This window comes from Colletotrichum chrysophilum, assembly GCF_026319265.1.
Source record: "Colletotrichum chrysophilum strain AFK26 chromosome Unknown scaffold_190, whole genome shotgun sequence".
Taxonomy (NCBI): domain Eukaryota; kingdom Fungi; phylum Ascomycota; class Sordariomycetes; order Glomerellales; family Glomerellaceae; genus Colletotrichum; species Colletotrichum chrysophilum.
Window position 1 is genome coordinate 1 of NW_026517477.1, and position 68,388 is coordinate 68,388.

Below are 68,388 nucleotides of genomic sequence, written 5' to 3' on the forward strand. Positions count from 1 at the left end.
ACATATCCATGGATAGCTAGGATAACTCATATCCCACATATCCATTCTGTATTATGTCCGTACTATTCCCACGGTCACGTGACTTGTAACATAGTTCTTCCGTTCCTGAGTGAATCCCTGTTGTTCCCGTGATCCTGCAGGACAAATGTCCTGTCCTAGCGGCTCGACGCCCAAGTGGGTCGGTTAGCTGTTATCCTTGCATAACGGGTCGTAACACTACTGTCGGATAGCTGACCGTAACATCTCTATAGTACTATTAATATAGAAGTATATTAAACCCTCTTATAGAGTGAATATATATACTTAGTACTTTAATATTAACGCTAGTATAACTAATAAGGCTAGTACTAATAATAGTAGTAACTTAAGTTTATTAGTATTAATAATATTATTATTAACTCTAAAGTTACTAACTAAATTAATACTTAAAGTAATGTTATTACTAACTAAGTATTATTTTAGTAAAATATCTTAATAACTAGGATCAAAAGAAATAATTAAAAAAGTATAGTTTTAGGTTATAGTATAGTTTTAAAAAGGACATTTTTTAGTAATAAAACGAGGAAAATATAGCTTTTATTGAACTAGCTAGAAACCGCCTTTTTTACGTAGAAACCCTGTTTTTCGCCCCCTATGTGAGTAGGGGGAGTTTTGCGCTTAACGTGGCTGACTAACGCCCCTGGGTATCTTATCTCGCAGCATCTTGTATGTCCGGCCAGATTGCGCGTTCAAAGTGGGCACGCACGCATTGAAGAAGACCATGACTCGCTCGATGTTCGAACCGACTCAATTTAATTAGAAATACGGAGACACGCAAAGTCAATTCAAGACGCCAATTGAACTCAAGACATTGGGTGTTTTGTAACTCAAAAGACATCGACAACCGCTGATGTTAAGGTATCTTCATCTTTGACAAAATTGGACTCTTCCAACCCTCAACTCCCCCACCATTGAGGCAACCGCGACAACCAGCTCACACGCGTCTGCTGTTGTCTTCGACCATGGCAACATGCGAAACATCCTTCTCCTCCTCTTGCATCTTCTCATGGAGCCTCTCTTGCACGTCGTGGCGAACTTTCTCCTCCTCGGTGGGATAGGCGCGCTTGAACATGCTCCAGAGAGAATGCTGGAACAAATCATCCATGGACTCGATACTGCGACCCTTCATCTCCGGCAAGCAGAAGAAAACAAATACCGCACCGATGTAGGTCATAACAGCGAAGAAAAGGAAGGTGCCGTAACCCATTGTCCGCAGCATGTGGGGCGTAGCAGAGGTAATGCCGTAGTTTACGATCCAGTTCGTGAATAGACAGCAAGACATGCAGAACGATCGGATACGGGCCGGGAAGATTTCAGCACTAGACACAGTGTTAGAAGAAAATCATGTCTTGTACGCCTTGCGCTGGATCACTTACGCAGTCAGATACGGCGCGACAGAGTGTCCAAATGACCAGCCGAAAGCATAAAGGTAGATCCTTTGATCTTTGTTAGCCCGAACTCGGGTATCATTGAGGGAGACCAGGTATGCTTACATGATAATACCGACAATTCCGCCAGGGGTCGTGCCACTTCCTGCCTTCACATCAGAGAAGCGGATGAAAAGCCCAATGTAGAGCATAGCCGTGGCCTGGATGGTGGCACCGATGATGAGAGGGAGACGTCGGCCGACGCGATCAACGATGACGGTGACGTAGACGATAGTAGTGGCTAACTTGACAACTCCATATACACCGGTCGTGAGGAGAGAACTGGAGCCCTTGGGGACGCCGATCATGGCGAAGATCTGAGGAGCGAAATAGTTGAGCGAGTCGGTACCGGTCAGCTTGTGGAAGAGGAACAACATGATGGCGAGGAAGAGACGGCGACGGTTGCTAGCGTTCGTTCCGATATCCTTCATGACAACAAGGTAGTTCGTTCCTAGACGAGTTAGCAAATCGAAGGCATTAACTCCTCGTGGCACCTTGGCAATTACCCTTGGCGGTTACTTGCTCTGCTTCGACCTGAGCAGTGATCTCCATGTACTCTTGTCTAACATAAGGGTGCTCTGCAGGCAAGCCTCGAAGTTTGCAGAGGTTCTTCAGACCCCTCTCATCTTTGCCTTTCGCGATAAGAGCTCGGGGTGTTTCGACGACAACTGCGAGTTGTGAGGTTAGCTAATGTCGTACTCGAAGTCATTGGTTGGATTGATACTTACACCAGATCAAGACGAAGAGGAAGAATCCGGGGATGAGCTGGATACCAAGAGCCAACTGCCAAGCTTTGTTGTTGTTGGGATCTTGGTTAGGCCAAAGGCTAACGGCATAGTTGACCCAGAAGGCAATCGCAAGAGCAAGGATAATCATCAAGTTGTAGGAAGTGGTAAGAGAGCCTCGAATCGACTTGGGAGAGTTTTCAGCGAGGTATTGAGGGGCCAACTGGAACAAAGAGTCAGCACACCACCAAGAGTGAATGTCAGTCTCCAGTGTTTCTCACCATCGAAGTTGCACCGATGGCGACACCGGCCAACAACCGGCCAGCATAGAGGACGTCTAGGTTGGGCACCTCTTGCATCGAGCAACCAATCAAGAAAAGACCGGCCATAGAAGTCACAGCCTTCTTACGACCGAGATAGTCGGAGAGAGGAGCTGCCAGCAGGGCTCCTGCAGTACCTCCAGCAGCAACTGTTTGATGTTAGGTTTTCATTATCACACGTCGCACTTGTACATCCTGTATACTTACGCATCGCTGCGATATTGCCCTCTGTTCTCAGTGTTAGATACTAGAAGCCATCTCCGAGTTCACATCTGCAGCTTACCTCGCTTGTCGGCTTCCTCTGTATTGATGGTATCAAAACCGAACGCCTTCCGGAAGGAAGGAAACGTCATGATGCCTCCGATGTTACCCTGGTCGAAGCCATAGGAGCAACCGGCAAACGCAATCGTGATGCCCAAAAGGAGTAGTTTCGAGTTGAAAATCTCCCGAGGGTCTTTCTTCCACTCGGGAGAGGCGAAAAGTGAGCCTCCGCCGCCCATGTTCGTAATCGATTCTATCAAATCTTTGGGAGATTGTTGTCGGAGAGGTTAGACGTTGCTTGCGACGGAAAGTCTAACGAACGGTTTCCGGTGTCGTAGAATGAGTTAAAGACAGACTTCGACTGTATCATATATCCGTACTGCCTGAGTCAATGGTTTGCAACGCAACTACCACCCCACGGGGAGAGGGGGCCCCCAGGAGACCAAGAGCCGAACTACCCCGCGTAATCCACAGCGTTTCCTCGAGCCACAACTGCATGGGGAACCATGGGGATCAGCCAATGCAACAGAGTCGGCGAGAAGACCGGTGTCACCAGAACGATCGTCCAGTTGAAAGGCCGCGAATTGCAATGGTTTGATGATCTGGCCAAGTGACCTACCAACAGTCCCACCATCCCCAGATTCGATATCAGGGGGTTTCCGCAACCCCAGGTTTCGTGGGGGCTAGGCAAAATTAGGAAACTCGGCGACTTGTCCTAGACTTCAACCTTCGCCCGTGTGCACACGGCAGCTAAAAGTCGTGGCGCTCCCGGGACATGAAATAGCGGGGCCGGAGTTTCGGCCGGTGGGATCCTGAGTCGCGAGGATTGATGGAAGCGGGGAATGCCTGACGCGGGGCAGGATAGTCACAACTGCTTGGCGAACAGCATCTTGGGGAAATACATAGAAGCGACCGCGTTCGGCCAGGGTGCACTATTGTTGCCGCTGATACAGCAAAGATATCAACAGCAAACGGCATCTAGCCCAAATCAACATTGGAGCTGTATTGACCAAACATTGGCCCACGTTCCTCCACGCTGGTTTCTGTCTGGCACTCTGTCTTCAAACATGTCGTCTTCAACCTTGCATACGGCCGCTATCCCTGCGGTAACGGTCCAGGTGCACGCCTCCAACCTTCTCCAACTACCCGACAAGACTTTGCTGTGCACCTGGTTCGGCGGCTCGCAGGAGGGTCTGCCGGACATTAGCATCTGGCTGTCTCGGCAGGAGCCCGGCTCCGACACCTGGTCAAGCCCACAGAAGATCTCCTCAGACACCAATCGCAGTTGCCAGAACCCCGTTCTCTTCAGAGCTCCAAAGACAGGCGCCATCTGGTTGTTCCACACCTCGCAGGATGCAGGTAACCAAGATGGCTGCTACATCATGTCTCGTACGTCGAGCGATAATGGCGTTACATGGTCAGAGGCACGGAAACCCCTGAAGGGTGTCACTGGTGCATTCGTTCGCCAACCACTATTAGTCCTGGTCGATGGGACTTGGATTCTGCCTGTGTTCCATTGTCGGTCAACGCCGGGACAAAGGTGGATCGGCAACAACGACATTTCAGCCGTCTTCTACTCTCGAGATGACGGTGAGACATGGACTGAAAGTGTTGTCCCTGACAGCGTTGGCGCGGTGCACATGAACCCAATTATCCCGAGCAAGGAGGCCTCAGACTACGTTGCCTTCTACCGCAGCCGTTGGGCAGACAACGTCTACCGATCCACCTCGTCCGACGGTCTCAACTGGACGGCTCCAAAGCCAACGTCCCTGCCAAACCCCAACAGCGGAATCTGCGCCGCTCGTCTGCCATCAGGAAACCTGGCTATTGTGTTCAACCGTTCTGCGGCGGAAGTGGGGATGGCCAAGAGGGAAGGCTTGTACGACGACATCACCCCTGAAGACGACAAGCGCCCCAATCAAGCGGCGGTCAACGGGAAGACGGCTATCTGGGGAACTCCTCGCAAGACCTTGACTGTTGGAATCTCAAGTGATGAGGGTCTGACGTGGAAGGAGAGAGTTCTTGAGGAAGGTGACGGCTTTTGTATGACTAATAACTCGATAGAGAAGACTAACCGGGAGCTAAGCTACCCGAGCATCTTTGTGGATGCAGAAGAGTCTGTGGTGCATGTGGCCTTCACGTTCCATCGCCAACATATCAAGTATGTTAGGATCAAGGACATCGAGAAATGGGTTGAGCAAGCATAGATCGACGCCAACCAACATTGAATACCCCTAGAATATCATTTCTTTCAAAACCTGCGCCGTGGACAAAGCATCAGAAATTCATTGATTGATACCTAGTAATTCTCCTAAACAGGCCTTTGAAACATTTTTAAATCAGGACGTTCCTCAGCTCACACGGAAAAGGGTGTTGGCGACTCGAAGGGAGCTTGCACCTGACTGGAAGCCCGTGACGTCTCTTCCTGTGGGCCTGTTGTTGTTCTACTTATTGGCAACATCGTCCCTGCCGCTTTCATCGTTGCTCCTATTGTCGTCTTCTGTCTCAGTATAGCATGAGGTCTATTCCAGTGCATAAGAAATACGGAAGAATAACAAGCCATGTCGACTAATCAGTAGTTCATGTATCTTTATGGCAGTTATTTACTCCATGACCTTTGCTTCTCGGTCGTTTCCAGAACACCCAATGTCTCCAAAGCCCACTTCTTTGTGGCGTCGCCAAGAGGCAGATACGGCCTCCTCATTTCCCACGACGACTCTTTATCAATACCAATATCACGTCCAAGGAAGTGCCAAGCACCATACTTTGTCAACGCAATGCCCTTTTTGCAAGCCCATTCTGCGTTTGCGACATCAAATTGCAGCTTTTGGGCCTCCTCAAGCTTTCCGGCCGCCCACAGATCATACACAGCAGACGTCGAGCCTGGGAAGATGTTGCCCATGCCAGTAACACAGCCACTGCCCCTAGACTGCAGAGTTGGAAGAAGGTAATCACTGCTACCACCAAAGACACCAAATTGCTCATGGGCAAACTTGCTCGTCAACCTCACAACCTTGCCGACATTTCCGCATGTCAGCTTGACTGCTACAATATTTGGGTGCGACGCGAGAGCGGTCAGTTGATCGGAGTCGAGATCCACACCCGACGTCACACCAGGGAAGTTGTAGATGACGATCGGGATGGGAGAGTTGTCAGCGACGTCGCGGTAGTATCCGAGAATCGCGTCGCTGGAGAGTGCCTTTGCCCAGTAACTCGGCGGCAGCAGCAGACCGAAGTTAGCGCCCGCGCTCGCGGCATCCCTGGCGTTCAGGATGGACTCGCGTGTTGACTGCGCTGAAATGCCGGCAACGATGGGGTAGTCTGGCTTTCCAAGGTCTTTTACTGCGCGAGCGGCGGTCTCGACGATGGCTTTGCGCTCGTCGGCTGTGAGGAGAACGAGCTCGCCGTTGGTGCCGAGATAGACGAGGCCATGCATGCCTGCGCGCACCAGGGCCTGGCACTGCTTGTACATGGCATCATGGTCGACAGGCTGCAGAGTGTCGCCGGCTTTGTAGATCGTGACGACAGGGGTGTAAACCCCCCGGGGAAGGGGCTTTGACTTGGAGGCGATGTTACTGGAAGGCATGATGGAAATGTCGAATTACTCAGATAATACAGACAGAGGCTTGTGATTTTGGCTGAGGATGTCACTCAGCGTTGTCAAAATCTTATCGTTTAAAGGTGAATCTTGGAATTAGTTTGCAGATTGAGCCTGGAAAACAACCCCTCATAATAGTGAGACTCCAACTCCGATGCTGCGGAGACAGATGCGGAGAAGCACTCGGCCAAGCAAAACGACGGACTGTTGCCGGATTGTCGACCGATTTCGCAATCAGGTTGGCAGCCAAACTACGAACTCGGGACATCTCTCGTCCAGTGACATTGTGCCTAATTGCTGATACGTAAGAAACAGAACAACTCGTTACGTGGGAAGTAGGAATCACGCACATCCGGGGCTGGTCCGGGACACTTGTGTGACGGCCCACATCGGCGAGAAAGCCGAACCATGGGGAATGGGCGGTGCGGAGTCGACAGGGATGCACCGCGGCGCTCGGCCATGACGGGGATGTCGCGATTTGTGAGGCAATCCGAACTGGCGGTTTTGCGAAAGCGCGGTCTGGAGTTGATGGGGCTTGGCAGGCGGTGGCGACTTGTCAAAATTGCTTTTCCATCATTCCGACAAGCAATATGTTTGCTCTGTCTCGACTTCGAGTGAAGTAGACGTGAGAGCTGAGGGGACTGGAGGAACATCATTTGACCACCGTGTTGTGATATCCGACCACCACCTTGAGACACCCGGTTCCCCCCAAACACGAAACACGATGGCGACGAAGGCACAGGAGAGCAACGTGATCAGCCTCACTGATCTCAGCAAACACAACTCCAAGACGGACTGCTGGATAGCTGTTCATTCCAAGGTTTGGGACATCACTGATTTCATCAGCGAGCATCCTGGAGGCCCTTCAGGTAAGTTTTCTGCCTTATCTGTTCCGGGTCATTCGTCTCACCGCTATGATGCTTTCCAGTCCTTCTTAAATGCGCTGGCTCGAATGCCACAAAGATCTTCGACAGTGTTCACGCACCTGATATTCTCGAAGAGCTTCCAGAAGAGAAGTTCATTGGCGTTTTGAAGGATGCCACTCCAGACGTTCCGGCTGCAGCATCACAGCCAGAAGGCCAGAATGGAGTAGCTACAGCTCCGGCGGAGGTTGCGCAAACACCTGGCTCGGCGCAAGAAGAGGACGTTGTCCCACCTCTGGAGACGATCCTCAGCGCCCCGGACCTCACAGCCGTTGCGTCTAAGGCTTTGACGCCCAAGACATGGGCTTTCTACTCTTCTGCCGCAACGGACCTGATAACACATACAAAGAACAAGGAGCTCACGAGGAGAATCATGATAAGGCCGAGGATTCTGAGAAATGTTTCCCATGTCGACTTCAAAACCAACATTCTTGGCTTCGAAAGCTCGGCTCCATTCTTTATCTCGCCAGCAGCCATGGCCAAGCTAGTGCATCCAGATGGCGAGCTCGCTCTGAGTCGTGGTGCAGCAAACGAGGGCATCATCCAGATCGTAAGTAGTAATTTTCTTTGCACATAATGCATGGTTACTAACCCGGATTCTAGATCTCAAGTAACGCCTCATACACTCTAAAGTCAATCGTTAACGCGGCTCCACCGAACCAACCATTCTTCTTCCAGCTCTACATCAATGCAGAGCGCCACAAAACAATTGAGATTCTGAGGTCTGCCAAGGCACTCGGAATCAAGGCTATCTTCGTAACAGTCGACGCACCTGTACCTGGAAAGAGAGAGGCCGACGAGCGAGCTGCTCAGGCAGGAACAATCCGGTCAGCAATCAGCAATGCTGAAAGCAGCAAGGATAAGAAGGGCAGTGGACTGGGACGTCTCATGGCTCAGTATATCGACAAGTCTATCACATGGGAGGACCTGACCTGGATCCGGGAGGCGAGTGGAGTGCCAATCGTGCTCAAGGGTGTGCAAACTGCGGATGATGTTCGCCTGGCCGTCGAGTACGGGGTCGATGGTGTTCTTTTGAGCAATCACGGAGGTCGTTCACTCGATGGGTAAGTTTCATTCGCACTTGCTTGTTGCGAGTGATGTGAGAAGCAGCTTGCGCTAACGAACGTCATATACAGCGCGCAAGCATCGATCCTCGTCCTTCTCGAGCTTAGAGAGCAGTGCCCCGAGGTCTTCGATAAACTCGAAGTATACATAGACGGAGGGTTCGAGCGTGGCTCAGACATCCTGAAAGCAATCGCATTGGGAGCAACTGCTGTTGGCGTTGGTCGGCCGTTCCTGTACTCCCTGGTTTATGGCCAAGAAGGAGTCGAACACCTGGCGCAGAGTAAGTCGAATGTTCTCCATACAAGCCAGGCTTATTTCCAAGCTGACTCAAATGTTACATCCAGTCCTGAAAGACGAGATCGAGACGTCAATGCGACTTTGTGGTATCACGAGCTTGAGCCAGGCATCGCCGGCAATGGTGAACACTCTGGATGTGGATTACATGGTCATGTCAGAGGCGCAATCGCGACAGAAGAGACCTCTCAGGAAGCCGCGGTCGAAGCTGTAAACACAGAAGACACAGAAGATTCTGTAAATAATATCTCTTATCATACCCATTTAACTGAGAATTCATATCAAAACCAAATTTTCCACTGATGATCCTTGACTGCAGTAGTTCGGTTTGAATAGACTCACACGTAGAATACGTCATAGTTATAATTTAATTTATGGCTATGACTGAGACTTCCCTGACAAAACATGGTCACATCTATTGATTCCTGACACCGAGCAACACATATAATTTGCTTTGTCATCTCACATCCATTAAACCATGTATCTACTAAGATAAGTACCTAGATATAGACAGCTAGGTAATACCCCAGTTTACTTCTTCAACGTCTTAGCAAAGGCTTCCACGGCTTCCAAGATGGGTCCATCCGGCTCCAGACCTAGACTGTAAGCCCTGGTAACATCATAGCGGGCCGGCCACGTGTCTACGATCGCCAGAATAGCAGGATCTTTCTTCTCCTCAATCAAAGTCAAAGCATCCTTTCCACCAACCTTCTCCACAGCATCCAGAATTTCCTGTACAGTGACAGTGATGCCAGGCAGGTTCACAACCCTGGAATCGCCAAACTTCTCCGCTGCAACATCCTTGACCTTGATAAGGTTCTTGACCACAGTAGCGGGACTGCAGACCCAAACCTCGAGGTCGCGGCTAACAGGCAGGACGTTCTTGATGCCCTTCAGCGTCTCGCGGACAATGCCGGAGGCGAAACTTGAGGCCGCCGCTGAAGGAGCGCCGGGTCTGACTGTGACGGTTGGAAGTCGAACAATGCGACCATCGATCAGACCGCGGCGAGAGAAGTCCTCCACGAGAAGCTCAATCATAAGCTTCTGAGTGCCGTACGAGGTTTTGGGCTTGGGCACGATCTCGCTTTCGCTGACGGGCTGGCGGGGGCCGTAGACGGCGCAGGAGCTGGTGAAGACCACCGTGGTGCCGGGATAGTTTTTGCGGAGGTGGTCGAGGACGGCCCGGACCGAGTCAAAGTTAACGGTGTATCCAAGCTCGAGATTGGCTTCGGCGCCCCCTGACATCAGCCCGTGCAGGAGGTAGACGGCAGCAAACTTCTTGGAGAAGAGGGAGGCCACCGCCGCGGGGTCGGTGAGGTCGGCCTTGAGGGAGTTGATTCTCCCGCTCTCCCCTGCTACATCGGCTGGTACTGGGGGCTGAATGACATCGGTGATTGTGAGCTGGTGGGAGGGATTGGCCTTGACGAGAGCGGAGACTAGCTCCTGGCCAACGAAGCCAGCAGCGCCGGTAATGAGGATCTCGGTTGACATCTTAGACTGGTTTTTGAAGATTTTGATGATGCAAACAGAAACTTGGTCTCGATTAACTGTGAGGCTTCTATGATGGAGAGCCACGATCTTCACCCCTCATTGCCCCTCCCCCTCATCAATTACTTTTAATCGTCCGATTTCGCTATGGTCCCACGGGAAACACTTGATTACGTTTTCGGGGTATCTCCTCATTCCCGCTGCAACTCGCTACGAAGTAGCCGAGCGTATCCGACGACATGCGGCAACGGAAATGCGCACCAACAAGCTGCCGTGTCGTCGTTCGGACAGGTTTCCGGCGCAGGATGCCCAATTTGGACATCGGCGAGAATGCCGACACGACTGGAGACTCGCGGCAATCCTCCGGATGGGTACTTCCCCGCACTGCGTGGGGCTTTAGTAAAGCAGGGGTTTGGGAGATTTTGGGCGGAGGAGTTGAGGCCGAGAATAGCGAGCGCGTGAGGGATGACGTGATGGGTGATAAAACAAAACCTCTCGATTGCTCGTCTGTAATCAGACGTGAGTGATACTTTGAGCTGGGCAAGCTTGAATGATCTAAGCATATTCTTGATACTCGACAAAGTTTAGGTCAAAGCAAACAGATAAGCAACATGGAATACGTGAGGTGAGCTCCCAAACTCTGGAACCACAAACTTGACCCCTCACTTGTTTTCCCCTGGGTTTTCACCTGCAGTTGTTGAATGAAATATTGAATCGTTATGTGGCCGGGGCTGGGCTTGGAGAACTCGTTGCATTGGTGCTAACAGTCACCTGTGGACAGGCTTGGGAACAGTGGCCTGAAGGTCTCCAAGATCATCCTCGGATGTATGGCCTTCGGCACCTCTCAATGGGAAGGCTCACCATGGGTCCTCGATGAGGCAGAAGGTCTGGAGTTGCTCAAGGCAGCTTACGATAACGGTATCAACACATGGGACACTGCCGACACCTACTCAAACGGTCATTCTGAGCTTGTAATCGGAAAGGCTCTCAAGAAGTTTAACATCCCTCGACAAAAGGTGGTCATCTTGTCCAAGATCTTCAACCCAGTAATGGACGACAACTCGAGGCCCGCGAGCGTCAACGATGGTCCTCTAGTCAACCAGATGGGACTCAGCAGGAAACACGTGTTCCACGCGGTTGATAAGTGCCTGGAGCGCCTCGGCACCGACTACATTGGTACGTCATCCTGCCATTCCAGGACGAAACCGAGGCTAACTGTGGCAGATGTTCTTCAGATTCACCGTCTTGACCGCGAAACCCCGCCCGAAGAGATCATGCGAGCCCTCCACGAAGTCGTTCAGTCCGGTAAAGTCCGTTACATCGGAGCGTCCTCCATGTACACATGGGAGTTCGCCCGTCTGCAGTACATCGCGAAGTCCAACGGCTGGACCGAGTTCATTTCAATGCAGCCGTTTTACAACCTGCTCTACCGCGAGGAGGAGCGCGAGATGTTGCCATTCTGCCAAGCGACCGGAGTGGGTGTCATTCCTTGGTCTCCGATCGCGCGCGGTATGCTCGCGAAGCCACTGGCAAAGGACAATGCGGACAGCACTTCGCTACGTGCACAGACGGACAAGAAGACACAGGCATGGTTTGCTGATGCAAACTTGGATATTGTAAGCCGCGTGGAGGAGGTTGCGAAGAGGAGGGGCGTCAGCATGGCACTCGTGTCTACCGCGTGGGTGCTCCAGCAGGGCTGCTACCCAATCGTTGGGTTGAATTCCGAGAAGCGGATTAAGGAGACGGTAGAAGCGCTGAAGTTCAAGTTGACGGAAGAAGAGTGTAAATACTTGGAGTCCGAGTACAAGGCCAGGGCCATTCAGGGCATGTAATTATAATTCAGTTGGCTGTTCTCCAAATATGCAATCTATGATACAAATTCACGCTCTCCTGGGTATCAATTTACCGAACCCCCTCAACCCTGGGTATTCATGTGTTGGGTCTTGACATCTGACACTCAACATTGGTGAAGTCTTGAGCCGGCAAGGTGGAACTTTCGGGGTTCAACGATGACAAGTCGAAGTTGAACACTGGCGATAAGCCAAAACTCATGTCATAGTCAAAGAAAAATTCTCCCTCAGAGCCGATGAATGTCCCGTCAATGCTCGGTGGCATTAGCTGTGGGTCGATTGTACCATTGACGCCGTTGGATGCAGGCAGTGCGTCGTGTAAGTGAGCCAATGAACCATTTTGGCTACGCTTCAACGTTGCCGCCATCCGCTCGAGACCTGGCGCCATGAGATTTGCAAGGTGCCATTTACCAGCTGGCAAAGACCGGAAATGTCTCACGAGACTTGTGGTCAAGTCCCAGACGCGGTCAGGCTCTATCAGATCCCCACCATACTTCACGGCCACCTTGATGAGAAACATGCATGCGAAGGCAGTCATGCAGTGAAGATACGAAGGCATGCCTATCACGCCAGCAGCAACATCCGGATCAGTCAAGATAAAGTTGATGGTTGAAGTTGCGACGGAGATGGCTGTTGCTGCGCAGTCAAGGAAGTGGTACGGTATTGGGTTGTCTCCGGACAGCCCACGAAAGATGTGTGAGTAGAGATGGAGTTTTGCAAAGTGGAAATGCAACTTGGCACCTTTTCGTGGAAAGCGGCCAATGTTTTCTGACTCTTCTGTGAAAAGGATTAGCCCGTGTAATTTGTAGCTTGAGAACGCTTTCTTACCTGGCAACGTTTCAGACCAATGCTTTAACCAATGGTCAAGTTCCTTGTTAAATTGCGTGATCTGATGGACGTAGGATCTCGGCGTCGGTTGCCCCTTGTCTGGACCGAACAATTCTCGAATGCTGCCTATTATTCCTAGGAGCGCCACCTGACTGGCAAGACGTTTGTCCTGCTCGTTCGATACTGGGGACGCTAGAAAGTTCTCCCACTGTTGCATCGACGAGTCTTCTTGGACAATTGCTGGCCTCCCGTACAACGTAGCCAGGTGCTGGTCGCAAACATTGAGGATATACCACAGTCTTGCTCCATCAGCAGCTTCTTCACTCTTCTCCTCGATGGCGCGAGTATAACTGTTGTGCAGGTTGCATTCGGCTGCTCGTCGGATGGCGTAGCCTGACAACATCCATGACACATCGCTGAGCCAGTACGAAGCAACACACATGGCCCGAAGATAGTCTCGGTCTACGCGACGGTCAAACATTGATCTTTCCGTCAGGCGACGGAACTCTGAGCTGCATACACCATAGATCCCGTTTGCTTGTGGATCATGTAGAGCGGCGACGGTCAGAGTTGCGGCGGTGAGGATTGAACTCCTTCGTCGTAATTCATCGAGCTGCTGATACTTGCACCCTACCCCGTACATGAAAGGGTCGAGCCGATCGCGGTAGAGACGGAAAAGCCGTTCGGCATCGTCGAGCCGGATAGCACCGCGGGCAATGAAGTCATCAAGGGCAGGACTTGAGTGTCCCTCAGGAGCATCCGGAGATCTTAGGGCTCGTAGTTTGGTGAGGGCGTATAGTGAGTGGATCGGTACGTGAGGGAGATTCTCGTCTTCGGGAGAGATCTTGGGGGAGTTGTCGCAAGAAGGGCCATGGTTATCCTGCCCCGATACACCAAGACGGTAGCCATTGCCATTGGTGGTTGATGCTGGTCGGCCGTTTTGTGAAGGAGAGTCTGTTGAGTTTCTCAAAGTTGTGCTCTGAAGCGCAGCAGGTTCTGATGCCCCAACCTTCTTGGCGATCTCTTTGAGTGTGGCATGGAGACTTTCGATGTCTTGCAGGACAGTCTCGTTGTATCTATGTTGGATGTCAGTGAGAGGGTCACCTCGAAGCTGTCGATCAGAATAGTCATTACTGTGTCTTCTCATCAATGATGCTCTGTAAGTTCTTGCCAAGAACGCAACCCAGATTGCGTTCGGAGCACCGACGACATGGTGGACCGCTCTCATCCATCAAGCATTTGATCTGCGTGTGCACAGTCAGCAAGGGGTCTCTGGAGGTTAGAGCATAACAAACCTTGTGTTTGCGGCATGCTGCACAAGCCTTGATTTTCCGGGATATTTGCGGAAAAGATCCTTCCCCGTTGCCGGCAGTAAACAACTAAAACCCGGGGTCAGTCTTTCACTCTCGCGACACGTCAAGGGCGGAAAGTACCGTCATGAATTCCATGCCTTCATTGGCATCAGACCAGCTGCGTTTCGACATGACCTGTGATGGGCACTTCTCACGCAAGAAGGCGGCGACTTTGTCGATTCAAGGGTTCTAGACTGTAGTTGGAGTCGGTCGTGAGGAGTGGAAGAGGAGAAGTTCGGCTCCAAAACACACGCGTTGAGCGGCGCCGGGCGACTGGGTGGTCGGCACTTGTGTGGAGAAGGAGACAGGGGTGAGGGCCTCTCAACGTCAGGTGTTTCCCCGCGGCGGATTTGAAAGCAGTTGGAGATGATTGAAGGCGACGGAACGAACCCCGCTTCCCCGCATGACCCCCGCAAGTGGACAACATCGTGAAGGGGCTTCATTCTTTCCAGCTTATTACCAGATCCCGTTCAGGTATGATTAAGCGCCTGGGATCTCGAAGGTTTGGTTACCTTACGTCTTGAGGCAAGCACTATTGTATGACAAGAAATTCTGTACTACGCGTGAAGACATAGTAATGAATATTGATGGATTAGAACTAGTGTGTTTACACTCTTGTGGTGAGTTGTCAGTCTTTTCTACTATGGTGGCAGTCATATGCAAGACGAAAGAAGATAGATGTGTTGATAAGTCTCCTGATTCCAGAACGCTATCGGCCAAGCCTTGTTTGACTTACAATCCCATCTAACACCCCATACAAACATCAGTCACAGTCACAGTCATAGTCAAAGTCACGCACACACCATGGCCATCTCCATCCTGCTCGCAATCCTCAAAAGCTCTTTTCGGCCCCCGGCCGGAACTTCGTGGACCGCCGGAGATGACGTGGGTGGATACTACCGCAACTGGGGCTTCACCATCTACCGCACCGCTTACGGCCCGGCTACCGACGCGCAATGGCGCACCCTTCAGGACAAGATCCGGGCCCAGGCCGTTTCCGAGATAGACGGCTACGTTGAGGCCAGCGAGGAGGACGTCGCCGCCCAGCTCAAAACCCTCTTCGTCCTCGACGCCCGCTCCGACGTCGCCCTGCTCACGGACAAGACCATGGACGAGGTGCGCGAGATTTACAAGCAGGCAGCGGTGGCCAGTCGCAGCTCCGGCAACGGCTATGACAATGACAACAGCCAGTCGCTGCCCCTCATGCACGACGGCCCCAACCAGCGCGTGTTCCTCCTTGCTGACGCCGAGGTGCTAGAGGCCGTCGATCAAGACCCCTACTTCTGGATTAAGGGCGTCGACGCTGATTTCGCTGAGAGAGATTTGGCCAAGACGAACGGCGCCCCAGGGGCTCAGGGGACGGGTAGGGCAGCAGCCGGGGTGTGGTCTGGTTGGATGAAGATGACGACCCGCAGCATGGTCGATTTGTCTGCAGAAATGCTGGTGCGCGATTTGGCTAGCATCGCGCCTGGTGCGAGGGCCGCGGACGAGAGGCCTGTGTACAACGGCGAGCTGACCGGGTCGTCGCTGACGAGCAAGATGTCGAGCGGCAAATGAGGCGATGGAAGGGAGGGCCGCGAGGACCCTGAACATTGAGAGGCTTGGGGAAGATAAGTATGAATCACGGGATGGACTTAGATGGCTTTTCAGCATCATCAACATTTTCCTCTAGCCAACGAAGTCAAATTCAGAGGTGGGTAATAAATTACACAAAGGTTGAAGAAGCTCATGCTCATGGTGCCCGACCGAGCTATTGCGCCGCTTCGAAGCCTGGTCAACAGCCAGTATCTGTATGCAGTCTGTATGTGAACGACATCCCCTGACAACTTCAGTGAGGGCGGAGTAAGAGGCTTGCCTTCCAGCCGCAGCATCGGTCATGGAATTGCAAATGAGGTTACCGTCAAAGGTGTGTTCCACTGCAAACCTCTGTCAAAATTCATTCAGACACAGGAGAAGCCTCGGTGGTCGCTGATTAGAATTCGTGGAATTGTCCATTATTGCCGCCAATCAGGGTCGCTACCGGGTTTGCTACGTGTGTAAGTCGGAGGACATGGTCTTATGTCCGCTTCCTCAACCAGCCGTGCGGTCTTCACGCTTTCAGCGACAGCCGTGGCCTGGCCCAGCCTGGGTACTCGTTCGCGCCAAGTCTGGCCGCAGGCGGAGTAGACAGATTGCGATGCCATCATTTCAGCGCGACCCAGAGCTTTCCGTTTAGTCCTTTAGATAAGCAACTTATGCAGCTGATCCGAATAGTGAGGTTTCATACTGTGACAGATTCCACATGGAACGCGGTCAAGTCGTCGTGTTGGAATATTAAAGGGACGACACCGACGCCGGCAGCGGATACACGGCTAAGTCTTGCGGTAGTCGTTCCAACTACCGGACGGCAGAATTGCAACGGTCAGGGCGAGCATCAGTGGGGTAAGTTAATAGATCTCCTGCTGTAGATTCAGCATTGCTGATCGGGTCATTGACAAATACGCCGCATCCTGGGCTATCTCTGAATTCGGTGACATTTAAGCATGTATGGCCATGCTGCAGAAATCGGACGACGGCACATACCGAAGATCCAGCGTCGGTCGAACTCCCCGGCGTGATCTGCCGGACTTACCGCTCAGTGGCAGTTCTTGATACCGCCACTGACGATCGGCTGAACTTTTCGTTGGCCGAGCACACTTAGACGTCTGACACCTGTCCCAATCGGGAATGAAGCGTTCGAGCTACCCCTTTCGAACCGCCGTCCTTCGTATATCGCATTCGATACGAGCTCGCATAAAGAGCCCCAGATTCACCCAATCTTATTTGACTGTCTTGCGTGATCCATTCCGACAGCGCCCTTCGCAATATTGTTTCTATGAGTATCCTAGGATGGAAACGCCTAGCGCTGCTATTTGCAAGAAAACCTCCCGTCGGAACCACACAAAATCACGCAGTGGCTGTTCGGATTGCAAACGTCGCAGGGTAAAGGTATGTGTTGTCGAGTGGACGTTGCGCGATCATAGCATGGCTTAACTGAAAACCTCATAGTGCGATGAAACATGGCCTGCGTGTTCCCATTGCGCTCGACGCAAAGTCTCATGCAGTTTAACATATGCGAAACCCCTCTCCCCAGGAGGCTCTCTGTCGTCAGAGCTCAGGCACAGTCCCAATCGTCGACATGTCCGATCAGTTTTTGAGGCTATTTTGATGGTCAACCGCTCACCAAATTCAGACTACGGCGATGCCGTGATGTCCTACAACACACCCAAGTTCGACTTTTCACGTCTTTCTGATCCCACTTTCTCGTCACTTTCAAACAGTCGAGACCAGGAGTTGATGCATCATTTTTGCACCCTCACTGTACACTCAATGGCCACGCGGCCGGACGTTCTCCATATTTGGAGGACTGTAATTCCCCAGTCATGCTATGAAAATGACTTTGTTCTTCACGGCATCTTAGCCCTGTCTGCAGCGCACAAAGCGTATCTCCTTTCAGGCAATCGACAACTCTATCTCAACCTATCCGACTATCATTTCAATATTGGGTCAGAAACCTTCCGTTCCCAGCTTTCGGACGAGGATGAGCGCAAAAAGAATCAGAAACCTCTATTTCTGTTCGGTGGCGTTGTCATCATTCACATCCTGACATCAACTTTGCGTACGCACAATTCAGAAACGGAAGCCATCGAAAACCTAGTCAGGTTGGCAAGAGCTATCAAGGGGTTTCGTGTCATTATATTCTCATGCCTCTCATGGAGTGCCATGACCGACCTTGCTGCATTGGACTCTGGATCCCGGCCCTTCACGTCAAAGGAACTCGGTGAGATGTACGAGATGAACCTTCTCCCCATCGATCCATGCGCAATCGTTGACTGACCGTCAAATATGTAGGGAACTCTCAATACGGAACACAAACCTACCTTGTGACATCCTAGACGCTCTTGAGGATCTTCAAGCATGTCAAACAAAAGATGCTCCCCCTGGGCCAGAAAATCCCTATGAGAAGGCTACATTGGGCCTGAGAGACATCGTCAAGACCCTAGCAGCTTGCGGCGCATTCTCAGAGGCAGGCATCGTCCTACGCTGGCTGTATTTCCTTGATGCAGAAATTCTGGCAGACATCGAGACGCTCCAGCCGACAGCCTTATTGCTTGTAGCTCATTTCGCGGTGATTGTGGCATCCATGGAGAACACGGTATGGTATCTCAACGGCTGGGGTGAAGCAATTATCAGACAGGTGGATCAGCTATTGGAAGAGGACTCGAAGGAGAGAAGCGTGTTTGCATGGGCAAAACAGCAAATGCCACACATAATACCTTAGTTGACTCATTCAAGTGAGCCTCAGCGTACTGACATTGAATGTTTCTATTCTGCTTCAGAAATCAATTCTGCTCCATGAAGCAAACCTCGTATTGCCAACAAGCATTTGCCCTAATTTAGCGCCAAGCCAACAATTTCAACCAATTCGGCACCAGCCAGGTGAGTCTGAGACCGTTGTGGGCTTAGTCGGGGCTTAGCTTCGGGGCGAAGGGAAGTGAAAGACCCCGAAGCCCGAAACAAAACTTCTGCTCTTCGGGCGGATAACATTAACTATCCGGCCGGTAATGATAATAGGACATCAGTAGTAATAATGATGAAGACGGCGAAGACAATAATAAAAGCGATGATGATGATGATGATGATGATAATAATGAAAGGCTTCCTCTTCTGATATAGCTTAAAGCCAGTGTTTCGCCCGGTTAGCTGGGAGTATCCGCCCGGGTAGGAAAACCCCAGAACAAAAGCCAAACGAGGCACCCGAATCTAAGTGGAGGGCAATTTCGAATTGGAGAAGGAAGTGGATAAAGCATAGAGAAAGGTGGCCTTGCATTACGTCTGATATCAGGGGCAATCTTATAGGGTTATACGGAAATGATTTCCGAGCAAGCTCCAGCTTTTGTATATGAACTCAAGAGTACTTTCACATGATACAGCATCTCAATGAAAGAGCCAATTTGTTGCCCAAAATCTAGGGGAGGCGTCGTCACGTTTGTGGAAGTGATGGGTTGAATGATGACAACTGACAATCGCCGAAAGGAATAGTATAAGGTCCTTCGTATTTGCCTGAACTACAGACTCTGAGGCGAATCAATGGCGTCGTCGGTTTCCAATGGGAAGCTATGCCAAGCTCTCCCGACCAGATCTTTAGTAGGCCCCGCCCGCGGCCAGACCATCTCAACAATCCACAGGAAAATGCCTCCTACTTCTTCTATAGGATCCTTGTCACGTCGGTATATGTACTTGTCATCCTGGCCAGGGATCACAAAGTATTCTGCCCTATTGTCCGAGTTGACAAAGCGCCACGCAATCCATAGAAGACCGAGGAGTGAGCAATACTCTCCAAAAGCAGTCCCAGTGTCGTCTTTGTTACTCAACTTGATTTGGTCGTACCCCGTGACGTCAACTTGTAGAAGTTCGAGAGAAAGCGCGCCACTCCGCTGCTTGGCCGCTGTGATCACTTCGACGATTGAGCGCACCAATCGTGCATCGACTGCCGAGTTAATGACGGCGGTCTTCAGGGCGCCTGTTGAAAAGCCCGGGTCCTTATTTGCCGTCACTCGCCATATCTCCCTCTCGAACACGCCGTAGGCATAGTCTTCTACACCCATTGATTCCAGGGTCGCGCGACTAATCGGAGGTGGCCGAGCGACAAGTGTGATGGACAGGTCTCGCAGGCGCTTGAGCTTGCCCAGAGCTCGGTACGACGCCACCTCTGACGCATTTCCCTTGCGCCTGGGGATGCGCAAGGTAAGACACTCCACAAGCGGACTCCGTGCGGCGATTTCCAGAATATCCTTCTCTTGAAAGACGCGAGAGTTGTACGTTGCCAGATCCAATGTCCGTAGACAAGGGCCTAGAACAGAATCCAAAGCGATTTCAGAACTGAAGCCGCCTATTTTGAGTGTCACCAAGTGTGAGGATACTCTACGCAGGGCGTCCGCGACGACGTTCCAATACGAGCGGCGGTCGACATATGGTAACGCTATGTTCAAGTGCACCAGGGACGTGAGATTGCACTTTGCGAGCTCTTGAAGCGCTGGCACCTCCAACATCTTCAACTTGAGGACTCGTAAAACGGACATGTCGGTAGATTCCCTCCACACTTTGATCACTTCGTCTGACACGTAGAACCCTTGATCCATTTCGATGGATGTTAGAGACGCTAGCGATTGAGGAAGGTCGAGATGGCTGACAGCCTCCCAGGGCTCCGGAGGGAAAGACTGCGTGCTTTCGTCGGGTACGTCGGGTACGGGACGCAAGTGCACCCTTTTCAGATTAGGGGCCATTCTAGTCACATATCGCATCACAGCGGAGTTGTGTATGTTGTTTGGGTTTGGCTCTTCGTTGTTGTTAAATCGTCCGTAGTCTCCGTGGCTGTTTGCGTACGAGTATCTGATGCTGTGCAGGCATGGCGAGCTTGCCAGCCGTAGCTCGTGGTCAGTCTCTTCCGCGTCCAGAACGGCCGCAAGGCCGTGTCGGTCTTTGATGCTATGCAAGTGAAAATTGCGCAGGTGAAGCCTGCAACTGGGATGGTGCTCGTGCAAAGCGGCGAGCAGGCATGGCGGGAACTGATTAGGGCATGCGTAGAGAAGCTCTTTCAGTCTTGGAAGCCTCTCGATGAGTTTCGCGAGGGGTTTCCAGAACTCGTTAGGTACTTTGGCCATCGTGTACTCGTCCCAACCATAATCTACGCCGTTGTGGCCAGGGTCGTAAGATTCTTGAAGCCAGCCATCAATTCTAGTTTCGTCATCGACCCTTTCCGCGGGTGAGATTCGAGGCTTCCAACCGTCCCCCTTTGAGCGGGTAGAGCTAGCTGCCTTCGGGTGGACAAAGTCGGGGGCGGAACGACGCCCGCCACCACGAGTCGACGAACGTGAGCAAAATTATTGTCCCGGTCCAGGGATCTGTAGCACTGCGTGACATCCTGTTCCAAGTACCCGGGGTACTGGTCGAGACCGGTGACTGCGAACTTGACGGTTCTCGCCAAGATGGCACTGGCCACGGAGCGGTATTTTTTGTTGGTCAAGGAGAACTTGGCAAGACTCTTAACGAACCCACTTTCGTAAATGAACTCGCATATTGTAAGGAGCTCCTCTGTGGCGAGCGAATCGAGTGAGGCTTTTGGCGGTGGCATCTTGTCACCTTCAATGAGAGGTTGCTGTTTTGATGTGTTGCGTGCAGGTCCAGCTGGATCCATGTTGCTGAATGGGTCAAGCGTCGCGTCATGTTACATTTACGCGTTAAAGTGGTATCCGTTGGAGTATACACTTCTATCCAGAGGCTTCCTAGGTTATACATGCAATTAACGTTATTTCTTATCGCATCAAAACACTTAGAAGAATAAAAGATCATCGACAGAACCACTTTATCTAGTCTGCGATCTTGTCAAGAGATGATGACGTAAATGTCCACTATTTTCAAGCCTAGATGCTGAATGAATATGCCACAGGGGATCAGCAATCAACTTCTGGTTTCCTCAGAATCTGCTTGGCCAGAGATCTTCTTTGACCATTTCTTTGAAAACAAGTGTCAATGTTTCCAAATACTCGAACTGCTGAATGACACTGGTTTGAAGGGTCTATGCATCACCACAATTTCTCCAAATGCCGTCTGTACGAGTTGTTCAACTTGCCTAAACCATCGATCAGTCACAGCAACTATCGACTCACTAAGGTACCTTAATGAGTCTTAAGTCTATATTCTGGTGTCATTCAGTAGTTGATTGAATAGTTCAGACGTGACCCTACGCATACGCATACGCTGCAGGTACACTGCAGCAATTGACAAGATGCCCTGGCCAAGTCACTGAAAATTGCTGTTGGGGTTCTCCATTCGCGGACTCGCCTCGCAAGGACTTGTTTTAGTTGAAGTCCTTGAGGCCCAAGAAGAGGATGTTCGTCGACTTTAGTAGTTGGAAGAGTAAGTGATCAGCATGTCTAGACTCAGCAGCGGTGTGCGAGGAAAACGTATAACGAGCCTAACTCCTCTCTCGGTCGGAAATGTCTTTCTCGAAATGCAATGCATAGCTTCGCCAGCCACAAAAGATCCAGGAAGAGTTATATTCCTCGAGAGCCGAGCGAAGGAATGCAGTTCATGTTGTATCGCGTGGGAATCCCGATTCTATGGTCAAGAACGCCATTTGGTTGTTTTATCGCCGTCGATGGAAGCCAGCTGGAAATTCAAAGTCAACGCCTTTTCATGCCTTTCATGAATCACGGTAGTAGTAGGACCAGCCTGAATCAATGATGCCATTGAGAAACGTAGCCAAGCCGGCGATCGGCTTCCCGAAGAGCTCAGCAATGTGATTATGGAACAAGAGTTCGGCAAGGAGCTCAACACCGAGTGTAGTCTTGATTGAGCTGAGCGCCACTGTGCTCGCGATTAGAACGACCAAGCAGTCTGTCTCGGTGTCGCGGGCCACGGGGGCTTGCTGTGCGATGACGGTGACAGCCGATCACGTAGGCGAAGGGGCCAGCCCAATTCACCCCTTCGGTGAGCCGTTGGGCAGAGATTCTGCTGCGATTGTGGCCAGAGGCTGCTGTGGAAGTCGCGCAATTCTTAGAGACAGAGCCTCCCTTCCAAACACGGAATCGAACATAGGGTGAATGACTCTGGCCTCGGGCCCACGACCAACCAGAGCACGCCGTTGAAAGATCTAAGACTGGGTTCAGGTGAGAGGGCACGCGAAATCCGAGTTAGTGGAGAGCTGATTCGAAGACATATTTGTAGCAGGCGAATTCCTAGGAGAATTATCAGAGACGGGTCTAGACACAGAGATTAGACGGGGCAACAGCTGTTCCGTGGGATTATTGTTTCGAGAGGTGTTCATAGTGATGCATAACCAGAGAGGGTTATGTTGTTTTCCCGCAGTAGTAATCCCACCGGCGTTGACGAGCTATTTGGATCTTCTTCAGCCAGCCATCAAATGACGGGATGCTACCCAAAAAGGAGGGAGGAAATGGTTCACCATAGCCGCTTAACAACCTCAGTCTGGCCCTTTAGGCTGCGGCCGTGAGTTGTGATCTTGGGATTGCCCTACTGCAGGCCGTGCAGCCACGCTCGTGTCGATATGCGTGGCGATCGTGTGGGCTATGCACGTAAGCCGGCGGCCTGTCACTATTGTCACCATCGTGTTTCTGCGATCTGACACAGACCAGAGCTTTTTTGGCGATGATAGACGCGGCAGAGGGAGAAGCGAAGGCTCAGCGCGACCCTCGCAACCTCGCTCCCGGGATGCCGTGCAGACCGCCCCGGATGAGACCCCCGAAGCCGTTCAGAGCTTAGCTCGAACCCAGGGACCCATACCATGTCTTGCGCGGAGAGACGGAGATGACGGCGTCAATCCATCCCTCTTTTTCGAAATCAGATCAAGACAGTGCCCTCTATGAGCTGAGTGAAATTGCTTGTGATGGACCCAGCGAGAGGGGCGGTCTGGAATTCAGCCGCCGTTTTTGTTGTGGAGGAGCATGCTTCAACCCACAGACTTGGCTCATGCTCTGGAGTTGCCGAACATTCAGCTCTCGGCACGAGGATTTCGGAGCGTCTTCCATACGGAGTGCGAGATTTGAGGCTTAGATCAGGCGTTTCTGGAATGCACGCTGGAGAGAAAACGGAAGTTCAGCTCTCCCAAAGATTTAAGCATGAAGATGCATGGAATCTGCCAAGTCGACTACGAGCACGAATTGGCGATTGGGGGGTCGCATCTGCCGCAAACACATAAGGCTTAGCAAAATCGACTGGCACGTCATTTACCACCCGACCGGTTCTACGATTTGACATTTCAACTCGTCTGTTGATTATCTGCCGTCAACATATCCCACAGGGAGGAGGCTCAAACCACTGTTCCTCTCACCATTCTCTCGATTTCTCAGCTATTTCGAGACGAGACTCGCATAACGCCATCGAAAAGGCCGTGGCGCCCGTCTCCTCCGAAGACACACACAATGCAGGGCTTCTGAAGACTTCACACACGTTCATCAAATGTGACTCGCACGTGCAGGGCGGGACTCTTCCTCCCGGATCGACATGGCGACCCACGGGCGACATGCTTTCTTTTTGGTGATTTCCCATATGCAACCTGCGTGCTTCCAGACCAAGTTTTCCTTTTTCAGCCAATAAGCTGCATGGGATACGGCCACAAACCCGAGTCTCCACGGCTGAGAAGCTTCTCCCTTTCCCACACACACCTGTTTTTTTCTCTCTCTCACTAATTCCTTCCAACGCATTGTCCCTGCCAAGATGGCTCCGCGGTGCTATGAGCCGATGACTGCATCTCGGACAACACCGTCAACAAGAACCCTTGCAGGCTGCAGCCAGAGAGACGGGTTCCTTGCAGCACTTTCAACCTGAAGCAGCGCCTAGCATACTAGTCGGCGTGGTTTAGGCGAATGCCTTGGCTACCTCGCAGGTTCCCGCATGTTCCAAGGGCAACATTCCCCCCCACTCTCGCAAGAGTATGCTTATCTGACTATGGGCCGCCTCCACTTCTCCCCTCCGATGCTCCGATGAGCCAGCCAGAGGCTGAACGAACGGGTTTCTGCGTAGCGGCGATGCCCATCCGCACGCGAGGTAAAGGCAGCACGCTGGAGCTAGTCAAGCCATATTCGCTAGCGTCCGCAAGCCTGGTCTCGTAAGGCCTGGAGAGCCGGCTCGGGGACACAGGGATGCGATTTCTTATGTCTTGATGGGTCATAGAGAAAAGCAACTGTTCATGGTGTTGAGTTCTTACCACTGCACTACCTCATGGCAATATGGGTGAAGCAATCGCGAGATGAATCCAAGGGAACAAGGAGTCTGAGACCCGGAAAGACGCCATATTGTTGGCGGACGTGGTGGCCGATGTTCGCCCCCATCCCTTGGGAATGGAAGACGCCTTCCGGTCCTTGATTTGGGCGTTGCTTCTCGTGATGTCTACTGTATTTCGGCTGGTATATATCCTGGGGTTTTCTCGCGGTCTTTCCTCGATTGTTTTCCTCTCCATCCTCATCAGCGCAGTCATCTCCTGCATCTCCTTCTTTCGACAAGCTCTAGTCAACCCATTCCTTCGTTTCAACCCGAAGCTTCAAGGGCTCCAGTCTTTAGAGGACCTCCAGTTGCAGCAGCCATGAAGACAACTACCGCCGCCGTGTTGGCCTCCCTTTTCGGGATGGGCGTTGCCCAGTGTGCCAGGGACAACTGTCTGCGAGGTATGTGTTCATCCCATCTCACCCATGCTTCCCACGCGTCCCATCCCGGGAGATCTCGTCTATAGGATCGACAGCTAACACTCCACTCTCTAGCCATCGCGGCCAGTGCTTTCCCGACCCGAAGCGGTACTGCGGACTGCTCTCGCTTTCTGCAGGTCACTGCCACTGCCAGTGCCGTGTAAGCTTTCACACCCCTGAGCCACATCACTCTTTCTCTGACACGATCGTCTCCAGGACCGCGACCGTGACCGTGACCGCCCCCACCTCCGGTGTCTTCACTTCAACCTTGACCGTGAGCGAGTCCGGCGCCGCCGGCTCCGTGGGCACCAGCACCGTCCTCGAGACCACGACCTCCACCGCCACCATCACCGATGTCATCGGAACCACCGAGGTCGTCACTGCTTCCACCGAGACCGTCATTGTCCCCACCACCGTCGTCGTTTCTTCCACCAGGACTCTCTTCTTCGGCACCACTGAGATCGTCACCGTTGCTACCGAGACGCAGACCGTCGATGCCACCATTGCCGTCATCAAGAAGCGCCAGGTCGCCACCAACATCCCGACCTATGCCTCCGCCTGCAGTGGCTTCGCCCGCTACTCTTCGGCCTGCTCCTGCCTCGGTGTCACGGCGCCCACGAACACCGTCGCTCCGGCTACCGTGACCACGACCACGACCGTCCCGGCCACCGTCATCTCCACTGCTGTTGTCACCGTCACCGTCACCGGCGACGCTGCTCCCGGCTCGACCGTCCTGACCACGAGCACCGTCACCGAGACCGAGCTTGCGGCCACCACGGTCACCTCCGCCGAGACCACCTCCGTGACCGCTACGACTGAGATTGGCAGCACTTCCACGGACTTGATCGAGGAGACCACTTCGCTGACCAGCACCTTCATTTTCAACGCTACCTTCACCACCTTCATTACCCGCACCACTTCTCTGCCGCCTGTCGTGAACAGCACCACAACCACCGGCATCAGCTCTACTGCGGACATTAGCTCTTCCATCTTCTCCAACGTCTCTACTTCTTCCACTGAGATCAGCACGTCTACGGACATCATCTCCACTACCTCTACCGTCTTCCCTAATACCACTACTACTGAGTTCACTTCGATCTCGTCCACTCTCTTCCCCAACAGCACTACTGTCGAGTCTACCACCTCTACTGTTTTCCCCAACAGCACCGTCACGACCGACATCATCTCCTCTACGGACATTAGCTCTTCCACCTTCTTCCCTAACAGCACTACCATTACCACCGAGGGCCCCTCGTCCACTCTTTTCCCCAACGTCACTTCTACCACTGGCGTTTCTTCCTCTACTTTCTTCCCTAACGAGACTTCCACCGAGGTTTCCACTTCCACTATCTTCCCTAATGAGACTTCCACTGGAGTCCCTTCATCGACTCTCTTCCCCAACGTCACTTCCACTTCCACTGAGGTCTCTATCTCCTCTACCTTCTTCCCCAACGTCACCTCCACCACCGGCGTTCCCTCTTCCACCCTCTTCCCTAACGTGACCTCCACCGAAGTCTCCTCCTCTACTCTGTTCCCCAACAGCACTGCCATCGAGACTTCCACCGAGGTTCCCTCGTCCACCTTCTTCCCCAACAGCACCATCACCTCCGCCACGAAGACGGCGACTTCCTTCCCCAACTCGACCGCCACGGACATCACCGCCTCCACCCTGTTCCCCAACAGCACCGTCGTCGAGTCCAGCACCGAGTTCCCCTCGTCCACTCTCTTCCCTAACAGCACTGCGACTGCCACGGAGACTCCCACCAGCTTCCCCAACAGCACCATTGCCAGCACCATCTTCGACTCCTCCACCTCTGACCTCAGCTCGACCAGCACTGGAGCTCCCAACGCTACCGTGACCGAGATCTCCACCACCATTGAGGCTTCTTCCACTGAGACCGTGACCTCCACCGAGATCGCGACTACTACCGACGAGTCCAGCACTGATGTTGTCACCTCCACGGACGTCAGCACCACGACAGAGGCCACTTCCACTGAATTCAGCACCACTTCCTCCGCCACTGAGTCCTCGATCCAGGACTCCACCCCTTCAACCACTGCCTCAACCACCACCGTCGTCTCCACAACTTCAAGCACCTCCTCCACGGCCTCCCCGACCGCCAGCGCCGTCTTCGCCCGCAACATCTGCCTGAAGGTCACCTCCCCCGGCCTCCTCCAGGGCGCCAAGCTCACCCTCGGCCCCAACCGCTTCAACCTGAAGAACGAGCGCGACGCCACCCCCGCCGCCCTGTTCGACATCAACCTCACCACCGGCCAGGTCTTCCAGAACAACGGCGAGACCGTCGCCCTCTCCGCCCCCTTCGAGGCCGACACCCGTCCGCTCAACGGCTTCACCCCGTCCCAAGTCCTGCGCATCAAGCTCGCGCCCCTCGTCTGCGAGACCTCCGGCTCCAGCCTGCCCGTCGGCGTGCCCCTCAACTGCACCGCCTCCGGCAACGACGGCCAGAACACCAACTCCTACACCCGCTTCTTCTACAACAGCAACGATTCCGAGGGCATCATCCGCATGTCCACCGCCAGCCGCGTCTTCAACCGCGTCAACACCGAGCTCAAGCTCGCCCCTTACTCTGGAGCCGACTGCAACTAGAGAAGAAGCATTTCAAGAGCGGAGTCGGTCTGACGCTGGCAACATGGACCCGACACCAAGCCGCAAAAGACAAAACATAAGCCGTTCGATTTTGCGAACATGTAACTTTATGCACCAATTTGCTTTGGGCAATATCTTTGGGAGCCCTCTAATCTTGATATATACATCTGGGATCCCCTTTTTGCTTAATGGATAGCTTCTTTGTCTTTTTGTCTTAATCTTAGGTCACTCGCTTGCCAAATTCAAGTCACTCCTTCTTCTTCTTCTTATAATTACGAGCTCCATTCCGTGCCATTGTTGAATAGACATCATTCGTGCTATGCTCATAACATGCAGTATTACAGAAACTTGAACCGCGGGAATTAAACCATCTTTTGGCTTCCAGGCCACTGTTAATCACTATCTAGCGAGACTTCATAATTGGGTTGGATGAGCAGAGTCGAGCTCCACAGCCGATCATGCGAGTATCTCCCCCTGCTCGCATCAGCCAGAAGAAATTGTCCCCAGTTGTGTAGCGCACCATTTTGAGTGACTCTTTTAGCAGATCATTGATATGCAGTCATCATTGGCAATTCGCGGTTGGTTCATCGTGCAGAATAACCTGTGGGCGGTATGCAACTGGACCCGCCCTAAACCCAATACTCTTCGTGCTTACTCTGGCCCCCTTCCTTCTCCTCTGAAAAAGTTCGCAGCACAAATCCTAAAAACAGTCATCACAACATACCCAGAACATCGCATCAACACCTCTACGATGATCCTTGTCATCAGCGAGGCAATGATGAGACGCGGCTTTGAATCATGTGCTATTTTTGTCTCTCGTCTTTATCTTTTATTCCTTCTCATAGCAGTTCCAGGTCACGCCATGGCAAATTTAATTGATGATGGAGAGGATTTCTCCAATAACCTTGCCTCAGACCTCGCACCGTAAGTTCTCCATCATCCGTCACGCGACCATCAGGTTAGGTCTACGTGGTGTTGACACATGATCAGGCTTCTTGCCCTCTTCGGTGAGCGAGTTACCATGCAATTTATGAGCGAATCCATGGGATGGGCCGACTCCATCATGCTTGCCATGGCCCCGCTCGGTGTGATTACGATTCTTGTCAGCGCGATACGGGTATGCGGATATCGGTGGCTTCGAGCGCTTATCGGTCGGTCGACTGAAAATACCGTCACCGCAGAACTTGAAGTTCTTTCGTGCACGTCAAACGAGTCTTGCGAGCTTCACGATGGACAGACTGTTGTCAGATGTCTCGGAAAAGCAGACATATGCGAGTTTATCTGCATCTACCCACCGAAGCCCGCACGTGAGATTACGGCTGCTTGCGTCATGGATATAAAAGAAGCTCTTTCGTACGGAAATCTTCTCGAAATGCGACGTCAAGAATCATGTAGGACATCCATTGTAGAACTCTCTGTCATCTCCGATTCGCAGTTATGACAAGACCAGATTATATGTCTCTGGTTCTTCTGTCTGAGTTCAAGCGCTTGCGCTGACCATTGATAAGTTTCAGTTCGGGAAACAAAGCCTACAGACTCCCACAACACCTCGACACTGATCTCGCCTACGTCTAGCAAGACCAAGAAGACTTTTACTAAGGCGTCTTGCTACGACGTCGAAGCGGGTCAAACTCCCCTTTCGAAATACCCGCAAGGTCTCGCAATCAACAGTCAGAACAACAGGCAAAACAATCAATCAGGAGCCGAGTTTGCCAACAAGACGAAGTTAACAAGACCACTTAAAGACAATGAGATTATTATCATACGCAATCGTGAACACCAGTCACCAAATATTAGGCTAAACTGTCAAGTTGACAGCAATAGATGGTCTCTTTGGGTCTGCGCAGTCTTTGGCATTCTGTTACAAGGAGGTGTTTTGTTCTTCTTTGTGCTAATGACTCAAAGTCCTGCATTGAAATTCGATAAGGATGGTCTGCCTGTCGACGGCTATGCTATGCCTCTTTCAATTACCGGAACTCTGCTCCTAGTCCTCGGAATGCTCATCTGCGGCCGTGTGGTAGTTCGAGGAAGCAACGAGACGGTCTACACCATATCTCCTGGACAGAGTCAAGAAGCTCGTGCAATGACCATGGTTTGGCTCCAAAAGCAGAAAACAGTCAGCGATCAACAATTGAGTCAGCTGCCGTGTATACCGGTATTCGGCGCTTTCGGGCCATTACTTCCTCACGAGCTTCTGAGGGTGGCGGCCGCGCAGGGAATCCCAATACACACAGTGTACCGGTTGAGCCGACCGGGGAGGCAGACGAGGGGCAGACTCTAGACCGAATGTTGTCGAATAGCGACGCAAAACAACAGCAAGTTCAAAATTCTCCGAAAAGGGACGATCCAAGCCGTGGGATTCAGCTTTTGACGGTGTTTGGGGCACTCATTAGCATTCTCGGCATCGGGGGCCAATTTACAGGCCTTAGAAGCATGCATTGGCTAGCTTCGATAACGCAACTGGCGGCCACCTGTATCATGACGTTCCTGAGGGCGGTGATTAGGCGATATTTATCCCAGCCAACAAAGTCTGAGAGGATAGATCTTGGCTTCGAGATGGAATGGTTCGTCATGTCACTTGGAAACCTTGATACAGCATTGTGGCTTCCAAAATTGCCGGATCAGAGGTCTGTGCTTGAAAGAGTTAGGGACAGATTCTTCCGCTACGACCTGAAGATTCTTATAGAGAAGTTCAAGGGTCTAGTTCCCCGGCACGCGTCACACAAAGCAGGCACCTCAGTCCAAAGCAAGTCTTTCACATGGGTTATACTCTCAGGGAAGACGAGTACAGTGCAGTGGACCCAGGGGTTTAAAGAATCAAAAGCTTGGAGGGTGAACAACCTGAGAAATGTGAGCGGCATGTTTCAACTGAGACGATACCTTGGGGAGCTTGGTAACTGGAAAGGGCCTGCATACGCCGAAGCTCTCACCCTATCTCGAGCTATTGAAGCCATTCTAGACACTTTTGCTCCGTATCTCATGAACGTGGACGACAAAAAAGGCTGTATTTGGAACGTACAGGTTGCAGGCGCTGGCAAGGAATCAGAGACTATCCGATTTCACATCGACTGGACAACGGAAGGGTGGCAGGTCCGCACTGACGAACTTGACTCCGCACTTTCACTCTGGCTGTACTCAGTAGATGGTGTTAACGCGGAGGCAGAACATGGCAGTTTCCCTTCTGAGCGCGGTAGTTGGATACGAGACAAAAAGGCACCACACCGATGTGTGCAGATCCTTGGCTTGTCTACGGGCAATCTTACTCGAGATTTGGATTGGTGGATGCCAAACCGTCTGGAAGGGATCTTGGAAGCGAAGAGGTCACAAACTCAACAACCTCACCAGACGTCCCAGTCCACTGATGATACGAAGTCGCGACACAAGGTACAGACCAGGCGGATTGGCCTTAGTGGTCTGAGACACTCTCTCGCAGATGACGCAACCAAGCTTTACCAAAACTCGCAAAGTGGTCAGCTGTTTCCCGAGTGTACATCGCAACAGCCCGAACACACCTGTTGGCAATGGCAAGATGCTCTCTCTCATAGCTTTAGGTCGAAGAGCGATATCCTTGCGCGGGAAAGGATTAGCTCTGGGTCCAAGGGAAATGGCTCGGGATCGAAAGAAGACGGCACAGGATCGCAAAAGCCCATCTATCCGTTCTTAATTGTTGACTCACAGGACTCACTTGAAAATCTCTATGCCAAAGATTTGCTGTCTTGTTTCATGTGGGCATTTGCGAGTCATTTGAAGCCGTTTGCCATTGGGCGACATTTCAAGGCAACAATAAAGGCTTCAACTACGCAGGAGCTGCCCGAAACCCTTGCATTTCGAAGCACTGAACTCTCTTACCTTGTTCAGCGCATCGCGAGCTTTGGTTCTTGGACTGAACGCGATGTTTATCTCTGTCTATTGCCTGCATTGAGCTCTTCGAATAACCTCCCGGGCGTCAGTGCTATTGTTGACACAGCTCTGGAGGCTGCTGCTGAACAAGAACGGGAAAGGAATTGGACAAAGGCGTGGGTAGCCTATGAATGGCTTTATAGAATTTGCACCAGGTTCTTCCTGCCATCCAGTCCAATTGTCTGGGAATTTTTGGCCGCAATAGTACTGTTTGAGTTCAATATCGGGAATACGAAGGTGGATGATCTCTTCTCAAATCATGATGCCGCCTACCGTTCCGGCAACATGACCACGGTCAAGAAACAGTTGGCTGCGCTACTGAGCAATGAGAGCACTGGGATTCTCCGTGTGAGAAACAAAATAATGAAACTTGCCGAAGTCTACAGCCGCGTAACACCGCTTGTTTTGAGTCCTGGCCCAGGGGAGGACCTAGAATCGATTTGGGACCAGGTGGAAGACTTGAGGTTTCAGCCGATATATGCGTCCGTGGTGGATGAAGGTCAGGGCTCCTTTAATAGGCCAGTGGATAAACGCGATATATTTGGAAGAAGCCTGCTTCATTGGATGATGTCGGGCGATTTGGGATCTGTCACAGTTCCCTCTCCAAGTTGGCTACGGAACCCAAAGATGTTTCAGCAGGCCTACAAGTCCTGTGCAACATATCTAGGCCACAGAAATGAAGATCAGACGCCGCGTTTGATCCGAATACTCGACAGCGCCTTCAACGACGAAAATGGGTCAATCACTGAGTCGGATATCCAGGAGGTATTGGTCTTCCAAGCTCGCCAAGCCCAAAGGCTTCTGGATATCGGGGCGGATCCGAATGCTCGCGATAGGATATGTTGGACACCACTCCATCATGCCTGCGAGGTTGTCTTACCACGACGCTCAAAGAGGTCAAGCAAGCGACCGACATGGCTGGAATCATATCAAATTTCAACGCGTTCGAATTTCAAGGCCCCTGTTGACGCGAACTCGGAGATTGTACTCCCCTCCAGCAAAACGACACTCCCCCAAAGAGAAGATTCCGACCATGCCGAAGCGTCAGACTATGCGGAGAAGTTCGATATTGCGAACTCCGATGACTTGGGTACAGACATAAGGTGGGAAAGACGTCAGCAAGACAAAAGAACGGAAAACTTCTACGTAAAGTTGGCCTTGGAGAGAGTGGAAATCCTCCTGCAGAGGAATGCCGACATCAACGCTCAAAGCCTCGACGGCAGTACTCCTCTACACTGTGCCGTGCGGAGTGGCTGTGGCAGCCTAGTTGATCACTTGATGAAAAAAGGCGCCGACGAAACCATTGCCAACTGTAATGGACACACACCATTTCACCTGGCAGCTATGGCAAACGAGACCTTGTTGTTGTTCAAACTCCATCCACGCAGTATTCTTGGGGCTGAAACGAAGGACACGGCTGGCCGAACGGCGCTCCATCTTGCCGCTATGACCGATAGTACAGATTCAATGGATACATTGTTTCAGTTGCCTCGAATAAGAGAGAATACTCCGGACAACAATGATCGAACCCCGCTTCACCTTGCCAGCCTATTTGGGAACGCAGGTGCTACTAAACTCTTGCTCACAAGGCCAGCGGTTTCATGGAACAGCCCGGATTCGTACGGGTTTACTCCGCTTCACCTAGCGGCAATGTCAAACTCATATGACGTGGTAACGCTTCTGGTTGGACAACAGAAAATTGTTTTCGATGTGTGGGGGCAACACGGACAAGTCAACGCCATCTGGAACTCGCTGGATAACCTACGTCGAACGCCATTTCACCTGGCAGCGGAACATAGAAGCGATGAAGCAATCCGTCGCATCATAGACGGCATGAACAGAACTGGTTTCTGGGGCTCTGCCATTGCGAATGTTCTTGCACAACAGGACATTTTCGGCGATACAGCTTTGATGAAAGCCATGAATAGCAGAAGCCTCGTGTCGGCGCAAGTGTTGTGCGAGTACCAGGAAGATGAAAACGCCACAGAGAAATGGGATAAGGAATTCTTAGAACTGAAAAATCAGGACGGCTACACCGCACTAGCGATCGCAGTTTCTACGTTGTTCAAGGAAGGCGTCGAGTATCTCATTGGAAGAGGTGCCAACATGAATACTGAATGCTTCGAAAGGAAAGGCCTTCTTCATTACGCTGTCTCGTCAGGAAGTTGGATCATTGCGGGAATCATCACTACCAAAGCTGATACGAGATCACTGCGTGAGTTGATTTATAAGAGAGACATTAACAATCAGACGCCTTTGGATCTTGCAACAGACCAAGGCCCTGAATGGCAGAAGTGGGCGGAGCGATGCCCATTGCCGGTCGAGAGGCAATGGCGACTCCAACTAGCCAAGGTTGCGTCAAGAGCTAATAGAGCTATGGGGACGAGCATATTGCCTAGGATTCCTGAGGATGACACACTGAACTAGCACAGTATACAGGCATTACAAGAGACGTTGATAATAATGATGATAACTGCAATAACATAAGATAACAATAGTAGAAGTGATATTAGGCATCTCACTAGGTGCGAGTGGAGAAACATACTTATGATCTAGCTTTCTGTAAATCCTATCAAGTATGAAAGAAACAAAACCACTAATTAGGCCCCAAATATCATGTGGCATAAACACCCAAAATACTTACCACCTCTCACCAAAACCCCATCACCAGACGTCGACAGCTTACGTCATCCACCCAGAACAGCCCCCAACCCCCAAACAACACATCGCCCACCCCATCCAACGTGGCATCTTATCCATCTCCCATAAGTTCTACAATATCCCTCGTCTGCAAAACTCTCACTGCAACCTCACCTCCCCTCACCTCAAAATTCATGCACGTTGCGCGGTTGCGCGGAGCGTGTCTGATGTCCTCTTCAGACCCCTGTCGTTGCAACTCCAAACCCAACCCACACCCACACACGACCTTACCCAAGAGGACCCGCCTCCACAGCACGAACCCAACACAGACGCGGGCCGCCCCGACGGTTCGACCTCTTGGTCTAGAACGCCCGACATCCATTGGACTCTTGCCCAGACGGATGTTCGGCAGGAGCCAAGTTTTTGTGTCAGATTGTCACTGCCTAAGATCGCTTCTTTCCGAAAATCAGGGTACTGGTTCTCAGGATCGGCGTTGCTAAAATCCACGTTGGATGCGCATCTGATGGCGCAACTTGACGAGGAGTGGTCACAATCCGTTGTACTTCGTCGGATAATAGCTGGAAAGCACGCGTGTGTGGCAAGTCTTCGTGATTTTAAATTTTTTCTCATCAATTTGGATATATAGCAGTTGCAACGATGCAAGAGAAGAGAGAATATGCCGCGCTCAAAACAAAACCTGTTCCTTGTTTCCAGGTTGAATTACAATGAAAAGGAAGATCCGAACCCGTTCCTGTGCCAAATGCTCTGCTCCTGTCGGAGGAGGGCGCTGTATGATGTTCTTTTTTTGATCCCGTGCCGAAAATGCTCGCTAAACCCGATTCCCATCCAGCCTTTATATGCAACAGTGGGAGAAATGAAGAAGAAAACCGTAACAGACAACGCGTTGGACAGGTGGTCCCATCTATACGTTGTGATCTCCATTGGAGGTGACAGTAGCTTCGCTACTTGTCTTCTTTTCCGACTTGCCACCGGCGGCGTTGCTCGCGACCTTTTCGAGGACAACCCTCTTACGGAACTCGAATACGGTGTCGTGCTTGTTGACGATGGCGGTGTGGACGCGGTTCTCGGAGCGCGTCATCCAGATGGGGTAGGGAGCCATGGAGGCGGGAAAGAGGGGCAAGTTGAGGCCGGACTCCATGAAGGCGTACGGGTCGCTCTTCTCGAACGAAGAGATGATGTCCAGCTCAGAGGCAACCTGTTCGCAGTACAGCTCGAGGGGCAAGTCGTTGACGTCCTCGCCGAAGGGGTTCTCAATCTCACGGCCGATGAAGAGGATACCGAGAATAATATACGCGGCGGCGACGGTAGCGGGGATCGTGATCCACTCGAGCTTGCCGACGAGCTGGAAGGGCAGAAGCATGACGTAAACCCAGGTAATCTGGCTGATGGCGATGGTGTAGGCGATGGGCAGAGGGGTGGTGAGAACACGCTCGGTACCGGTCATGATGTCGTTGAGGAGGGAGATGTTGTTGTAGGCAATGGTCTGCTGCATCGGCACCTTAAGCTGACCGTCTTCGACCATCTTGTCCACGAGGCAAGAGATGTAGCTGAGAATCTCGAGAGGAAGGTTACCGAGGGGGCGGGAGGCCTTCTTGATCGTCTTGCGAGGGTTGCTGGCGGCGAAAGAAACGCCGAGGTACTCGCCCGTCTCCTTGAAGAAGTTCTTCTTTCTCTCCTGGACCTTTTCGGGCTCAGCGGCGGTGGCCTCCTGGGCGAAGGTCGACAGGTGCGCAACGAGGTGCTCAAGATCCTCGTAGCCGGTGTAAGGCTCGAAGCGCAGCTTGTGCTTGAGTGCGACGGAGAAGGCGAGGAGCAGGTTCATGCAGCCAATCTTGCGGAGCAGGGACTGTCTGCGGTCAATGTTCTCAGGATCGCCACCGTGGATCCAGAAAACGCGACCAAGGTTCTGGCAGGCGAGGATGAGTTGCGCCCAGTAGCGGCGACCCTCGGCGTAACGTTCGTAGGCGGTAGAACTGCGGAAAGAAAGACCCATACCGACGACAAAACCCAGAACGGTCAGCAGGACGGAGTCGACAGCCATCGTGGTCTTGAGCATGTGAATGCAGGTAATACAGGCGGACCACAGACACATCCAGAGTAGGGGGACGATCATCTTGGGCAGAATGCTGCCGTGCATCTGCATGAACAGGGGCCATTTTGAGTGCTTGAGGATGTCGCGAGGACCGGTGAAGTAGTCGTCGAGGTCGATGCTGGTGTTCTTGCGACTGAAAGGGTTCGGGGTCATGGGTCCGGTAGGCGACATGGCTTCGCGCATCTCGGCGGCGTCGAAGGTGGGGATGTGCTTGATCTTCATCGACTCGGAGTTTTGTCGCTGGTGGTTGGTGTCGGAAGCGGCATTGTGACCACCACCGCCGCCGCCGCCGCCGCCCGCAGCAGGAGCGCCCATACCGCCGCCGTCTTCGCCGCCCATTACGTATGGAGTATTTCCTGTGTCGGTGAAAGATGTGTTGATTACTGGTACGTCGGTGGGCGAGGTTGGAAACTGGGACATGTCCGTTGGTGTAAGACACAAACGGGGAAAGCGTGATTAATAAGGGGAGGACCTCGATAACGGTGGTCCAGCCTGATCGACTACGGGAGGTCGATAACGAGGAAGGGATTGGCGGTCGAAAATGAGCGCGGGAGCCCTGGACGGGAGTCGAGGGTATATGAAGCGCGTAGCCTGAAGGGGCCAAGGAAATTGAACGGGAGACGTTGAAGGCTGAGGCAAGGAGGGGTGTTCCTGGCCCGGAAGGATGGGATGGGATGGTGGGATTACGGGATTGAGGATGGTGTGTGGGAGGACAGGCAGGGTCTCGACGATAAAGATGGTGTGGTGGTGTGGTGGAGGTTTGAGGCGTGCAGCAGTGAGTGAGCGGACGGCCGAGCTGAGACTGATGAGACGACGACGACGACTGAATTGAGTTTGAGCAGCGATAGTGATGTGATAGTAAGGAAACCTGACGGTGAGAGAAAGAGACCAGAAAATGGAAATAAGAAAACGGGAGAGGACGAGTTGGACTTGAAGAGGATGCGAAGAAGAAAAAAGGCAAAGGATCACGGTTTTGGACGGGGACTGGGACTGGGACAGGGACAGAAAAAAGATACAAAATACATCACCGTCGCGTCCCGTCTTGCTGCTGCTCCTTCCTTCCTTCCTCCCTCCAACTTCCGTCAAAGCAGGACCCAAGAGCAGGCACGTTGGACATTGGACAGCCGGAAGGTGCTTCTTGCCCGGTTCTTGCCCAGTTCTTGGCTCCTGCCTGCCCAGTGACTGCCCGTACCGCACCGCTCCCGACTCTTCTCCTGCAGGCCACAGCATGTGTACCCCTTGCCGCCTTTCCCCTTTGGGCGACACCTTCCCGCTGCTGGGTCGTCAAACGGCGTGTGCTCACCATGTCTAAGCCAATGAGAAGCCTGTGTTTCCTCGTCTCGGCCGTCTCCAAAAAATGTCAGTTCTAGGGGGGGTAAGAGCGGCCAGCCCCGGGGAAGGAGCCATGCACCGCGACTGCCAGCCCAGGGCCCCAGGCACCGTGGAAAGACCAGTGAGAGCCGCTAGAAAGGGCAAGGGGGCGGAGCTGAAACAGGGGCCATGCGACCCCACCTCAATTGGGCCCCTGCTCCTTCTCTCTCTGGTTTTTTTTTTTCCCTGAGCATTTTTGTGCTCTTACTGGCAACTGCAGCTGGCTGCCTGCTGCCTTCTCACAGCTTCACAGTGCTTGAAGGCAGGTGCTTCCCAAACAGGCCCCTCGTAGCAGCAGCAAAATGCAAGCCAAGGGGTCGTTTCTGTCTGACCTCGCAGACTTGGGCTCATCACCTCACACAACTGGCCGCGTACACATCACACGTCCATTCACACGTCGCGCGTCGTTGCATTGCCCAAAGTCCCAACATTCGCCGCTGCCTTGAGCTGTCCCGGGATACTCTCCAGTGGGATGGATGCACATCAGAAAATTGAGCGCTGACTTGCAGCTCTTCCTCCACTCGCCAGCATGCTCACACGAGCCAGAAACAGGGCCACAGAACCACCATCGACACGTGGAGGCGCCCAAGTTGATCGCTTGATGCTTGGGTTTCTTCCTTGATTTCGACACCCTTGCCGGCCCTTCCAGATGCAAGCACACGGGGTCCAGCGATGAATGTGCTTGAGCAATGCCTCGCACAAAATAGCACCTCACGCGATGATTGGAGCCTGCCCGCCAGCATTGATTGGGACTCCGATTTTCCACTCTGGCCCTGATCGAGATTGATTCGTCCGTCGACTCATGTCTTGGCATCCATCGTTGCAACTGTCGGTTCTCCCTCAGTCACCGTCACACTGTACGAACATGGACACTAATACCGGTTACAACAAACGGCTCTCTTTCAGCGACACCGCAGCCTGTGTGTCCCCTGAATGCTCGACACCACGGTACGGTTCAGGTCCAGGTCCTAGTCTAGGTCCAGCACCCGGACACTGTGATCCCTGAAGACTGAGAGGACCCCGACCCCGACGAAGCCGCCGCCGTCTCTTCTCCCCGTCTGTGAGTCTTCACGTCGCCTTCTCCCTGATGGCCAGCCCGTTCCACGGACAGGGCCCCCGATCGTATTCCCCAGCGAACCATACTGACTGAAGATCTTGCTTCTTCCAGGGCTTCACACCCGCAAAAAAATGCTACAATGTCCGCAGAAAGGGGCCGCAGTTGAGCGAGGCGACATTGCACTCATTTCGCCCAGACTTGCACAGTCATCACCGACTGGGTCTTGGCATCGTCCCTTTAATAATCTGATCTCTGCAGCTGGCATCCAATGTCTGACGCTGACGCGCGGGAAGACGACAGCCACCAACAGCAACACTTTTTGAGACGGAAGACGCAGGTGGCAGCCAGCAATGCGCCTCTTAGGGGTTAGCTTTATGCGGCTGCTAGCCGCGGCGCACCACAGCGGCCGGCAATTCTTAAATCTAGAGAGACTGCAAAACTGCAAAAACAAACTTGCTAGCTGATGCCGACGGAACTGCATCGCCTCGTGGAGTCAATACGCAGTATTAGGACCGCGGTTTGCCTGGACCCCAATTAACGCATTACAAAAACGCTCTAGCCACTACCCACTTCTAACTTTTACACCACCCTCCACCCCCTTCTACCCTTACTACTACTAACCTACTTTTTGATTATTAATTTATAGCTAATATAATCTTATTATTTTTTATATATAAAAACCTAACTTTTTCTAAATATCTAATATTTCTTAAAATAGTATACTCATATAATATATAAGTAATATTTTAATTTGTAATATTATATCTTTTTAAACTAAGTAGCCCCTCTAGATTATTCTCCTTCTACTCTACTTATTTCTCTTATTAACCTACCCTTTATAACCTACTTTACTATTACCTTTATTAATACTTTCTCTTTTTTTCCTTTACTTTACTATTACTTTTATTATTACTTCTACTTATAATAAATCTTAAGGAGTAGAATATATTTAACGTTCTCTTTACTAAAGTTTTTACTACTAATAATATTAATAAAGTATACCTTCTTTTAGTACTAAATCTATATATTAACTATAAGCTTAATCTATATAAAAATAACTAAATAGATTTTAACTTAAAAGCTTTTATTATTAACATTAAATATATATTTACTTTTAAGCTACTTTTACTTTATCCTCTATTAACTTTTACTCTCTTTAAGACTTATTAGAGATTAAAATAACTAAAGCTAATCTCTTTTTTATCTTAAAAGATATTAAAGCTATATATAATACTGTTTTTAACCTTATAACTACTTATATACTTAATACTACTATATTTAACGCTTAGTAGCTTTATATTAGTAACTACTTTATTACCTAAAGTAAGTATATACCTAGCTTTAAAAAGAGATTTACCTGTTAGTTCTTGTACTACTTACTCTTTAAAAAGAAGGAGTACTAAAGTCAGAGTACTAATTAATACACTAGAAGTATATAGTAAGTAATTAGCTATACTTTTTAGGTAAAAGTAATATAGTATTATACTAATTTAACTTTCTCTAAGTACTTTATTATTAAGATTACTACTATTTATAGCTTCTATATTAACTATAACTTTATATAACTTAATTAAGCTAAAATCCCTCCTACTTTTAAATATTTTATTACTACTTAAATTTCTTTTAGTTATAAACCTTCTAAAGTTTATTATATTTTTAAAGCTATAATAAGTATTATAAGATTATTAAGAAAGTATTAATCTTAGTAAGTAGTAAGTAGCTAATAAAGTAAAGCGTTTATAATATTAATAATAAGTAGTTCTAAGAAAACCTTAATCTTAAGATAGTTAAGCTTAATTATTATAAAGATCTATAAGTTAATAAAGTTAAGTTATATTTATTATAGTTATAAAAATACTTTTATAAATATACTAATATTAAGTAATATTAAAATAATTATATTAATACTAATAGCTGTATTTAGGCTAAGTTAACTTCTATTAATCTTTTAGCTTATTATAGTTACTTTACTATAATAAATATTACTTATAAGACTAACTAGCTTAATTAATTACTTTATATAGTCATAGTATATAATTTAACTAATATTTAGCTATTAGTAGCTTATTTTATTACTATTAAAGCTAATAGAGATATTATTACTACCTACTTTTATTAACTTAAAGCTTAATACTCACTTTAAAGCTATAAATAGTATCTATACTACTTTTTAACTAATAACTTTATTATTAAGTAATATATTATCTATAAAGTATTCCCTAGCTTTAAAGCTAGTAAAACCTAAACTACTTACTTCCTCTACTATATTTACAATAAGAGAACTTTAAACTATTAACTTTTAAAGCTATAATACTATAAAGTTTATACATTACTATTTTCTACTCTAAAATTCTATTAAACTAAGTATAAATATATTAAAGCTATTAAAAAAGCTATTATTATTACGCTTAATATAAAAAAAGACTATATATATAATAACTAGCTACTTACTTATAAAAAGTAAGCTAACTATATTTATAACTACTTATTACTCCTTCTATAGATTATATTAACTAATACCTTTAAGTTATAACACTTTACTCTTAAGTATAACTATAAATTACTAATAAAGTATTTTTCACTATATAACATTATTAAGTATTATAACTATATTGATAAGTACTATTATAAATAAGTTAATATATATTAGTATATTATCAAGAAGATTCTACTTAAAGCTATTATTTTATTAAAACTATACTACTTCCCTAAATCTATATAAAAAAAGATTATTAATAAGGTATAAAAAGCATATAAGCTAATTAATAAGAATACTAACCTTATTAATACTATATTTAGTAATAATATTAACATTATAATTAGCTATAATTACTTCTTGTATAGTATTATTAATATCTACTTTACTACTATATCTTATAATAGTAATTACTTAATAATACAATTAGTAATATCTATTAACTTTACTAAGTAGATATATAATAAGAAAGTAACTATAAGTTCTATAAAATGTTTAAATCTTATTATACTTCAAAATAAGTTTCTAAAATTATTACCTTACTTATATATTTTAAAGTTTATAAATAAACTAAGATCGTTGTAGATACCTATTTTAAGTATAAAAAATATATCTATAGTAATTAATAAGAAGAAATATATATTACTTAGTAGTTAGTTTAAATAGTAGTAGCTATTATTAATATTATTAACCTAACTATTAAGAATTAGGAAGCTTAGTAGTAGAGATATTAAATACTATCCTTTTTATTATATAGCTATATATTATTAATAATATAAGAAAGAAGAAAAGTAAGTTAGAAAGTAAATAAGAGATAGATAAGATATATAAACTAACCTTCAAGTTAGGAATACTACTTAATTTAGTTTAATAGTAGGGTAAACTAGCCCCTAGTAAGATCCCTACTCTAGCCTACTAGTCAAGACATACGCCTAAATCACACGCCTTAAAGCCAGAAGTTACACACCCAGTAGCTAGAGCGTTTTTGCAACGCATTAATCAGGGTCTTTGCCTAGGGACGGTTTCATTCAGACAGTCCATAGTAGCAGAAAGCAATAGCATGGATCGGCCTGTTCGTCTGTACGTTTTGCTTTCCCACATACCGCCCGCGTGCGTTCTTGCTTGGGTCTCATGATCCCAATGACGCGCCTTCGCGGATGTTTCTCCTTGATTCATGGTGGTGCCAAGAATCCACTTCCCCTGCATTTCAGCACCAATTTCGTCCGTCTGAACTCTCGTCGCCTCACGGCGTGACAGCACCCAAGACACAGCCATATTACAAGTACACCGACGATATAGTGTACATTTCACAAAACGCGGTGAAGGATATACCTCCCCTGTCAGTCTCTGCGAGAAAAAAAAAAAAAAAACTCATCGCTACTCTCAAGCGAAATATCCCCCAGGCTGACTCGCGACTCGATCTCATTCAATAACCAAGAAAACGATAAATTGATCTTCCCCGAAATCGACATTCATTCCCGCGTCTTTTCACCGGCCGGATCCCCTGGTGGTGGCGAAGCTTCTCAAGTCCCTCTTGGCGAAATGGAATCGGCTCCGCTTGGTGGTGGAGACGTCTTGATGGAAGGCGTCGAAATGTTCCAAATTGGGTCATGGCAGTTCCGTCAAGTGGACCCTTCCCCGGCCATTGGCTCACCACTTTTTGCCCACAGTTTCGAACGGTGCATGCCGTGTGTTTGGTTCGATCTTCGCTTGCCCTTGAAGCTCTGGAGACTGGAGCTCCCTATTTTTTTTTTTCACTGCCAGCCAGCCAGGAAGACTCGATGCCTCAGCCCCAAAGTCCCAAAAAGCTTGAACGATTTCAATGGGGCCACCGTTCGCTCAGACGCGATCGAAAGAGCACTGGCTTTACTGGGAGCTTCCCAGACCGCCCCAGATGTTGCGTGAGAGGCTTCCACCGTCGCTTCCGTTCTCCTGGGTTCCAGGACTCCCCCGTCGGTCTGGCCTGCTGGACGTTGTCCAACCACCGTGCTGGCTCTTCAATGCTGTGCTGCGACTTGAGCACCGCACTCGACAGCGAACAACAGTCGCCAGAAGCAGTTTGTCGTATAATTACGCACGCGAGAAATCCAACTTGCGTTTACAACATACATATGCCGTCGGCGGCGAGCTACCCCTTCCACACTAGTGCTGACGTCCAATAGGCGTCTGCCTACAGCCTGCAGCACAGCAGGCCATTAGGCGCTCATCCGTGCATTCGCCGCCCAAGCTCCCTACGCCGTCGTCCACTAAAGGATCAGCCCAGCCGGCAACTTCAAGCCGTCTGATGGTGCTGCTTTGTTCCAAAAAAGACGGACGGTTGGTTCTAGGCTCTCTACCTCCACTGCTGGGTTCATCAGCCTCAATTATGGCCAGTGGTCGGTTACTCATTATGTTATTAACTATATATAACATATATATAGTATCTATGTGAATAAAATAGCTTAATTCCTTCTAAATTAGAGTCTAACGTAAGGGGTCTTTTAAGGAATAGATCCTAACGTACTAGAATATTATTAGTCTAAATAAGCAGGTTAGAAGTAGGTCACCTCACACCTTCCTCTAGGCGTAAGGCTGCCTCAGATGCTTGAGGGCATCACAACATATCGTTTATTTTTCGACGCCGACGCTACGCCATACGAACGGTGAAAGAGCTCTCAGTATGTGGGAAGGTGCCGCAGCACACGATGAAAGGCTGTTGAGTTTGCTCACTAAAGAGCTCAGCCTCTTTTTCCCGTTGGGTGCCGTGAAAGGAACACAAACCGGCGACGTCATGCTGATAGGCTATGAGCCACCCGGCAAGATTGCCAATTTCGAGGGTCAACGTCCGCGGGTTCCCTCCGGCAGTGGGAAGTTTTTCCCCGGTCGGCGACGGGAGGCCGTCTGCTGGACCCACCTGTCGGAGCGCGCGCCGTCCGTTTGACTGTGCCGAGGTCTGCTCATGGTTGACTGTCTGTTTGTCGTCTACGGTGGGTGGCCTCCATGAAGCCGCCGAATCTTCCAGCTTCGATGCGGTTCATATTCTTGAGGATGAGTTTGGGTTGGAGGCTCACGCATGGACCACGAGAAAGGCCGATGTTCTCACTGGGCCCATCAGAAATCTCGAAACGGCTCAGAAGCATCTGCTTAGAGGGCTTGATCAATGGGAGACGGTCTCGAGCGAAACCGGGTTCAAGACCACCCAACCACCGATGATGGTAGGCTTCTAAATGCTCGCTGAGCAGTCAGCCATCGTATACTCGGAGCGCGCGTATCCATGTTCCTGTTGATACAACAACGACAAAAAGTAGGAGGTAAGCATAGGCCATCAATTTGACACATAAATCGCACCTGAACTTCGCCATTATGTCTAACCAGAGCCGCTGCTATCAGAATGATAACGGCGACATCAAAACGGGGAGGCCTAAAACTAACAGCACTCATAACTTGGAATCAAGACGAAGCATTCATTTCGCTCTATTCCCCGCTCGTGAAATGTTTGGTAGTAATACAAGATATAAGAATAACATCATCGACTCTCCGACATAGACTGCCTACTCTTCGGTGGCGGACTAAGCGGCGTCGGGCACTCCAGATCAACCTCCTCCTCACTAACCCCAAAATAATACACATCGTCATCCGAATCTCTTTCCGTCAGCGCGACACTCATATGCCTCCTCAGACTCAGATTCCTCCCTAGTCCCCTGCCGAAACCGCCCAGGCTTCCGTCGCTGACGATACTGCTCCGCATACTCCTTGTCCGCCGCGGTACGCCCGCGCCGCCACCGCTGCTGACCGTCGCCTCGCTCGGCCGCCGCAGCCCATTGATCTCCAGCACTGGCATCTCCACCCTTGCCGGCGACGATGGGTCCGTCGTGACGAGCGTCACTGGTATCGTCGGTGTGCGCATCACCGTCGCGAGCACGGGCACCGGTTCGATCTCGTCCACGTCGCCGTTAAGGGTCGAGTTGTCGCTTTGTTTGCGGCTGCGGTGCCAGAAGCTAGAGCGCGGTTTGCGGATGACGACGACGTCGGATTCGCCGCTGATGGAGGAGGAGCCGCGGTCGGCGGTATGGGCGGTGCTGATGCGCGGAGCGCCGCTGCCGGCGGGGGGCGGGAAGGGGTTCATGAAGGACTCGCGGGGCCCGGTTGTGTTGGCGGAGTAGTGGGACGGGTGGGAGAGGGGCCGCAGGGTGGGGATGCAGCAGCAGATTATCGCGACGGAGAGCTCGGTGATGGACCAGATTATTGTAGGGGTTTGGTTGTATGTCTGGTCCATGGAAAGGTGGAATTTGGGGATGGTCGCGATTCGGATGATGGAGATGGCGCAGGTGCTTTTGGGGTTGATGCGTTAGTCCCTTCCTCCTTTCATGTATGGCAGAATAAGGGGGGTTCTCACAGGAGGCCGAGCGCGAAGCTGGCAATAAGGGCGAGCTTCTGGGTCCTCGTCATTTGCAGACGACCCAGAAAGGGAATCGGGATGATGAAGATGAGGACGTTGGTGATGAGGTGTATCGAGGCGTTGGCCATCCACCAGCTCATGACGTTGATCGGCGTGTCGAAGAAGGTGTATCTGTAGATGAGGTCGAAGCTGACGCCGGCGCAGACCAGGAGCTGGATCCCGAAGAGGGCGAGGAAGCAGATGCCGATGTTGCACAGGAGCTCGACTTTCGAGTACGGGAAGACGCGGCGGTATTGGAAGAGGAAGGCGATTTTGATGGTGACGAAGGCGACCTGGTACACGATGATGACGAAGAGGGATATCTGACGAGGGTCAGATGCTTTCTAGGAGATGTTGCTGGATGAGTGTTGTTTGAGGTAAGTACCTTTTGGCCTTTGATCAGGTTCTTGATGGAGTTCATCCATATGTGTTTCCCCAGTCCGAATCTTGTAGCTGATGTTGCGGTGTTAGTTGAGATGCCCACAGCAAACGGGAGATTGGTAACAGTGTCTTACCTACGCACAACATGGAGTTGTGTAAAACCACGGCAATCTACCCATTCCACTCAGACGTTAACAACTGTCTTCCCTCCGGACCCTCCCGACCTCATCTCACTTACAAAAGCAGACGCGAGCAGGGTATCGTCCGCCCCCCATTTCCTAATCATGAACGCCCGCACATACACCCGCAGCGCGACGAACACAGTCGCGACGACGGTCATGACGATCCCGATCGCGAGGATCATGTCGGAGCGGCTGTCGAGCGAGCCGGGCGGCAGCGTGCCCTCCCATGGTGCCGCTGACGAGGCGTCGTCGGTGCTGTTCGCCTCCATGTCCTTCACCGGCCCCGTGCCGTTCCAGATCAACATTGGCGTGGGCGGCGGCGGCGGCGGCATGTGAAGTGTCTACCTTCGACGTGCGCAAGGCATTTGAGAGGGCTGGGTCCCGTCGTTCGAGTGACGGGACTCTCCAAGTCGGTTCGCTTTTCCTGCCTTCGTTTTCCTGCGTGGTTTTGTGTTGGCGAGGTTGTGGCCTCGTAGCCGTCGAAGAAAACAATATCAACACACCCGGGAATGAAGATCAGATTGAAAGGGGAAGAAGGAGGAAGAGAAGGGAAAAGGACCCCTTGGCAAGCAGCAAGGAAGGGGGCACGCTCAAAGGGTAATATCAGACCGCAAAGGCAAGGGCAAGGCGTTGGATAGAGTTGGCGCTACAAAGGGCTTTCTGGGTCGCACCGCACGCGTTCGGTAGATGTCTCGCCCGGAGTTGTGCGTCGTGTCTTCCGGATCCGGCGATCTGGGACAGGACTACCCACCCGCAAATGGGCCGCCGATTCGCACCCACCCAACAACACAAGAAGCGAAGTGCGACAAGCAATCGCCGGTGCTCCGTTTTGTAGAAGCAAACACCGAAACAAGTCCCTTGAAGGGCTTTCCGCTTCCAACCTAGAGCATGTCGTCAAATTCGGTCTTGGCATTTTCGTCTACGCTTTCGCGAGGGACGGAAGACCGGCTCTCCCCTCCCCTTCCCCACTGCTATCGCCGCATCACAGCGTGTTGTCTCACTTCATTCCCGCAGGCGTTTGGTTTCGACAGAGACAGGCTCTCGAAAAAGCTTATCATCAGGACATCAGTTGTTCTAGACTTGGCAGAGAAGCACTTTCCTGGAATTCTGGCCTGAAGATACTACGTCTGTCTCTCGTGCTGCGTTGCGGACGAAAAGATTCTTAACACCTGACTCGACCGACAGAGAGGAGCCTAAGGGCGGGATCTACTCTGAACATGTCAAGATCCAAGTGTGATCGATCTGTCAAACAAGCCACATGACGCAGATGGGGCCGGGGGATCGCCCGAGCTATTGGGACGATGCTTCTGCTTGTGGCGCCGTGGCGCTTTGCGAGGGATTCGGATAGAACTTTGTTCTGCCAGCTGCTTGGGTCGCGAGAGGTTCGCGGATGTGGTTTGCATCACAATGGAACGCAGCGATTGCTCGATTTGGAGGTTCCCGGCGGATGGCTGCGGATCCCGATATCTCGGGCCGGGATGGTCAGTATGGACTATATATAGTGATATTCAAGATCGTCGTTTCCTTTTTGCTCTTCGCACAGATTATTAGCTGTTCTCGGAATCACATTCCAGCCCGGGCCGGGGTTCTACGATTACTGCAGATAGTCCTGGTCCAAGGGCTGGCTAATCAGAGGTCGGTCGGAGTCTTTATCCTTATAAAATCTGCCCTCTTCACAGAAACTCTGTTGAGTGATAGGCATTTCTGAGAGCGGGTGAAACAGCAAGGGACTTGATGTTGGACTGGCTTGATCTATTCAGTCAACCCGTAATCCTGCCTTCTTCACCAGGGGTAGTATCTTCTGCCCGAAGTAATCCAGATCTGGCGCGAAGTCGTAGAAATTCGCGACAACACCGTCAATCCCAATCTTGTGCAAAGCCTCGAGCTGTTCTACAACCTGCTCCGGGGATCCGATAATCTCAATGTTTCCTCCAATGTTTAGACCCTGCTTCTCCTGCTCACCCTTGCGTCCCCGCCACGCGTGAGCATCGCTGTCATAGTTGCCGTTCGCGGTGCCAAACTTCTTCGTTCCAGTCTGCACCTTGGTGCCCTCAGCAATGCTCCTGGCGTACGCCCATGCCTCTTCGGGCGTATCTCGAGATACAATGATGGGGTTGATGAGAATCTTAACCGCGCGCCCTTTAGACTTGACAACCTTCCTGATCGTGGCAATATGAGCCGGCAGCGTCTCCAGTGCGCTTTCGATATTCGCTGTCCCAGGCGACGTGATGAAGATTAGATCAGAATACTGCGCCGCAAACTCGATCCCGGCAGGAGACCCCGTGGCATTGATCAGAATTGGCCTGCCAAACTCCGGCTTGGGGGTGATCCACGCATTCTCCAGCTGCCATGACGACACCCTGCCCTTGTACGATAGATTCTCCGTCTCCCCCCACAAACTGTTCACGACGTCAAATAGCTCCCCAGCCATCTCATACCGCTTGTCGTGCTCGATGCGCTGGCGCCCAAACATCTCATGCTCGACCGCGCGGTGGCCCGTCACGACGTTGATGCCCCAGCGGCCCTTGGCGACGTGGTCGAGCGTGGCGCCGTATTTTGCAATGTGCAGCGGGTGCAGCGGGCCGTAGAGCACGTGCATCGTGGAGATGAGCAGGATGGAGCGCGTGACGGCGGCCATGGCGCCGAGGGCGACGAAGGCGTCGAGCGAGGCCTCGCCGTCGTAGCCGCCCTTGGGCAGCCACTGCGTGCGGCTGAAGGCGAGCTCGAAGCCGAGGGCTTCGGCCTTGCGGACCAGGTCGAGGTTGTAGTCGAAGGTCCAGGTGTTGCTGGTTGGGTGGGTTGAGATCTTGATGTCTTGGAGGTTGAGGAAGAGGCCGAGGAGGAGGGGCTGGCGGGATGCTTTGGATAGCGGGGAGGAGGGGAAGTCGAAGGGGCCTTTGAGGGTTGGGCCGCCCTCGCGGACTGATGTTGCGGACATTTCCAGGAATGAATTAGGGAGATGATTTTTGAAAAGGGAGTGGTCCTCATACACTTTGATACCTAGCACATTCCTACATCGTCAGTTGGGATGTGAACGATATTATGTTCAGTAAGTCGTGCTGGTTATGTAAGTTGATGATCACGCATGAGTGAGGAGAGATGTCGAAATCGCATCCTGCATGTAATCGTCCGATCAGTACAGCTTATCGCCGCCGTCGGCTGACTTCGAGCACGCCATCGGTATTTCGACCCGGAGATTTTGGGTGCCATCTGCTTCATTCTCTCGGAGTCGGCACACGTAGGAGGTCATCATGAGCTGGGGAAAAAGACTCTAATTGTATTGTGAAGTGGCGTTTGTCTAGAAACTCAAGTCAGGAAAGACGGTGGGTTTATAAACACATGAAGAGCTACCCTAAACACCCTCCCAGAAGAAGGTCTTTGGCAGATGGAAACTGGCTCGTTGAATTTCATCCTTCGGGTTGGAGCTGGACGCAACAATTACCACATACTCTCCAGCCTCTGCCAGCCACTTCGACCGCTCTTGAGACCAGTATGAAAGCGAATACTTGTCAAGGACAAGTTCGACAGTCTTTGTCTCGTTTGCAGCCAGATGCACTTTCGTGAAAGCCTTCAGTTCCCGAACGGGACGCTGGAGGGTGCTCTCGGGATCATGGATGTAGACCTGGACCACCTCATCACCATCGTAAGGACTCTTGTTCGTGACATCCACAGAGATCGTCATCTTGTGTCCGGCAGACGGCTCAAACGTGCTAGGGACCTGAACCTTAGAGTACTCAAACTTCGAGTACGAGAGGCCATGTCCGAAATAAAAGAGCGGATCGCGGTCGACGACTTCGTAGTATCGGTGGCCGATGAAGACGCCCTCGCCGTAAACGATGTCGTAGTCCGTCTTTGAGAAGTTGAGGTAGGCGGGCGTGTGTTTGACGGACTTCGGGAACGTTTGCGAGAGTCTACCGGACGGGTTCGTCTTGCCGAAAAGGATGTCTGCGAGTCCGTGACCGGTTTCTTGTCCACCGAACCACGCGTGGACCAGGGTGGCAGCTTGTGACTCCCACGGCATCTCGATAGGGCAGCCAGATTGCGTGACGATGATCTGTGGTTTTGGTTATGGATGTGGTCTGAATGGCATCGGGAGATGTACTCACTGCATTGGGGTTAGCTGCAAGAACTGCCTGGATCAAGTCGTCCACACGGCCAGGCAACCTCAGATGCTTACGATCAGCACCCTCGTACTCAAAGTCGGATGAAAGACCAGTGACGACGATCGGAACATCAACGCTCTTCGCCAGGTCGGCTGCCTCTTTAATAGCAAGGTCCTCGTCGATGATTTCGAAGCCACCCACGCGACCGGCAAGGGTGAGAGCTGTGCCGACGCCGCCTGCCAAGTCCTCGTTCACCTGTACGACCTCGATGTTGATGGCTTTACCCTCAGTAAGCGTTGTGTCACAGAACTTCTCCATCGAAAGCCTGTTGAAGCATGGCGTGGGACCAGTTTTGGGTGGTTGTTCCGTCCACAGATCAATAACTTCCTTGCCGTCGAGCCTCACTTTGCCCTTTCCTGATGTGCTGAAGCCGAAGCGGAAGGGACCAGTGATTTCTGGTGTGTACACCGCCCGGGCCCTGGCGTAGAATTTCTTCGGCAGGGTCGCATGAAAGCTCTCGGGGACGTCGATTAGTTCTTTCTCTGCTGTCGCAGAAAGCAGAACCTCGGCGTTGGGGTTCTCATCTGGGTTCTCTCCGAAGACCTCGATTGACCACCCGAAGCCCTCTGCGTTCAGGGGCTTCAAGTTTTTCAGCAGGGGGCTGAATCTGAAGGCTAAGCAAATTCAGCATGCAATCGCTATGCGCATCTTCAAGTATTGACTTACAATGGCATCCAAGAGCGTACGCAACGTTCTCTTTCCCTGCCTCCTCTATGATGGCGTCATACGGCGTGACGGAATAATAAGGCTCGACCTCAGCACTCCCACCGCCGCTCAAGGCGGGGTTCTTGACGTGATCTCCGATGAGCGCAATCTTCTTCTTTTCTGAGCCTTTGATAGGTAGCACCCCTCGATCGTTCTTCAAAAGCACAATACTATCGGAAACCAACTTCCGAATCAAGGCCTGCTGCTCCGGCGTATTGGAAGCAGAGAAATAGCCTTCAGGTTTCGTATCCATGACCTTGTTGGTGAGATTCAGTACGTTTCTAACACACTGGTCGACCGTCGTACGCATCACCTTACGACTGTTGACAGCCAGACTGAGGCACTTTCCTCTCCACTGCGTGGGCCCAGGCATCTCCAGATCAAGGCCCGCGTTGATGGCTTCCGAGGTGCTGTAGGTGCCGAACCAATCACTCATCACCAGGCCCTTGAAGCCCCATTCATCCCTCAGAATCTGCTTCATGAGCAAGGGGTCTTCGCTGACATGGATCCCGTTGATTTTGTTGTAGGAGGTCATAAATGTCCAAGGGTCCGAGTCTCGCATGACCAGCTGGAAAGGCATCATGTGAACCTCTCGTAGCGTACGCTGCGTCATGCAGACGTTGTCCTCAATGGAGTTGTCAGATTGATCGTGGGCAGCGTAGTGCTTCACGCTCGTTGCGACTCCGCGTTCCTGGACGCCATTGATATACGCTGCTCCCAAAATGCCGCTCAGATAAGGGTCTTCCGCGAAGGCTTCGAAGCCACGGCCAAACAGTGGAGATCTTTGCAGACAGATTGTAGGTGCCAGAAGGACATGGACACCTCGAGCCCTGGCTTCTTCACCCAAGAGGTTTCCGACTTTGTGAAGCAGCTCCTTGTTGAAGGTCGCCCCCATGCCAGTTGCGGAGGGCAACATGGGACTCGGGTTCTAGAGTCACTTAGCCCAACTCGAGTATTGTGAGGCCCATGAGTTGCACGCTTCACTCGCAATCACTTTGATTCGGAGTACTCACCCGATGAAAAGCTCGGCGACCTCGAATTCCATGAGGTCCATCCGATGTCTAGGTTAGGGTAAGACAGTTGATTCCCCGCCCGAGAGGGTGCCGCAACTCACTATCAAGGCTGGAATTCCGCGATGAGGGAGACCCGTTGTCCTGAATGACCCTTGGCCGGCAAGCAAGTCAATCTTTTCCTCCAGTGTGAGTTGGCTTATCAAGCCTTCCACATCAAGTGGATTGTGGTCGGTGGCCATGGCGAATTCGGGGTGCACAAGTACCGGGTAACGCGGGGTTGAACTTGGACTGGTACTAAGAGGTACTCTGATGAATTCGATCGGATCTAACGAATTTGAAGTACAAGTCCAGCGTCCTAACCGACTTCTTGAATCAGAGAGTTTCTTTCAATGGATCACAGGATCCAAGCATCTGAATCTCATCTGACGGCTCCGGTACCGTGGCACGCTCCTGATTCGGAGTAGCGTCGGAAAATGAGACGGAATTGCGGGAGTCGGGGGTAATGCGTCAGCAAAAACACGCCGCAGTTTGCTCCAAGAGAGTGCCTTTCGGGTATTTAGGCTAAACTCGCAACCTCCGGAACCCTGTCGGAGCACTGCCGGAGCCCACGGGGCTCCACAAATACGCCGGCCGAAGTGTACCCGGGCGCCGTGACTGGCTCAACACGGCGAATGCCAATGCCGCTGACTCCATTCGGGTAAACCCCTTGCCAGCGGACTCTCCGCCAATATTGGGGTTTACACGGAAATATGAAGCCCCGCGTGATGAATGCCAAGAAGGCTTTGCTCAGAAATGGGGTAAACTTCGGCAATAGAATTGAAAGGTTCTGAACACTAATTAAGACTCTAGTTTGTCGCCGAAACCTTACAACCGCCCACCGCCGCGACAGATGGTGCCATACGGGTTTCCCATAGACTTTGGTGAGGACCTCGACTAATTCCAGCTCCATGTGCTCTTGAGATAGTCCTGCGAACTCGCTGTTGGCCACGCCAGATCGATCTCGGTCTTGATAAGAAGGTCAAGCAGAGCTTGCTGCTCCACCCGATCTGTAAATAAGTCGCCGCCTTGATCCCGATGACATGTCGGAGATACGGATACACGACACGAGAGAGAACACAACTTTGACTTACATAGCATTATCACCGTGTAGGCTTTGAATAATGCCGGCCGTGTGTGCGTATTAGATAATGCGATGCCGCATATTTTTCCAACGTCGTCCCGGATAATATCCTGTCTTGGCGTCAATGACAGCCGCTATCTGAGAAACGGAGAACAGGTACGTCTGTAAGTTTCATTGCCTTGACCCTCTCTGGTCCCACGCGTGGATATAACGGGCTATACGCCGTCAGCAGAATATGGCACATTAAATAATAAATATGACCGGCCACTACGTAGTCCGTGTAAGCGAACTGTCAATACAAAACAACGACCATCTTCGTTTCACTTACCGTGGCAGTCATTGAGAAACCAGATATCCGGAAATACCCGATCAGATTCGTTTCTTTCCCGGCATTGAAGAGGCTCGAACGAGATAGGTTTCTTTTCCAGCCAATCCTCAGCCCTCGCAGAAAGCTCAGTCCAGGACTGTGCAGATTCGTCTCTGGGGCTGCAGTAACAGTGATTTAAGAGCTCGGCGCAGAGCACAATGATGTAAATCGTCCAGTCCCAGTCGTTCTTTAGCTCAGCAACGCTCCTGAAGCCAAGGCACTTCGTCAAAAGCTGTGTCGGCTTCCTTGTTGAAAACGCCACATTGATTTCTTGTCGAAGTGCTTGTCGAAGTGCAACTAGGAAGGCTGCTCGGCGGATCCCGGAAGTTTGGTACTCTTGTGCGAGAACGAAAAGATGGATTCCTAGAAAGTGGCTACGCGTGTCTTGCCCTAACAGAGGTACTGAAAAGTGCGAGTGAACATTAGAATCCACAGGCATTACGTTATAAAATGTGAGCGCTAGGTGCGCCTCCAGGCGGCAAACTGCGAAGAAAAAGGTTAGAAGGGAAGAAAGACGTACCGTAAAGCTCTTCATATAAACGAAGAATAACCGTTGCGGCGCAGATGGACTCGTGCAGTAGAGTACGTCGGTCATCAAGCATGGGTATGAGTAAGAAGAGACATTCACGATGATACCGATCTCCAATGTAAGAATCGTATCCGGTAGTGAGGCTGAGGTGTCGAGAAGACGTAGCTAAAATTGCTAACAGCAGCGTCGGGCATCCTACCGCCCTTTGGACGACGGTTGTTGAAAATGACCGCTCTGGGTCGCAATAATCGAACTGTTGAGCTACTCAGTTTTCTAGGCCATTGATCCATGACAAGATGTGGCTATGTACATACAAAGCGAGAGAGATCAGTAACAAAGTATCGTATTAAAGTGGGTTCGTCGGAGTTGCTCAGGTTCCAAGCATTTGATGCCTGTGACATTTGTGGATCCCTGTATAACGCGGAGAGCGTGTATCGGCTTCTCGTGGTAGCTGAATCTTGACGTAGGTCATATGGGGTCGAGTCAGATACGCCCCCCCTTTGCTCAAAATTAGACTGCCGGTCGCAGCCATTGTCAATGGGGGTGGCAGAATCTTCTCCTCCCAAGTAAGAACCCGACACACGGGGACTCGTGACGCTGGGACTTGTAGCGTGGGTAATCGTCAAATGGGGTACCGTCGGGGCTACGCCGCGAGGAGTTGTGCTGCGAGATGTAGTGTCATGAGGAGTTATGGCGTGAGAATCTGGTGATGAATTAGATGATGGCTCGGTCATCACCGTTGACGCCATAGTTTCATCAATATCCAGCCTCGATGTGATTGAGCAGTCGTCATCGGTTGCATCCAAGACAAACTCGACTAGGGGCCAATAAGAGTCAGATTCGAGATAGGTCTTCATGTTGCGTCAAATGCTATCCTTACCCTCTGACGGCATCTCTACCCAGATCTGCTCCGGAGGGAATTCGAGGGCTGATGCGGCTTCTTCTTCGGGATCCCGAGTGTCAGACAAGAAACGATATGCGGGGCCTCGAGCACAGTCTCTGTTGAGTCGCTTGCACCGACCGCATCTCGGCTTCTTTCTGTCACCTTGCAGTGAGTATAAGAGTCAGCTTCTACATCTAGAAATCAGATCCAGAGAATGCGTCACACCCACATTTCGAGTGCGCTGTCCGACAGAGCTCACTGCAACGCAAGGAGCCGTTAGCAGCTGTATCATTCGATTCTCGTCCCAACAATAATTATGGAGCCACAGGGTACAAATTGCGCCGCATGTCGTCCACTCACCACCCTCTCTTGACCCCGAGACCACGGCGCACAGGCATCTTCGGTTGGAGAGAAATCCTGGAAATGGCATTTAGCAAAGATTGTCGCGGAGAGGGACGGGAACGGAACTTGATTCCTTTTATGATTGAACCTGCCCCCACTTCCCCACCCTCCCGCTAGCTGCCTGCTGCCTCTTTAGGACGTATGGAATACATAATAGTACTAACCACTTGGCTGGGATCTGATCCCCCGTCTGCTTCCCCGCACTTTACCTGGTTTGTGGTTCCCCCTCGGCCAAAGATTAATGGACGAAGTGGGAAGTGTTTTCGTCGTTCAGCCGCATTTATCCTGCCCTTCAATTTATACCTATTCTCAGATCTTGCAAGACATTTACTACGTCTTGTTGGGCAAGACACAAGTCAGAGGATCAGGAGGCTTCACATAAGGAACCTGACGGTCACAAGAGGATATGTACATGATCTGGGAATAATAGTGACTCTAGAAACAAAAGAACTATAGTGCAGGCTATGTGATAATCAGGAGAAGTGGCGACTGACAAGCAGCCTTGATTAAGAGACTGGTAACAGTAGAGAGGCTTGATTTACGGGCTAACTGGGGAACAGCAGTCAAGATACATCATCTTGAAACTTAAGGTTGATTCTTAGTCTTCTAATGCGTAACAGATACAGCTTGGAGGGACAGCTTGGACTCAGACATCTACAATCCATCGCTGAGCTCAAAATCCTTGTCCCAGCGCTGGAAATAGTGTTAGGCTTACCTCTTCTCAAGAACAGCGGCGGGGGCTTGACTATTTACCTTATCCCATGGCCGAGAACCGTTGACGTATCGAAGGTCTGTTCCCAAACGAATACTACCCTGCGGGTCGTGGTTGACGGTAGACGCATGAATCTACACATGAGATAGCGTCAGTACATGTTCATGGCAATCGGTAGGGTGATCGTCATCATCCGCGTACCATGTGTGAGCAATGTAGGACCACATCCCCGGCCTTGTAGGCTGTCACAAACCACTTGGTTCCATGTGCCCTGGAGAATTCTCGCGGCGACTCTGACAAGAAGCCAGACTTCATCATGTTCGCGTTAAACGCACTCCGCATCTCTTGATCGCCCATTCCAGCCTCCTTAGCCTTGAGGGTGAAGTCCTCCTCAATTCTCTGGCCGATTTTGTCACCGCCTTCGAGGTAGATCAAGCCACCACCTTCGACGCTGATGTCGCCTATAGGAATCCAGGCTGTCACAGCTGTAGGCTCGTCGTATCTCATAAAGGTCTGGTCATAGTGCACGCCTATGGCCTTGTTGCCGGGAGTATTATTGCGAAGTAAGGTGCGTCTCACAGTCAGAGTATCGTGGCCCCATCCTGTCATCTTAGCCACGAACTCGCGTATTGCCGGATGGTTGCATAGACCGATGATGCCCTCCTTCTCTGAGCCGCAGTACCACGGCTCCGTGTGCGCCTTGATGGCTGCTTCGACAAAAATAGCGGCCTTATTGTTGCTGCCGGGTTGCACTTCCAGCGCGGCTGCGCCAATGCCTGGGTAGTCTGCCATGACGGCTGACGAATTAAATCGACCTTCTACCGCGGTGGTGCCGGGTTCCAAGATGCCAGTGGGCTCGAGAGATTTAAAGTAGGCTTCACGTGCATCGAGGACATCCTGGCGTGGTAGGAGGCCTTTGAGGAACACGTATCCGTCGGTCAGGTAGCGGTCGTAGAGCTCCTTCAAGGGCTCGGTGGGATACGAAGCCCTCAGTGGAGCAACATCGGAAGGCGCTAGGAGGCCATCGTTGGTGTGTAGCTGCACCCCATCAACTGTGGTGGCCGCGAAGGTATCTTGCTCGTAGTAAGGCATTGAGATCGACGGGACTGCGAGTTGTGTGTATGGGCTGTGTGCTTGTGTGTGACGGGAATAGGTTTGACGTGGGCTGTATTTCCAGTCTTTACTAGTGAGAATTTGTAAGAAAGAATTGCACTCATTGAAGCTGTGAGAACCAAGTTTTCGACCTCGCTCATATATACAGACTACTTCTAGTTGGATGCAGCGTCAAAACAGCACCCAAACCCTGACTTGTTGTCAAAGCAGGGTATACAAGTCCTAGCTGTTGGGGTTTGCCGAAGCAGGCTACCCGCCCCTGATCGTCGCCGCATTTAGGGTAGAAAAGCTGATGGGACAGCAGTGGCATGCGGGGTAAGATCTACATCTTCCGGGAGAGTCTCTGTCTTAAGCCGTCTTCATCAGGCAATGGTTTCCGCAGCAGACGAGATAGGTAGTCCGCACCGTCGTAGCCAGAGAGGACACGGCCTACGGAGACTTAATCTCGATATCATATACTAAGATACTTGCATAAATGAACTGGGAGCTACAGAGATGCCGTACCAGGTAGGATCCGAATTTGGTTGGGTTTCATTTGGAAGTGTGATCTCTATCATGCCTCAGTCTATCTAAATTGAGTAATGGTTTCCGCAGTGGAACAAACACTGTAGTAAAGCCTGGTGGATGCGCTATCGTTTACATCGTTCCTGCAACCCCACCTTGAGCTACAGGAAGGAGATGCTTTCCCTTCTTGAGTGTTCCAGACTAGAACCTCGTCGTATGTCCGCTACACTGCCATCGCAGTAATATTTATTCATCGCCTGACGATGCCTTGTCTTGTCAACCCCTATGCGGACTTCTTACCTTCCATCTTAAACTCCTTCAACATCCCTTTATCACAACATGTACTTCGCGACCCAATCCTGGGGCTGGCCGCTCGTGGCTGAGCGAGATGGCAGAAAATTCGACTTAGAAAGTGCCATGATCCAGGCCAAGCAGGCCGGCCTCCGAGGATGGGAGCACTACTTTGCAACCCCAGACGATGTCTCGACTGTTGTTGAACTGGCCCAAAAAGTCGGCCTTGAGCTACACTCGGCTTACATTCCTGGTGCTTTCCACGAACCTGAACTGGCTGAAGCCGCCACGAAGAACTTCCTCCAGGTCGCTGCGGCCTTGAGGGACGTGGGTGTGCGAACCCTGATTTGCAATCCTGACCCGTTGGACTGGGACAAGCCCGACTCTCTCAAAACTGAGGCCCAGCTGCATACTCAGCTTGCCGCCATCAACAAGCTGGGCGCAGCTCTTGCAGCCGCAGGCAGCCGTCTGCTTTACCACTCCCATGATCCCGAGATGCAGGGTGGTGCTCGCGAGTTCCATCACATACTCGTCAACACGGACCCCGCGTACATGGGACTCTGCCTCGACGCGCACTGGATCTATCGTGGCTCCAGTAACAGTCAGAGAGCGCTGCACGATATTATCTCCCTCTATGCCAACCGAATCGAAATGATCCACCTACGACAATCCAAGGATCACATCTGGACTGAATCGATTGGCCCCGGAGACATTGATTACCCTGCCTTGGCCGAGCACTTGAAAAGGCACAATGTAAAGGCCCTGATGACCCTTGAGCTAGGTGCAGAGAAGGGTACACCACACGAACTCACTCCTGTCCAAGCCCACACGCAGCCGATCCAATATCTCGAACCCATATTGCTGCCCTTTGCCGTAGAGCCGGACGTGACGACGGGCGACAGGTCGCTGCCGTGGAGGATAAACCTTATTGGGGCCGGCGCCATCGCACGCCTTCACGCCAACGCAGTCAAGAACATGAAGGACCTGGGTCCCTACCAGCTACTCGCCGCCGACCCGTCTCAGAAAGCCCGCAATGGCTTCAAGGAGGCCTTTCCTAAAGCCATCATGTTCGAGAGCGGGGACGAAATGCTTGCCAGCTCGCCCGTCCAGGACCGCGATATCGTCATCGTCGCCGTTCCCCCTATTTGGCATCACTCGACCGCCCTTGCTGCAATCCAGTCAAACCGCCATGTCCTCTGCGAGAAGCCGGTCACCATGACGACCGCCGAGCTCGACGATCTTCTCGCTGCCATCCAAAAGACAGGTCGCCATTTTGGCGATTGCAGCGTACGGTTCCTTTGCAACGATGCACTGGACCGCGCCCGAGAGATTGTTGCCTCCGGAGCCATCGGGAGTCCTTACCACGTACGGCTAGTCAACCGTATACCCCGTATTCGTTCCGGCATTGAGTTTCAACCGGACAGCAAATGGTTCTTAGACAAGGAGATTGCTGGCGGCGGTATCGGATTTGACTGGGGCCCTTATGACTTGGGAGTACTCTTTGATGTCCTGCGTCCTGTGGCGGCGACCATCCATCACGCCTTTATGGCCTGTCCCAAGACTGGTGCTGATCCGACTGACCAACCCATAACTGTGGAAACTCATATCGGTGCGACCTTGACTCTCAAGCTGGAAAGCGGTGCCGCAGTCACGCTCGACTATGAGCGCGCCAGCTGTGTCCACGGTGAACACGAGGCGACGCTGAACGTTGATGGTACGGCTGGGGGCCTAAGCTGGGAGTGGTGTCCTTCGTTTCAGAATAACGCAGTCAAGCTGACACAATATGTCGATGTTGATGGCATAGTGGACAAGCAGGTGGAACACTTCCGTACGTTCAGCTATGACGATGTCCATGGCCGTCCTCTGGTGGCTTTCGTGGACTTGGTCGCTGGCCGAAGAAGTGTCATTCTGCCCGAGAACAGGCTAAAGTTCAACTATTCAATTTTGGTGGCCATGTATAAGAGCGCTGCAGAAGGCAAGCCAACAGAGGTTCACTTATAGGGTCAGACAGCGTTTGACACTGTTGGCGTGGACCGGATTTTGGCAATTGAAAACTTGATGATTTCGATAAACAGTTGGCCTCATTTCCCTCCCCGTAAGCCATACAACAGGACTAATTTGAGCAAGGGAAGAACTTTTTGACTGTTGCAATGGTACTAGTGATGTGCGTGAATCAATTGGTTCGATCCTTTTGAAAAGAGTAACCAATACTGTAATTTGACTTTTAAATGGCAAACTTCACGTCTTGTGAACCCTTGGCATCGCCATCCTGCCTGAAGTTTTCCTTGAGTCACACCAACCCTTAACCAAGGCTGAGAAGGCGGCCACGAGATCGTATCAGATGCGGATTCCGACTGCGTACGGTGTCATCGCCATTATTATTAGGCCCGCCGTTCTGTTCGATCCATCCACGTCTGCCGAATTTGGCCACTGTTTCCGCTCCTTGAACACAGCTAATCCCCGCACTGTACACGTCAGCTGGAAGGTTACATATTCTGACCAGCAGCTCTGTCCTGTTTGCTTCAATTTCTGCTACCACGCAGAATTCATCAGAAAACCTGGATCTGGAGACTGTCACGATGGCACGCTGGAGAGTGGTCGGAATCAACTTCGACCACATGCACATGGGCGATCTTTTGCGCAACGCATCCGACCATCCCGACGTCGACATCGTAGGCGTTTGCGATCGCCAGGCGGATCGGATGAAGGATGCGGTCGCGGCTTTTGATATCGCGCCGGAGCTAGTCTTCAGTGACGTGGCGGAGTGCATTCGCCGGACCAAACCCGACCTCGTCATCCTCTGCCCGGCGACCGCGGATCACGCCGTTGCCTACGAGGAGTGCTGCAGCTTCGGGGTGGATGTCTTGATGGAGAAGCCGTTCGCAGCTAACATTCGAGACGCGAGGCGGATGCTGGATGCCAGAGAAGCTGCTGGAACGCGACTTGCGATCAACTGGCCTTCAAGATGGTTCCCGGCCCACGTCACGACGAAACGGCTGATTGACGAGGGGACGATTGGACAGGTCACCCAAGTACACTACCACGGCGGGAACCGCGGTCCACTCTACCACCTCGCCGACAAGGTTGAGGTCTCTGATGATGAGGTGCAGCGGAAGAAGTCGGACTCCTGGTGGTACAAGAAGGAGTCCGGAGGCGGATCGCTACTGGACTATCTCGGGTACGGGGCGACCCTGGGGACGTGGTTCATGGACGGACGTGCGCCCCTGAAGGTGACCACGGTGACGTCCGCTGGCGAGGGTATCGAGGTCGACGAGCACTCTATCACCATTTGCCAGTACACCACAGGGCTGTCGAAGTTTGAGACCCGCTGGGGCACCTTCACAGACCCTTGGACCATCCAGCCACAGCCCAGGTGCGGGTTCGTGGTGGTCGGTATCGAGGGCACGATTTCGAGCTACGACTATGATCCGCACGTGGGCGTCCAGACCAAGGACCAGCGTGAGATCACCAAAATCCCTGCTGACGTCTTGCAAAGCCCCTACCGCGATCCGATTGAGTATGTTCTTCACTGCAAGGAAAACGGCAAGCCGATCACCGGGCCCCTAGATCCCATGCTCTGTTTCACCGCCCAGCGCATTATCGACACGGCCGTGGAGTCTGCGAAGCAAGGCAAAACCTTAGAACTTCTTGAATAGTCTCGAATCAAGGTTCGTGGGATCCCCCAGAAGATCAAGCATGGTCTTTGTGGCCAACGTCATTGCAGCAGGCTCAGACTTCAAGCTTTGCTATTGGGGTCGTATGTTCAAGCCATATGGAGTATGTTAATCTTCACAAAAGATTTAAACGTGTAACATATAAAGATGAGGCCGCCTATTTTCCCTGTAATAAACTGACTACTTTACCATTATCGCTTATGTCGTCGTCGTAGTAGTAGTAGTAGTGGTGGTGGTTACTGTCGTTGTTATAGCTACTGTTAAGATTTCTTCCCCACATCACCGTGCTGACGCAAATGGCTTTCCAAGAACGGGGTGATGTTCTGAGGCAAGTCAACTATTGCTTTGGGGCGAGACAGGCATTTTCTACCCAGGTAAATTGTCACCCGACAGCAGGGAGACCGATAGGTGGCTGATTTGTTCCTTCTTAAATGACGTGATTACATATTGTCATTGCGACATGGCACCAAATTTGATGAGCGACATTATTTTCTGAGGGCTTCGGCACTGGGTTAAAATTAGATTCAAATTCAACACAGTTATACTGAATGTTTCCATATGCAAAGATTTCCATGGGAAATAAATTTCCCATCTTTCACTCAAACATTCTAGTTCTGTTATCCCCCTCACAATCGGTGGGATTTGGCAAGCTGGATATGCCTAGCCTAACGTCATGATGGAGAATCTCGCATCATAGCCCTAGTCGCGCCTAATCCCTGTTGCCACGCGACTTCGGAGGTCTTGCTTGTATGCGGGGGTCATGTTTGGTTGCAAGTGACAGCGAAGTGGATTGATGAATTCGATCTTTGAGTGAGAGTCGTCGGAAAGTGTCCGACATCGATCGTTGTCGGGTCATGGTATTGGTTGACTTGAAAGCTCGCCGCACACCATTGGAATACCTGCGGAGTAGCATAGTCCGTATGCCGGTGCGGTTCCGGCTACTGTCATACTGCGACGTGTTTGCGTGATCACAGGGCCCTACAACATGGGCATATACAGCGATAAATAAAAAAAATCCCGAAATCTTAAACTTCGTCGAGAAGGACTTATCCTGCCGTCTTTCGATCCTCACAAAGAAGCTGCAAAGTGACCATGGCGGTTTACGATGAACAGCGTGCGGCAAATGGCTCAGAGTCTATCGCCGAACGCTCTGCAGGCAGTGACTCTGACATATCCAGACCGTTGGAGGAGAACCTATGGATTCGCTTTATGAGTCTGATCGGATGGTACCCGTCCGACATGCCAAGCGAGGAAAAGCTAGTGGTGTTGAAGTTGGACTTATCGATCCTCATATTCGGCTGTCTATCATTCTTCACGAAATATCTGGATCAGCAATCTCTAACTAATGCCTACGTGAGGTAAGCTCATACCAATGCTTCATCGGTATGAAAACTCTCTGACTTTTGATCACCAGTGGGATGAGGGAAGAAATTGGGATGTGGGGCAATGAGCTGAACTACATCACCGCGACCTTCTGGGCATCTTACTGTGGCGCTATGATTCCGGCTTGTTATTTTCTCACAAAATATCCCGCAAATCTCGTACTGCCTTCGCTTGAGCTTGGTTGGGGACTCGCGACGCTGGGTTTAGCGTTTGTCAAGAACGTCGAGGCCATATATGCTCTACGCTTCTTCGTTGGACTCTTTGAATGCTGCTCCTTCACTGGGACAATCTACGTGATTGGTTCATGGTACAAGAAAACTGAAGTGGCAAGAAGAATCGCCCTATTCTTCATTTCGTCGCCTTTGGGAACGATGTTTGCCGGCTATCTGCAGGCAGCTGCGTATACAAACCTCAGCGGAGTTCATGGGATGTCAGGGTGGAGGTATGCAACCAGAGTGTTCTTCTGCAGAGGAGATACTCATGCTAACGACGAAAATAGGTGGCTTTTTATTATCGACGGAATTATTACCCTCGGAATCGCATTCTTGTAAGAGCAGCATCTGACTTTGGCTACTATCTCACGTACTGATCTCTCACAGTGGTTTCGTCATCTTCCCCGATGTTCCATCTCGCAAGAAGCCCTTCACTCTTACGGGCGCCGACTTCAAGATTGCACAGAAGAGAGTAGCAGGCTCAAGTACCCCACCTCAGCTCCAGCTATCAGCAAGCATTTTCAAGCGGGTGCTTGGTCGGTGGCATTTCTATGCGTTCGTCACCTTGTGGACCCTGTTTGACATGAACTTCGTTCCTGGAGGACAGCCGTTTTCCCTCTATCTCCGTGCGAACAGCCCAAAGCTCTACTCCATCGTTGAGGTCAACACCCTGCCGACAATCACGTCTGCAATTATGATAGTTGCTGCCCTCATTGCCGGAGTTGCGGCGGACCGACTCGGCGAGTTTTGGATTCCCGCCTTCGTAACAACAATCCCCGTGTTCGTTGGAATGATCCTACTTAACGTTTGGGACGTGGGCGAGAGCGGTAGGCTAGCCGCCTTCATGCTACAAGGGTTTATTGCTCGTAAGTTCTTCCTCAACATCGTTCCGCCGTGAGACTCTAACGTTTGTACACAGCACTGTCTCCCATGGGGATGGGCTGGGCCACTACTATCATGTCAAACGATGCAGAGGAGCGCGCAGTAGTAACGGCAAGCATGAACGCAATAGGGCAGGGTATCATGGCTGGAGCACAAGTCGCGCTTTTCCCAGCGACAGGTGCCCCGCGATGGATACTTGGGTTCCGCAGTAGTCTAGGCACGACCGTTGCACAACTATTCATGATTCTCCTCATACTTTATCTAAGCAGGAGGGAGGCAAAAAGTCGCCGCCTCGCAGAAGATGTACTAGTGGTTGAGCAGGAGCACTACGAAACACGGGAGGAGGCTAAGGTTTGATCCGGATCATTGGCCGACGTAGGAATAATCCAATCCTTTTGCTCATTCTGGGCAGGGTTTATTCACAAAAAACTAGACTCCGCAAAGTAGATGATTCAATTCAGTGCAATAAATGAGAGTCCTGCCATAAAGAAAGAGCCGAAGTCAACCGATAACATGTTAGTTTGCTTTCATCTTGAACATCTCGGCGAACTGTGTCTCTCCAGAAATGAGAGATTCCGGGGTATCAAACTCGAGAAGTTTTCCATCTCCCAACAGGGCAACCTTACCGTAGTGGGTGACGTGCTTGAGCCTGTGCATTACGGCAAGAACTGTGCAGTCTCTGAAGTCAGAATCAACGATATCCTGCATTATTGCCTCTGTCTCACTGTCCACACTTGAGGAAATGTCAGTAACTGCATGATGACATTTTTCTCGTCAGAGCACTTACCTGCTCATTGCCTCATCCAATATCAAAACTTTTGATTGTCGTAGCATGGCTCTGGCCAAGCAGAGAAGTTGCTTCTGGCCAGCTGACCATGCGTTGACGTTCATTTCTGCGTCCAATCCACCCTGGTCTTGCACGAGTGACCAAACGCCAACTCTTCCAAGTACTTCAACGAGCCTGTCGTCATCTAGACTATTTCCGTAAGGGTTGAGGTTGAAGCGAATGGTCCCAGGCATGAAGAATGGATCCTGGGGAATGACGTTGATGGATGCGCAGAGCTCGGATTGCAGTAAGGTCGAGACATTAACCCCGTCAATGTCGATCCTCCCTTCTTTCATGTCTGTCATTTGCAGCAAAGTCATGATCAAGGAGGTTTTGCCACTTCCAGACCGGCCGCAAATCGCTACATGCTGGCCGCCTCCGATAGCCAGCGATAGTTTCTTGAGAACAGGTGAAGCGTCAGACCTACCAAGGGGTTAGCTGTACCATTCTATCAAATCGAGTCAAGAGGTTACAAGTAGTTCTTACCCATAAGACGCCACAACGTCCGAAAACGTCACAGCTCCGGTTTGCGGCCAGTTCACTGGCGGTGTCCATCTTTCAGCCGCCGACTCAGTTTCAGTGTCCGATACGAATCGTCTCACTCTAGCGACCGCACCGATGCTGGACTCCAGCTTTGTCCAGCTTTGAATGAGACGAGCCAACACCTCGCTGAAGCCAATGATCATAACGAGGCTGACACCGACGCTTCCAGCGCTAAACTTGTGGTGCCACGTTACGACAATAACAACCAGAATCACTACTAGGACGGCTACGATCAGGTTAAGAACAAACGTGAGCCACGCCTGAATACAGCCCTGGGTGTAGCTGGGTCTCTGCGATTCATCAACATGCTCGTAATTGCGCTCTTGGTACTGTTCCTGCCACCTAAAGGCCCGAATCGTAGCAACTCCAGCCACCGACTCGGAAAAGTGGGTGTAAAGAGGTGCTTTCGCCTCAATACCGAGGAGACGGACTTGCCGCGATGTCTGGAGATAGAAGCGTTGCAGAAAGTAGAGGATGGCGCAGAGGAATGGTAGGGTAGCTCCAAGATACTGGGATAATACGACCAGGATGATAACCTTAGCAAGTATTGTAACGCCGGCTACGAGAACCTATTGTTAGTTGACGGCTTCTGTGGAAGGTGTCGCCGATACTCACTTGATGTGTAGTTTAACAAGTTCGATGGTAAGTCCATATCCAGCAGCTGCATATCCTCACTAAATCTGCGAATACGTCAGGTACTGCCAAAGACCGATCTAGCCAGTGAACCCTCACCTGTTCAATAGCTCTCCATTGTCTATCTTGGAGAAGAAAGCAAATGTTGCGCTGTACCCGCGAAATTAGTAGCCGCATACATAGTCATGAGAATTGCGAAAAGGCTGACTTACGAAACAGTAGTCTGAAGAAGGTCTGAATGCAATTTCAATGCTGTGTTAGATATGATGTCGATGAATGCGAACCAGGCGGCGATCGAGGAACTGAGTGTTCCCAAAACCCCGAACAAGGCATAGATACCCATGAAATATCCGACGTCCTGGTTTGCATTAGAAGAATTTGACTCGGACCACCATTTGACCCAAACGGCTGAGTGCCATGAGTCAGCTCTGTGTGCCTCGTGTCTTGCTGTGTTGCTTCAAGAAGACTTACTAGAGAATTCCGAAAAGAAAGACCATGACGTGACAGCTGCCGTGTACATGACAATAGCCTTCCAGCCTGCACTTTTCAAGTAGTAAAGGTAAATTGCCTTCTCGCCGTTCTTCCGTCTGACATCCGTGTGCTTCTGTTCTCTAGGATTCTCCATTTCAGATGTTTCTCCCTGGTGTTTCTCAGAAACCTCGGGCTCAACAGAGCATGCGGGATCATCGGCAACATCTTCGTTAGAGAACAGCATGAGCCCAAGCTTGCTGACGTAGCCTTCACCTTGCATTAGGTCCATGGGGCTGCCTACTTCTTGCACTCTGCCACCGTCCAGGGAGATTATGGTATCGGCTAGGCCCATGATCCTGTCTAGATGCCTGTTAGAGTATGCTGCACTCCATGGACAAAGCGACCTACGGCTGTGAGTTGCAATAATAACGGACGCGCGCTGTCTCCGTAGAAGTCCATCACGTCCGATCAAACAGGTTGAGACATGATGCGCTGTGCGGGCATCCATCCCACTGAAGATGTCGTCCAGAATAACGATGCGCTTTCGGGCATAGATTCCCCTTGCCAAAGCCTAGATGCCAAATGTTAGCGCATGGCCACGGCAGGGTAGAAGATTAGGTCCTTTTCTGTCAATAATACTCACAATGCGCTGCTTTTGGCCGCCGCTGAGGTTGCCGCCTTGACTGCCAACAAGAGTGAAGTCACCCATCTTCAAGGCTTGAAAATCGGGTTCAAGCCCGCATGCAAGCGCAACGGTGTCATACCATTTCTCTTCGTAGGCCGAGACACCGAGGATATTCTGTCGAATTGTTCCGTTCTCTAGCCATGGAGTTTGCGAGCAGTATGCGATCTCTTCACTGCAGCCTATTTCATTTCCACATCTGTTCGTCATCATCGGCGATGTTCTGATCATGTTGCCCAGCATGGCGCTGAGGAGATTTGACTTTCCGCTTCCAACAGGCCCCACAATGGTCGTGACAGTATTGGGCTGGATTTGAACGTTGATTTCATGAAGTAAACTCTGCTCTTCCTTCCAACCAAAGCTTTCACCTCTGAAAGACAAAATAGGTTCTTGAGAGGGATGGCTGGACTGCGGTAGCTCTCTAGACCTCTTCCTCGCTGGCAAAGCTGTCTGGGAACTTGAGGAAGATGGGTTGACAGGCTGATCTGTGGTCTTTCTTGGAGAGCTGTAATTACAGAAATCCTGAATGCGATCGAAGCAGGATAATGATTGAACGACCATGGGCAGGATCTGAATGAAGGCGACGACCGGTGTAGTTAGCAAAGATATCAAAGCAATTGACGTGAAAGCCTGCGCCGGCAACAAGGTATCGTTCTTCCAGTAGACGGAGATGATGACGTAGATACCGAAGGTCACGATAGGGGCGAGATTGATCGGGCTCAGGGCTAAGCTTTCGGGTCAGC

The 68,388-nt window shown here is 51.0% G+C and overlaps 19 protein-coding genes across 19 annotated transcripts in view; 8 read left to right on the forward strand and 11 right to left on the reverse strand.

Annotated features, from left to right (window-relative positions):
* Positions 1-973: 973 nt before the first annotated feature.
* COL26b_012774 (uncharacterized protein) lies at positions 974-3,011 on the reverse strand (the record flags this gene model as incomplete). Its single annotated transcript, XM_053185410.1, has 6 exons — positions 974-1,358; positions 1,533-1,917; positions 1,973-2,134; positions 2,195-2,414; positions 2,473-2,660; positions 2,795-3,011. 6 exons carry the CDS (start codon positions 3,009-3,011, stop codon positions 974-976), a joined length of 1,557 nt encoding a protein of 518 aa, XP_053030626.1.
* An 828-nt stretch (positions 3,012-3,839) lies between these two features.
* Positions 3,840-4,979, forward strand: COL26b_012775 (uncharacterized protein; the record flags this gene model as incomplete). The annotated part of the gene is made up of 1 exon (XM_053185411.1): positions 3,840-4,979. The coding sequence occupies one exon, from the start codon at positions 3,840-3,842 to the stop codon at positions 4,977-4,979; it is 1,140 nt and encodes a 379-aa protein (XP_053030627.1).
* Positions 4,980-5,216: 237 nt separating this feature from the next.
* COL26b_012776 (uncharacterized protein) lies at positions 5,217-6,358 on the reverse strand (the record flags this gene model as incomplete). The annotated part of the gene is made up of 2 exons (XM_053185412.1): positions 5,217-5,272; positions 5,380-6,358. The coding sequence occupies 2 exons, from the start codon at positions 6,356-6,358 to the stop codon at positions 5,217-5,219; spliced, it is 1,035 nt and encodes a 344-aa protein (XP_053030628.1).
* A 736-nt stretch (positions 6,359-7,094) lies between these two features.
* COL26b_012777 (uncharacterized protein) lies at positions 7,095-8,866 on the forward strand (the record flags this gene model as incomplete). Its single annotated transcript, XM_053185413.1, has 5 exons — positions 7,095-7,239; positions 7,299-7,843; positions 7,897-8,357; positions 8,430-8,638; positions 8,703-8,866. 5 exons carry the CDS (start codon positions 7,095-7,097, stop codon positions 8,864-8,866), a joined length of 1,524 nt encoding a protein of 507 aa, XP_053030629.1.
* A 317-nt stretch (positions 8,867-9,183) lies between these two features.
* Positions 9,184-10,143, reverse strand: COL26b_012778 (uncharacterized protein; the record flags this gene model as incomplete). The annotated part of the gene is made up of 1 exon (XM_053185414.1): positions 9,184-10,143. One exon carries the CDS (start codon positions 10,141-10,143, stop codon positions 9,184-9,186), a length of 960 nt encoding a protein of 319 aa, XP_053030630.1.
* A 608-nt stretch (positions 10,144-10,751) lies between these two features.
* On the forward strand, positions 10,752-11,972 carry COL26b_012779 (uncharacterized protein; the record flags this gene model as incomplete). Its single annotated transcript, XM_053185415.1, has 3 exons — positions 10,752-10,765; positions 10,922-11,316; positions 11,365-11,972. 3 exons carry the CDS (start codon positions 10,752-10,754, stop codon positions 11,970-11,972), a joined length of 1,017 nt encoding a protein of 338 aa, XP_053030631.1.
* Positions 11,973-14,974: 3,002 nt separating this feature from the next.
* COL26b_012780 (uncharacterized protein) lies at positions 14,975-15,727 on the forward strand (the record flags this gene model as incomplete). Its single annotated transcript, XM_053185416.1, has 1 exon — positions 14,975-15,727. The coding sequence occupies one exon, from the start codon at positions 14,975-14,977 to the stop codon at positions 15,725-15,727; it is 753 nt and encodes a 250-aa protein (XP_053030632.1).
* Positions 15,728-19,257: 3,530 nt separating this feature from the next.
* On the reverse strand, positions 19,258-21,386 carry COL26b_012781 (uncharacterized protein; the record flags this gene model as incomplete). Its single annotated transcript, XM_053185417.1, has 2 exons — positions 19,258-20,982; positions 21,063-21,386. The coding sequence occupies 2 exons, from the start codon at positions 21,384-21,386 to the stop codon at positions 19,258-19,260; spliced, it is 2,049 nt and encodes a 682-aa protein (XP_053030633.1).
* A 3,906-nt stretch (positions 21,387-25,292) lies between these two features.
* COL26b_012782 (uncharacterized protein) lies at positions 25,293-28,000 on the forward strand (the record flags this gene model as incomplete). The annotated part of the gene is made up of 3 exons (XM_053185418.1): positions 25,293-25,374; positions 25,468-25,552; positions 25,609-28,000. 3 exons carry the CDS (start codon positions 25,293-25,295, stop codon positions 27,998-28,000), a joined length of 2,559 nt encoding a protein of 852 aa, XP_053030634.1.
* A 7,462-nt stretch (positions 28,001-35,462) lies between these two features.
* Positions 35,463-36,992, reverse strand: COL26b_012783 (uncharacterized protein; the record flags this gene model as incomplete). The annotated part of the gene is made up of 1 exon (XM_053185419.1): positions 35,463-36,992. One exon carries the CDS (start codon positions 36,990-36,992, stop codon positions 35,463-35,465), a length of 1,530 nt encoding a protein of 509 aa, XP_053030635.1.
* Positions 36,993-45,062: 8,070 nt separating this feature from the next.
* On the reverse strand, positions 45,063-46,869 carry COL26b_012784 (uncharacterized protein; the record flags this gene model as incomplete). Its single annotated transcript, XM_053185420.1, has 3 exons — positions 45,063-45,867; positions 45,933-46,297; positions 46,594-46,869. The coding sequence occupies 3 exons, from the start codon at positions 46,867-46,869 to the stop codon at positions 45,063-45,065; spliced, it is 1,446 nt and encodes a 481-aa protein (XP_053030636.1).
* Positions 46,870-48,293: 1,424 nt separating this feature from the next.
* COL26b_012785 (uncharacterized protein) lies at positions 48,294-49,475 on the reverse strand (the record flags this gene model as incomplete). Its single annotated transcript, XM_053185421.1, has 1 exon — positions 48,294-49,475. One exon carries the CDS (start codon positions 49,473-49,475, stop codon positions 48,294-48,296), a length of 1,182 nt encoding a protein of 393 aa, XP_053030637.1.
* Positions 49,476-49,889: 414 nt separating this feature from the next.
* Positions 49,890-52,321, reverse strand: COL26b_012786 (uncharacterized protein; the record flags this gene model as incomplete). The annotated part of the gene is made up of 3 exons (XM_053185422.1): positions 49,890-50,591; positions 50,644-51,314; positions 51,367-52,321. The coding sequence occupies 3 exons, from the start codon at positions 52,319-52,321 to the stop codon at positions 49,890-49,892; spliced, it is 2,328 nt and encodes a 775-aa protein (XP_053030638.1).
* Positions 52,322-56,373: 4,052 nt separating this feature from the next.
* Positions 56,374-57,523, reverse strand: COL26b_012787 (uncharacterized protein; the record flags this gene model as incomplete). Its single annotated transcript, XM_053185423.1, has 3 exons — positions 56,374-56,412; positions 56,473-56,565; positions 56,633-57,523. 3 exons carry the CDS (start codon positions 57,521-57,523, stop codon positions 56,374-56,376), a joined length of 1,023 nt encoding a protein of 340 aa, XP_053030639.1.
* Positions 57,524-58,387: 864 nt separating this feature from the next.
* COL26b_012788 (uncharacterized protein) lies at positions 58,388-60,340 on the forward strand (the record flags this gene model as incomplete). Its single annotated transcript, XM_053185424.1, has 2 exons — positions 58,388-60,053; positions 60,108-60,340. The coding sequence occupies 2 exons, from the start codon at positions 58,388-58,390 to the stop codon at positions 60,338-60,340; spliced, it is 1,899 nt and encodes a 632-aa protein (XP_053030640.1).
* A 578-nt stretch (positions 60,341-60,918) lies between these two features.
* Positions 60,919-61,995, forward strand: COL26b_012789 (uncharacterized protein; the record flags this gene model as incomplete). Its single annotated transcript, XM_053185425.1, has 1 exon — positions 60,919-61,995. The coding sequence occupies one exon, from the start codon at positions 60,919-60,921 to the stop codon at positions 61,993-61,995; it is 1,077 nt and encodes a 358-aa protein (XP_053030641.1).
* A 1,829-nt stretch (positions 61,996-63,824) lies between these two features.
* COL26b_012790 (uncharacterized protein) lies at positions 63,825-64,506 on the forward strand (the record flags this gene model as incomplete). Its single annotated transcript, XM_053185426.1, has 3 exons — positions 63,825-63,838; positions 63,896-63,943; positions 63,996-64,506. The coding sequence occupies 3 exons, from the start codon at positions 63,825-63,827 to the stop codon at positions 64,504-64,506; spliced, it is 573 nt and encodes a 190-aa protein (XP_053030642.1).
* Positions 64,507-65,006: 500 nt separating this feature from the next.
* On the reverse strand, positions 65,007-67,422 carry COL26b_012791 (uncharacterized protein; the record flags this gene model as incomplete). Its single annotated transcript, XM_053185427.1, has 5 exons — positions 65,007-65,223; positions 65,278-65,739; positions 65,803-66,418; positions 66,964-67,323; positions 67,398-67,422. 5 exons carry the CDS (start codon positions 67,420-67,422, stop codon positions 65,007-65,009), a joined length of 1,680 nt encoding a protein of 559 aa, XP_053030643.1.
* Positions 67,423-68,066: 644 nt separating this feature from the next.
* The window catches only part of COL26b_012792 (uncharacterized protein), a gene marked incomplete at both ends in the record, with an annotated part of 443 nt that continues 121 nt past the window's right edge, over positions 68,067-68,388 (reverse strand). Inside the window, 2 exons of the mRNA XM_053185428.1 lie at positions 68,067-68,130; positions 68,268-68,370. Coding sequence (XP_053030644.1) covers positions 68,067-68,130; positions 68,268-68,370 — 167 coding nt within the window. The remainder of the gene's footprint in view (positions 68,131-68,267; positions 68,371-68,388) is intronic.